Raw genomic sequence first — 72,089 nt, 5'->3', positions numbered from 1 at the left:
AAGAAGGTACACATCCATCTACTGTTTCTAGAGCTTAATGAGGCATATTTGAACAGTACTGCGAATTGGATGGCTTTTTTTGTAGTAGATCACACGAGAGGGGTTCTCTAGATCGAGAAGGCATAATTGCTAAAAATCTTTGGAAATTTGTTGTTTTCTGACATTTTTAAACATATTTATACTAAAATAGTGCGAATTGTATCGTAATAATTCATACGCACACCACCACCTGGTAACCAAACCAAACTTTTTGCCTACAAGCACTTCCATCTACCGCAACCTTGGTGGTGTCACACCTTTATAGCGCCCTGGGCCCATAAAAAATGCTCTCAAAGCCAAAAACATCTTGTCCTTCTCCCACACCAATCATACAAACTACAGTAAGCAAACTTGCGTATTTTACAGCAGACACCAGCGCCAAGCAACCAACGTCAAAAAAACCAGAACCTCATGTGTATCTAGTAGTATTGGAACATGTCCGCCGAGGCCACGATGGGCTGGTTCGTGTACACGGAGTTCCAAGGATTGGTGAATCCATCAGCGTTCTGAGGCCCCTCGCAGGCCAGAAGATTCCCATGGCTGCTGCCGAAGTTTCCATTCAAGAAGCGGAGGATCTCATCGAGGGAGTGCAGTCTGGAACTGAGCTCCGCCATCTGAGTCCTGAGCACGGAGTTCGCAGTCTCAACGTCCTGGTAGTGCTTGGTGGTGAGGTTTAGAGCTGCGAGGATGCGGCCTTTCTGCTGCCTCAGCTCGCTCACCTGGGTCCTCAGATCGTCCAGGAGCTGCTTCTTCCGCATTCGAGACCGCCGCGCTGACTCCCGGTTCGACAGCATCCGCTTCTGCTTCTTCTCGTCGATCGCCGCCGCCGTGGACCCCGGAACCAGAGCCGATGATCCAGAAGAAGTCCCGCTGGAAGAAGTCATACTGGTTCTCACACACAACTGATTAAAGCAAGTTATTTAGCAGCCTTTTTTTTTACTAGTGCTGGATCTTTCTTGGGTGGAACTGTAGCTGAATTCTAGAGATATAATAAGATTTGAGTTCTTATATGGAGAAATTTCTGGGACTAGGAGACTATGTAGATGAAAAAATGGACAGGGCCCGAGTGCTGAGATGTTAGAAGAAGAACCTCGTGAGAACACATAGAACCAGTAGAGGAAGACAACGGAGAAAGATTGAACGAGATGGGTCGGGCGTCTGAATCTAGAATTTACCATAAACTCGGAGAGGAGGATTTCAGTTGGGATATGCGGCATCAATCAGAAACATCAGCGGGAAGAGATGCTGCATGTGAAACAGGAAGAGACAAAACAACCAAAGGGAAGAAATTCCCGACACCAACCAGATGTCGATGATGGTTTTTTTTTCTCGGTATTCGGCCTCGAAAGAGGCGAGTTTTTCCGGAAGATTTGGGCAGAGTTTCCCCCCAATAAATACAGAGTTCCGGAGGTGTCTTTCCGCAAAACGGACGGAATCCAGACCCAGTAGCTCGAAGAACCCAAGAAAAATTCTTGGAGGAAATAAGGCTGCGAGAGGCAGAGGAAAACAGGGGAGGAGCAGAGTAGCGGAACCTGAACAGTTCCAGAGGGAAGGAGGCAAGAATTGGGAAGAGGAGAAGTAAGCCAAGGGAGGAGGGGAGAGGGGGAAAGGGAATTTGGGCTGGGAAGGGGGGTGGAATTTATAGAAGAAAACGGAGGAAAAGATGAGAACACAGAAAAGAAGAAAATAGTTTCAAAAAGGAAAAAGAAAGGAAGAAAAAGTGGGAGAGAGACAGAGAAAGCTTTGGAATCTCCCGGTGGTGAGCCGTTGGGACTTGGGAGAGCGACAAAATGGCGTGGAACGGGGTTTTCCACATCCGTCCAAGTCCAGCTGGTGGGTGGAGACATCACGTTGAAACTCGACCGAACCAAACTCCTTTTTACTAGATTTTTTTTTGCCATTTGTTTTTTTTTTGGATTATTATTTTTTTCCAAATATAACATCATCATTTGTTCTTATTATAAAAATATGACGGATCGTTAAACAAGAAATTTAGTTGATACAAAAACAAATCTTTTATTTACATAAACAATTCAAATGATCAAACAGGAGTTGCTCTTCCTCTGGGAAAAATAAAAGAAGCTTTTTTTTGAGAGAGAGAGAGGACTCTTTAATTTATTTCTATTAACACATATTGCACATAACTGTTTAAAGGCTGCGGCTGTTGCTATTTTGCATCTTGTTGAGATGAATAGGCAACTTGTTAATGTTTATTCTGATATTTGAAAGTACATGGTTTGATGGATGGATGACGAAGATGGTCAGAGTCGTAATAATATAAAAATCAAAATTTCTCTGTACGTTAGTTCCACAAATCCTTCTAATTTCATATTAACTTTTTAATTCTTTTGTATATTACTCCTAAAATTTATATTGAGCGGACATACGCCCCCCGAACCAAATAGTAAAATAATGTGCAAGTGTTTTTTTTTTCTCTTCGAGGCTACAAAATAGATAGGAAAATAAGCTATTTTCTAAATTAAATCTTAGAATGGTGGACTTTAGTTTTCTCTCCCTCCTGGCCCATAAATTTCCTCCCACCATTTCTCGTCATATATTCTTCCAATTAGTTGCAACAATCACCTGTTTAGTCACTATCATTAGGCATTCTACAAAGGTGCGAATGCAATCTTTATCTTTATTTTCTGGAAGCCCCCACTTCCAATCTTTCTTAAGATGAATTTTGATGGTAGTGTTATAGAGCAAGGTGAGAAGGGAGGTGTTGGCTTTGTCATCATAGACCACCACTCCAAGTTTGCGGCGGCTGGCGGGCGCCGGATTTACGACACTTCTATCATTAGAGCGGAGCTGATGGAGGCATAGGAGGGTGTCATCTATCTGAGGCGTGTTCTGGGTGCAGAGCACATCCATCTGGAGGGCGATTCAACCTCTGTGATCGAGGAGATTTGCAGGCGACATACCGTGACGGACGGACAGTTTGATCCATGATATATGGAGGATAGCGGAGGACTGTGGCTCATTTAGAACCACTCATGTTCATCAGGAGGCTAACACAACTGCAGACTATGTGTCCTCCTACACAACGCATCACTCTAAAGGTTTTCTCTAGATGAACTAGATGGATGTTCCCTACTCATTTAGCCAGCTTCTTTTTTCTAACTTTATTGGTTCTACTCATATACGTTTGGTGTGAAAAACTAGTGTACCAAAAAAAAAAAATTAATTGTGAAAATTTTACGATCAATTGGCAATAATATTTTAAATAAGCAACAGGAGAACCTCACCCGTGTAGCAACCCTCACTGAGCCCTCTCCCCGCTGGAGAATGTTCGATGCGGATAGAACATTTTTTATTTATATCCTCTCCACCCATGGCAAAGCCTCACCAGCATGGCAGCCCTATCTCCGTGTGAGTACGTCACACCAGCACCATCTAAGTAATGGCAGACCAGATAGCGACTTCACCGAACAAACCAGGTAGAGGACATCCAGTCTCTGCATTTAATCGATGCCCGCGCGTTTCAAACCTGGGCTATTTTGGTGAAATCAAAGCTCCGTTCCCACCGTGCTAGCACCTCGGTGGTTGTTCATCCGTTCTCATGTATGTAAGTTTAACATTATTCTACGAGCAGGATATGATTGATGTATACCTTCAGCGGCAAGGTTTAGGTTGGGTCCCACTTTGGTCTATAAAGTATTCCTGATAATTTATACTTACTGCATGCTAAAGTGAACGGAATGGTTCCCTCTATAATATTACCCTTGCTCTTTTATGGAAAGAATGCCATCTATGCATGATTTCGATTGCTATGTACAAGTGGCAACAAAATTTGGTAAACATTTCATATTAACCCATGATATGCTTTCGAACAATCGAGACTCGTGCTTTTCAAGATAAGGCAGGGTATTGCGAGCTTCACTAGGTTTGTGGGTATACGTAATTGATTATTAAAAGCTATTTAATTATCAACAGACTATAGCTGGAGTGGAAAAGGATGAAGAATCCATCCCTACTTATTTGAGAATATACATACATACATACACACACACACAAACATCTAGCATTCCCTCATGCTTGATGCCAATGGGTTTTTTATTTTTTTAAAAAAAAGTCTATACCTTCCCATATTGAATATATATAATAACCAATAATAACATAGCAAACCATTATTACTTTTTTTCATAACATAAAATTTTATATCGAGATAGTAGTATGAAAAAATAGTCATTTCGGATTTGACCTTATGTGTCGGGGGTATATTTCAGCATTACAAACCATTCTTTTCCACAGCAAAATTTTTTTTTCCTGATATTTATATTATGAAAAAAATATATATACATATATAATCAAAAGTAGAAGCTAGTTTGCAAGTATAAAACTTGTTTCACTAAAAGAATGACTGATTTTCTAATGGGATTGTGACTGGATGGCTGCTTATGTAGTGACTCTTGTAGTATCCTATGGGCTGGAGGTGAAGAGTTGCCCTGGGCACTCCAAGTTATTTTGTTTTTCGATTTTATTGGGAGCATCCGTACTCGTCAAATATAATCCACCAGCCTTAGTAAAAAAAAAAAGAAAGAAAAAAAGACTGAAAAATGTGTAGATCTTAACCACCTGTTCAGTCCATAACGTAGTAACAATCAGATTTACAACTCAGACAAATTTTATGGCAAATGTTTGTTTTGTGCTTTATCCTTTATCCTTTATCCTTTATCCTTTATCCTTTAATGGAAGGCTAGAACCAAAGCACCTATAAGAAAAAAATATCAATCCGATGAAATATTAAAAAGAGCAAGGATGTGGCTTTGGAACACGTAGATGTACAGAAAATCTAACGTCCAAAAAATTAAAATTAGTTGGATCTAAATTTAGGGAAGAACTAATACGAAACATCGAATGGTTGTGATTCATGACACGGACTCCATAAAACTCTGATCCATCGTTTCATCTCACCATGTCCCATGTTAGAGTCGCAAAACGTGGGGCAATATAAACCATGCCTTTTCCGAGACCATCCATATGTGGTATATTTTAATATTACCAACTTACTGCAGCCATTAATGGCTGCCAACTGTGCTCGCCGACAAGCTATCATGGCGTCATCAAATCCACAGCTCGTTCTAGAGGCAGACATGGTTCGAGAAACCATCCACTTGACTCACGAAATCTCGTTCAAACAAATGAAAGGAGAACCGGCTCGGCAGCCATCCGGATATCAGTAGTTTCCTATCGCATCTGAAAAGGATCTTCCGTGAGTTATTCCAAGAGCAGAAAACTGGGTGCATGCCCTGTGTGTAGTCAATCATAAACTTTAGATGATGCTTTTGGAATGAAGTGGGGGAATGAATGGGGACCGAGCTTTTTATGTCGATTACAAGAAAATGGGGCCAAAGCATGCAAAGAAGACAACGATAGATCCAAAAGCCTTTCAGCATTTTTAAAGCCGAGAAAGTAGATGGAAAAGAAGGCAAAGTGCCGCCCAATTAGGTCAATTCACTGGGAAGGAAATCCTTCCGGGTCAAGTCAGAAATTTTTGGCGGGTGGTGCCCCTCTTGGGCCTCTTCCTCTCTTTCTTTCTCTTTTTTTTTTCTTTCTTTTCCTCTTTTTTTTTTTTTTTAACTAATGCTTCATATGACTCCAGACACATCCCCAAAAAAAAAAAATCTATAAATAATACATTTCAAAACGCTCTAAGCAACTGCTATCTTTTTTTTCTTCTTTTTTTTTTCACCGATAGAGCCTTGGCCATATACGATGCCACCCAGCCGCAGTCTTATTGGTCTCTATATACATGCTCGGTGTGGAATACTACACCACCACTAAATATAGCCCAAATGTTTTGAAGCAGAAGGTGACATCCATACTCGCCGCCAGTAACTTTCTGAATCGAGCCAACAATCATGGCTGAGTCATCCTCAAGCATGATTGAGACCGGTGGTGTCTTCAAAGTTCTGTTGATGGTGGCTAAGAAGTGGCCTTAGGGCTCTTCAAGTCATGGTCTGACGAGTGACGCTGATAAAGACGTGGTTAATTAATTTCGGACCATATATACTATATGCTAATGGCCATCAAGCGGAGCACGTTGATCACTAGGAGGCGGATGCACTTGGCGGACCATCGATTGGGTGCTTTTCCCTGAGGTCGTGCATGGTGGGCTATACTATATATTTTTTTTTGGCGGGGAAGGTGGCTGTTTTGACACTATGATTCCTGCTTCACTGGTCCAGTTGCAAATTAATTCTGGAGGACCGCATCTACAACTTGAACATGTAATTTTTCTTGCAACATAAATAATTATCAAATAATCATACATAAAGCATACATATACCCACCATACCTTTCCCATCCCCATAATATACATGCATGCATGACGGCATCTAGAACTTGAACATGTAATTTTTTTGCAAGATAAATAATTATCAAATAATCATACGTAAAGCATATGTACGCCCAACGACACTATAAGAAATTGGATTTTACTGGCCCTTTTGTAAAGCGTCGGCGATTTTCGGTAACCCTAATTAAGAAAAAATGTAAAGGATCTGTTTAAAGGCGAAGGGCTCCTTGTCTAGTCAGGGATTCTATAACCCTAATTTTTTAAAGTCTTTTTCGTAGAGACCGCAAATTGATGATTAATCCTTGCTCCCGCTATATGTTTACTCTCTTGCCCAAAGTTAAACATAAATCTATCTATACACAACCATACCTTATATATATATATATATATATATATATATATATATATATATATATATATATATATATGCAGTTATGCATGGGCCAGACCGTCGGTAAAGATTATAAAAAATGCTGAAAAAGATGAATTTTCCTATAGTGCGAGTATCCTCTCTCTCGCTCGCATGCATACATGCACGTGCACACGCACATACGCATATAGACTTGTTTTTGGGAATATGAATATTATTGTGGGTATTTTTAGATGCATGGTGGATATAGGTACTCCAATTTATTTTTCCCTTGTTCAGAATAAATATGTTATATAGATATGCGCAATGAGATATCTTTGTTTTGAATTTTGATGATAGAAGCGAAATGACAGTTAACCCCTCTCCCTTTCTCTCTCTCCTAAGATAGGTGGGCGAAGGTAGCGTTTTCAAAAAAAAAAAAATCTGCCAGGTGGAAGGACACGCCTAGAGTTAGAATAAAATTTTCAAAAAAAAAAAAGTGCAAGTTATCGAGTCACTAGTATGTTAATAGGATCAACATACGAAAGATTTCAAATCTATCATTCTTTTCGGAATTAGGAAGGAGGCTTAAGCAGGATATCTTAAAGGTCCTATTGCGATGAAATTGTTCAGGTCAACTTCTAAAATCTAAGCAACTAAAATTTTCTCCCATTGCTGCACCCTTTTTCCCTTCTTTTCCACCAATGCAACATTTCCATTAATAATATTACTGAAAAAACATCAATAACTCCAACAACTACATGAGAATTTGCATCTTCAGACCATCTTATTTTCATTAAGAAAGGACTGCATTTGTTTCTCTTCATAGTAATGGATCTTTTCTCGTTATTTCAGATAGTTCGATCTCTAAATCCATAACTATACTCCAGTTCATAAATGTGAATTGCATACTCAATTCATAGTAATGGATTGGGGTGTCCAAGGAGAAAAAATGCGACAGATTCAAGGTGTGAGGACCCGTGCGGCGTGTGTTTAGTCCTATATCGATTATTTACTGGGCAGATTTTTTTTTGAGTACTTATACGGTATCAAGGAACTCAAATAATATTTTTTGGCTAGCTATTTTGGATGAGATCCTGGATTATTACAAATTGTATAAGAGCGGATCTGGCCCATAACCAACGCGGACTAGGGGACCCTGCAGCACGGATCCATTGGGACTGATCATGAGCCGATCGTGGTATTTGTGCTTAGATTTGAACGGATTTGAACCCTTAGCCTGATGAGGACGTCAGAACTTGAACGGAGAAATTATGTGAGGATCCGTGCAGACGTGTATTTAGTCTCACATCGGTTATTTACTGTATAGATTTTAAGTACTTATACAAGATTAAGAAATCCAAATAATACTTTTCGACTAGCTTTTTTGGATAAGATTCTGAATTATTACATAAAGCTTGCAGGCTTCACGTTTCAGCCAAGGAGTACTCCTATTTCTCATAATTTAAGGTCCCTCTATTCTTGGTAGCATGAAGTGCTATCGGTCGGCGATGCCATCTCCATGCGTATGGCATGCTGTGCCTCCACCGCCACCACCACGAGAAAGATGCCAAGATGCACCGATCATTTCCTATTTCTTGCACGCTCTCAAACCTTTTCTTTTCTCTTTCTCCTTGGACACGTACACCAATCCATCCAGAAATGATGGTCTCTGATGCCTCACGTTTGTACATGCCATCTTGCCATGGAACTGTTCCCATGAGCCAAAAGTAACTAAAGTGGGACAGTGGGATATTTCTTTCAACGAAGAAAAGATTTGGTCGGTTTGTGGGGTACGACTTGCACCCCTAAACATTATTTACCTGAAGTACTAATGCCTCTCTGAATAAGTCACTTCTCACCAATGATGTACGGATGATTTATTTACACTATTTTATTTTATTATTATTATTTTTTGATTTTGGTTCCAACACAACTATATGTCAATTCCTCTAAGTACACTGTTCAATATAGTGATCACATACAAAATTTTTAATTAAACTAGATCCACTGAGTTGGTAAACCAACCTAACTATAAAGTATAAACCAACACGAATAAATATGCATGTATTACTTTTTTTTCCCCCTCATGGTCTTGGTTAGTCCGTCTTTGTGCACATTGGTTCGTGGGTGGACTCATCCACTGAACTATGGATTTGGTTCGGTCAATAATTTTTTTTACTATAAGGGCATTAGAGGTTTTGATTATTATTTTTTTCCCGGGGCTCTTCCACTTGACTAGGATGGGATAGGATGGAGAGCGACAGAGTGAAGTTAGAAGGGGAAATGCCACTCGTCTCTCTCTCTTAAAAAAAAGCGATTTCAGAGTGCGTAGAGGAAAAAAAAAAGGAAAAAAATATAGGGGTTGGCAGTATCGATCTACCGGGCCTTTGATTGTAAAGGAGAAATTTTCTTAAGAGCAAGATCTAAAGCTAACTTTGAGATCTCCTAAAGAAAGGAAAAAAAAGAAGGAAAAAGTTTCTCCCATGGGTACAGGAAGTACCTATGGGGACACAAGATCTCCAGTCTAGGCTGCTGCTTTCTCAGTAGATCTCGTTCCACCCATACAAAGAGTCAAGCCGGGTATCACTTTTGTTTGAACGTGGCACCATCACGCACAGGTGGATGGGATGGTCAAGCAAGCAAACTCTGATGGCAACATCCGAGAGAGCATGGCAATTGGGATGCATGCATTATAAGTTTGATACTTTTTTAAAAAAAGTGTACACGAAATTTCTAAAATTTTTATCACAATTACCCCAAAAAAATGCAGAGTCTTAGCTTTTATAGTATAAGTTTTCCCACTGCAAGCGAAGCTCTGAGCTCTTGCTAATCGAATCCAGGATTCATCTCAAACCACAGTTCATTGGTGATGCCAGTGATTGCTTATTTATGGTCTGTTGAGTTGATGTGATGCTTATGAATACAAGGTTCAGCATTTCATCAGCCTTGGACAACGGAAGATGTAATAACAGAAATTGAAGTATATTTTGTGTTAGGAATATTTACCATTTTTATTACACAACATTTACCATTTTGATTAAATATATTAAAAAAAATCACGCCTCATGTCTATCTCAATCAATTCATATTAAACCCAAAAACTCAATTATTATCCCCATTATCTTCTCTCAAAAAATTATTTTTGCTATTATCTCTACTTACCTAGCTTCTCATCAATTAGGGGACATAGCATGCCAAACATCTCAAGCTGATTGTGATGCCGGACCAATTTTAAAATGAAAGCAGGAGAAGAGGAGAGGAGAAGGAGGAAGAAGAAGAGGAGAAGGAGAAGGAAGGAGAAGAGAAGAAGAGGGAAACGTGGGGAAAGAAATTCTTTAATTCTGCATTAAACCCTAATCAGCTTACAAGTTCCCTTTAAATAGGGCCTCATAAGAACAATTAAAATAAACCCCTTACATAAAATAATTCCCCACAAATAAGCCCTAAAATGAAAATAAGCCCAGAATAAAATAAACCACAAATAAATCCCTAAACACAAATAAACCCAGAAATAACAATAAGCAAATATGCAAATAAAATGGGGACCTAGCTGATGTCCCCATCAACTCCTCCCGGGTGAGAAAAACTCGACCCCGTCGAGTGTACATCGGGGCGGCCGTCGTACTGCTCCAGAAGATCCGGGTCAAGGCGCTGCAACTCAGCTCGCGAAATCCACGACACATCTGATTCGGGTCGACCTTTCCACCGAACAAGGTAACGTTGGTAGCTTCCTCTCCTGGTAGAGATAACCTGCTCATCTAATATATGTTCTATGTGTTCTCTGCGTGCATGAAACTGGGGAGGTGGAGGCTCACTAGCAGGTGCTAGAGCAGGGTGATCAACAACAGTGGATGTATCAACAAAAGGGTCAGAAGGAATGAATGTTGATTTCTTGTATGGGACTAAATCTTCAATATTAAATGTCGCACTAATCCCATAGTCTTCAGGAAGATCTACAACATACGCATTCGAACTGATTTTCTTTAGGACTTTGAATGGTCCCGCACTACGAGATTGCAACTTTTTGAACGTCCCCGAAGGAAGTCGTTCAGGTCTAATTCTTACCATGACTGAATCACCTACATTTAATTCTTTATAACGGCGGTGCAAATCAGCAAAGGATTTATATTTTAAGTTATTAGAGTGAATAAGTTTGCTGATCTCCTGATGCAATGAATGCAGGTGTGAAGCAAATGATTGTGCAGACTCAGAGACTCTATGTTGATGTGACATGGGAATCAAGTCTATGGGCTGCCTAGGTTTACATTCATTCACCACTTCGAAAGGACTCACGCCTAAGGACCTATTGACCGAACTATTATATGCAAACTCGACGGTCGGTAACACTAAATCCCAGGTCCTAGTATAGACCGACGAAAATTTTAATTTAGTGCCAATCATGTGTCCAAGAATTTTCCTAAAAGAACTCACGAATCTAACATCTCTATCAGATATAATAGGTGTTGGAAGGTCAGGAGGTCTAACGACTTCATTGAAATAAAGTGTGGCAATTCTAGAATTGTTAGAAGTCCTAGGACATAGGAGAAAAGGAGCCATATCCGAAAAATGGTCCACAACCATAAATATGGAATCGTGCTTGATATAGGTACGAGGAAGTCCCAACACGAAGTCCATATTGACATCTTGCCATGAGATCGTGGCACTAGACATAGAATCGAAGAGGTCGTTCAACCTAGGGATGGAAAAACGATACTGAACCATAATTTTATTGGGGGTGCGGAATGTGGGTTTAGCACTGGGGCTCAAACTCTCACAAATATACCCTCGAGTGAGGAGTTTGTCAACTTTACATTTCAGTTCGGTGTGGTCGTTTGGGTTGAGCCTATGATGGGGAAGAGTTGGTACGGATGCTCCAGGAATGAGGTCAATGACGTGCTGGAGGTCACACATCGGAGGAAGTGTATATGGAAGATCCTGAGAGAAAACAGAGTGAAACTCCTCCAACAGGGAAACTACTGCGGGTGGGTGCTCAGGATTCGACTCCACATTGATAACTCTAGCCACAAGGTTAAACACAGGTGATTGGCTGTCGATATCTTTCATTACCTCGTTCGAAGTAATGATGTGAAGTGATTTATCTTTCCGTAGGGTAGCACTCTTTTTTGTAGAGGCGGGCTTTCGGGGAGGCAAGGAGTTCAGTACAATTTTCCGACCCTGGAACATAAAGCTACACGAATTCGAACGTCCATGAAGTGTGACGTCCCTATTATATAACCAAGGTCTCCCTAAAATGACTTGACCTACGTCCATCGGAAGGCAGTCGCACCAGATCTCGTCTTTATAAGATAGGAATTGAATCGGTACAAGGCATCTTTCCGACACTGAGATGGATGTCTTATCTACCCAGGCTACCTTATATGGGTTGGGATGAGGGGTAGATTTCAGGCCGAGGCGGGAAACAACTCCAGACGCAATGGCGTTGATGCAACTCCCGCTATCAAATAGGATTTTGCATGTTTTATCATTGATCTTAAGAAACGTGTAAAATATGGAGGTTCTACGCCAATCTTGTTCGGTCTTGGTTTGAGCTAGAGTATACCGAACCACATGAAGCCTAGGATTTTGGTCATTCCGATCAGTGGGCTCATTTTGGGGTGCAGACTGGATAAACTCTAACCCGGTCTGTTCGTCTCCAAAGTCTTCTACAAAATCCTCGATGTTTGGTTCATAGACTTCTTCGACACATTCAGTCTCCTGGTTTCCTACTTCAAGTTCAGTCATTAGATAGGTCTTGGCATTACATTGGGACGCGATATGGCCAAACTTTTGGCACCTGAAACATTGGGTTTGGCTTCTAGAACGAGGATTGGGACCTAGTATGCCCTTTTCTTTATCATTTGAAGAGTTCTGGACAGGTATCGGGGATGTCCGAATCGGTGCTTGGCTAGGGCCGGGCTGGTTAGAAGGATTGGGAAGCTGCCTGGGTTGTGGGAGGTAGTTTTGATTAGGTCGGGCCCCTGGGGCCATGGGTCGAGGGTCGGTATGCCTCACTACAGGGGCTTGTAAGAAACTATCTACATCTTGAGCCAACTGGTATGCTTGGCCAAGGGTGGTAATCTCTCGGAGGATTAATTCTTTCTGAATCTCCTGGCGGAGTCCTGCCCGAAACCTAGAAAGAGTAACAGTCTCCTCTTCGATTACACCGCACCTCATGTGAAACTCTTCAAATCGTGCAATGTAATCGGCGACGGTTAAAGTCCCTTGAGTTAGTTTCTGCCACCTATCCATAAGGCGTTGTCGGTAAGAGAATGGCAGATACTTTTCATTCAGTTTTTCTTTCATATCCTCCCAGGTAGTGATACGAGGAAGCCTTTGGGTCTCACGCATATGTTCAACGTTATGCCAGTACCAGTGAGCTTGCCCAATAAGCTTCATTTTAGCAAATCGTACTTTTCTATCTTCAATCATATCGTACCACTCAAAATAATTATCCATGGCTGCTCTCCAATCAAGGTACACGCTCGGCTCTAATTGACCAGCAAATGTGGGGGCTTCTACTCGCACAGTACGAAGTAGTCGCTCATCAAGATCGCGCTGGTGATCAGGATGATGTTGGTTCCTAGGGGGATGGGGAAAAGCTGCCGGCGGTGTGGTCAAACCAAACTCGGGGTAAGCTGCGATTGGGGATGATGGTTCCGGAGGCCTAAGGTGTTGTATTTGAGCACGGATCTCACGTTTGAATTCGTCGTGATCAGCTCGTATTGCAGCTAATTGTTCCAGAATATCTTGTATGACTCTGGGGTCCATGGTGGATGAAGGAGTCTGGGAGTCAGTGAGGAGGTACTCTCTACCACTACGGGTGGGCATACAGGAACTACTCTAGTTGGTAATATGATATGCAATACTACTAGAGAACCCTAATTGTCCAAAGGTAATGCAGGACAACCTACTGATGCAACCCACTAATGCAACCTACTATGAATTCGGAAATCAGCAAATTTTTACAAAAATAACTTAAAATTAAATATTACTAATTTGCACTTTGGTTATTTCAGAATTAAGGCAAGAAATTAGTCACTATAAGAAATTAGGTTGCAAACACGTATTACAGTCATTCAAAGTCCGAAAGTAATCTGATCTATGGATGTTGAGAACTATCCTGTCGCTAAGGTGTGCTAATTTAATATTTAGATTTTAAATGGTGGATAGAATGGGTGTGGTAGTAGATGTTCCGGGTTGTGCAGTTTGATAATAAAATAAGTTTCAAGATAGGGTTGTCATGCAAGAGAACTAGAACATATTTAGATAAACAAGCCCAAAGGAGGAAGAACCTATTACCTGTGGTGGATACAGCCAATCAGAATCATGTACTCGTGGGCTGGGGCGACGGTCGGGGCGCGGTGAGTCGGCTCGTCGGATGGCGTGAATCTGGTCGAGTTACAGCAACTGGGGAACCTGCTGAACCTGTCAACTTTGGGGTATACTGTATGGTGTGGCTAGCGGGCCTGTAAATGAGGGATGCTTGTGAGTTGACCCTTGAATCAGTGGCGGGCCCTGCAGTCAGTTGGGCCGCAGGTGCAACAGTGGATCGGGCGCAGGAATGGGGCGCGATGGAGCTCGAGTGAAAGATAACACACCACCCGAGTGGAGGAGATGGGCAGCGGCAAACGGCAAGCGGAGATGGGCGTAGCGGCGGGGCAGTCGGACCGTGAGAAGGAGAGGACGGCGGAAGGAGGGCGGCGGGCAGCCTGTGGAGTCGGCCGGTGGTGAGGAAAATGGGGGCGGAAGGAGGCCGTCGGCGTCAGCTCGGGCCCCGGCGGGATGGTGGCGTCGGCTCGGGCCCCGGCGGGATGGTGGTGTCGGTTCGGGCACCGGCGGCTCGGGCGGTGGACGACGGAGGAGAAGAGGATGGAATGGATCTCGGCGGCGGCAGGAGGTGGCACGGGCGGAGGCGGCAAAGGCGGAGCGACTGGTGGTGGCGCTGCAGGCTGAGCTCGGCGACGGCGGCGAAGAGGTGGCACGACGGCGGCGAGGGGAAAGGCGGAGCGGCTGGTGGTGGCGCTGCAGGTGGAGCTCGGCGACGGCGGCGAAGAAGACGGTGAAACCTTAGGGTTTCCCTTTCGGCAGAACAGAGGTTAGTTTTTTTTTTTTTTTTTTTTTTTTTTTTTTGGGTTAACCCTTTCGGGTTCGGATTATCGGATTCGGGTTTTTAGAACGCAACCCGCTCCGATACCCGTTAACGACCGCACGTGCAATTCACGTGCACGTTTTTTTTTTTTTTTTTTTTTTTTTTTCTTCTCCGGAACGGGTCCGGGCTAGTGGGGCGGGCTAACGGGTCTGATACTTACCCGTTAGTCTGTTCCCAACCTCCCGACCGTTTCGGGAGGGTTTCCCGACTCTCGCTGCGGCGGCCGCGGAAAGGAGGGATGGGCGGCGGCTGCGGATCGGCCGTAGGGGACGGCGACGGAGCTCGAAGCCGCGGCTCTGTGGTCGGCGGCGACAGGTGGCGGCCGATCACGGCGGCGGGCAGCTTCTTCCCGGATCGGGTGGAGGGCGTCCGAGGCTGTCACAGGGCGGTGGTGGGCGGCGGCGACGACCGAGGGATCAAGTCAGATGGACGCGAGGGGAATCCGGCGCAGGGACTGTGGCTGTGGCTCTTTCTTCCCTCTCGGTTGCAGACTTCTCTTTTTTTTTTTTTTGGTGAGCGGACTGACAGAGGAAGGGGGGGGGGGCTGGTGAAAACCGAGAGAGAAAGGAAGAGAGGAAGATAGAGAGAGAAGGAGGGGAAACACTGGACCGTGGCTTTGGCAGCAGGGGCAAAACCAGCCTTGCTCTGATACCAAGTTGATGCCGGACCAATTTTAAAATGAAAGCAGGAGAAGAGGAGAGGAGAAGGAGGAAGAAGAAGAGGAGAAGGAGAAGGAAGGAGAAGAGAAGAAGAGGGAAACGTGGGGAAAGAAATTCTTTAATTCTGCATTAAACCCTAATCAGCTTACAAGTTCCCTTTAAATAGGGCCTCATAAGAACAATTAAAATAAACCCCTTACATAAAATAATTCCCCACAAATAAGCCCTAAAATGAAAATAAGCCCAGAATAAAATAAACCACAAATAAATCCCTAAACACAAATAAACCCAGAAATAACAATAAGCAAACATGCAAATAAAATGGGGACCTAGCTGATGTCCCCATCAGATTGGTAACTTAAAGAAAATAAAGAAGTCATCGTCATGATGTTGACCAAAGTATTATTTTGTTTCTCTTTTTTAGCTTTATTATGTTGATCATTTCATTGAGAAGTCTAGACTCCAAGAACAATACCTTATCACAACACTTTCAGCTCCCATCACATGTTTATTTCATCACCCCCTGTGTAGGTGGTTGACAGGGGCTTTATCTTTGCATGTTTTCTTTCTATCGGCATTTCACGTAGGGTCATCTGCACATAAATTTTCCCTACTATCCTAATCCAAAAAACAAAATCTACGCAGGGCGGAGTAGATAAAAGCCATGCCTCTCGATGCAAGTAATGCTTATTTTTACTTTCCATTATTTATTGTATTTTAACTAGGACGAGAGAAAATTTGGAAGAAATCAAAGAGAGGATCTCATGCAACTACACATATCCAACCTCCCGTGACTCCAACTTTATTAGTTGGCGCCCTCAAAGAATTCTAGGTTCTATTGTTGACTAGTATAGGGGCAAGTATTAACAAGAAAAACTATTAAAATGTTAGCACGTTACACAAAATTTAAGGCATCAAACTATAGCATCTGCCTCATGAAATAAGATGAAATAGATTTACACCCCATAATTGATCAGCCAAAGCTTCATATCATAGAGTTCTTGTCCCCTTTTTCCCTGGGTGCATTCACCTGTATATATCCACATAGGTGCTGAACCAAGATCAATGTTTGAAAATTCTTGAAAAATTTCAAAACAAAATGTCTGCCTATTGTCCTTGTTGAATTGTTCCTTCTCGTGCTTCTTATTTGATTTCAAGTGTGCTTATTATTAGAACTATAACCGGAGTCCAAAGCTTAACCTGAAAAAGCTAAGGAAAATGAGAATTTGAGTCAAGCCTTTCCTCCTTCCTCTTACCCATCATAAGCAAAATGTTATAATAATCAAAATCATCTGAATTATCTCACAGGGAAAATACTAACAACTCTGAGGTCGAGACCACAGGGCTATCCTTTGCTTCAGTTCACAACATCACTCCCCAATTCATACTTACATATGGAAGGTATGATTTTGTGATGATAGCAATAATGCTAGAAAGCTATGCCCCTGCCTTTCCTTATAGATACCCTTACTGCAAAGTTCCTTCCTTCCAAAGACTGCATAAAGTTCGGATCTAAGACTATCGGCTTTAGAAACCACCACGCTCCCAACTTCTACGTGTCTCACGATGCTTTATTAATTGCCTTTCATGTGCCATGCAGTTGGAGACACCATGAAGCCACGCAAACTGCAAACCTTAGCTTTCGTACCACCACCCTCCTGCCTCCTCCCTTCCTCCCAAAGGGCCAAAAAAAAAAGACACCATGCACCAAATAAGATTTGCGCGAAAAAGGATGTCTTCCACTGACTCTGTTGATGTACGAGCAAGCTCTAAAGTCATTTAATTCCGTGCTGAAAATTACCTTCTTTTCCCAAGGAAATTTGAAGCTTGATGCCCAAGGTTTCTTTAAGGATCTTTATGATCATAATTCATAAAGGAATCACTGTTACACCACATGCACCATCTTTTTAGAAATCCTTGGCGTCAGCGCTGAAAAGATTCCACCTCTCAGCTCATGCTCTAACAAGATACCATTGAGAAAAAAAATGGTAGGCTTTTAAAAAAGTATATTACACATTCCCATGCCTACTGTTGTAAGCATGCTTTAATGAACATAGCATTTCACATATGAAACATGGAAGAAGAAAGATGCAAGGCACTAGGTAAAGGGATCAATCACTTTGTAAAAAATCAGAATGATCAGGAAAAGGAATCTTGGGAGCTGACTTTACGTGCAGCCCAAGGCAGATCTTGCCCCACAACTGTCTTATCTCTGAAGCTTATCATGGCAATAAGATGTTGGAGTCATATATAAACTTTATTTTCAAACAATCATTATGTATAGTTTCCATACGAAAATGAATTGCAAATTCTGTTGATGTTTGATTTTGTTGGGTGAGTCAATGTAACGACCGTACGATACAGCACATATTTGCCTACAAACTTGAAAAGAATCCTTTATCGTTCTGTTTTATGCCACAGTTCAATTTTGTCTTCAACAATTTTTTGTAGGCTTTCTAGATTCCATTTGAAATGACATTTTTGGTACAACATATGTGCCTTAGAGATGAAACCAATTACCAAATATCTAATCACATCATCATCTCTCTTTATCTACACTCTTTTCAGGTCAATGGAATTATAGATGATCGCTCCTTGGTTGCATGAGCAACTGGCCCTTTTAACCTTCTTGACAGGGACTTTCTCGCCTAAAGTTGCCCTGGTTCGAAATTCAGACTGAATTTCTTAGAAGGTGGTCTTCAAGAGTTAAGCTGTAAAACCCTGCCGAATCGACCCACGGAGCCTCATCAAATTAGAGTTGTCCACAGCTGACCCCAACTCTGATGGAGAACATTTGGTAGATAATGATGTGTTTTGAGAATCCTATTTAAAGGAGTACTAAACTGGAATGATAAACAAAAAATCTTGTAAGGAGACCAGTTCTACTCAAAACTGTTTCAAAGCATATCCCAAGAAACTCTAAATGTAAGTGGTGAAAAGCATTTAGAGATCGCCAAAACATAAAATTCACATGTAGGGCAGAATAGGACCCTAGATCAGCATCAATGTTTTACAAAACTCGCAGAGCCATCCAAGCACCTACATTTGCTTCAAGTTTCAGAATGATAGTTGATATTGATTCAGAAATTAGTGTTGGATGTTACCAAGACATTACTTCTATTAACTTACTAAATCTTGTTTTAATATGTTATGTTTCATTCTTGGATCATATGTCCTTTTACATTTCTTTGTATTTTAATCTTTTTGGTAGTTATGCCTCTCTATTTTTATTAGTCTCTTGAATTTGTTATTTTTGGACCACCTTGACTTCTTGGTGACCACCTAGGCACCTGGCTACCGCCACGGCCACCAAACCATGCACCTGCTACCTACAATATATTAATAACATCATAGATTTATAAGACCAATGTAAGTAAAAATTTGAGAAGGTAGTTAGTGATTATTATGGTCTTTAGATTTTTCTTTCTTGTACTTGTACTCATCTTTTCTGAAAAATGGACTGCCCATTTCCAGTTCTATTTTCAGACGTTGCAGTCCATTGCTAGTTCCAGGGCCCTTAAGATTTTGTGGTAAATAACAACTTTCTGCATTTTACCATAAGTTAAACAACACTTTGCTCAGTCATCCTAATTTGCCATTTTATTGTAAACAATAAAATCACATGCAGTCACGGCATCATCATTTTTGTTCTGTATATCCATGGTTAAGCTTCTAAGCCAAATATTCAAAGATAAGAATATTTGCTTTCTAACTCAAAGGATCGTTCTATATAAGCAATAGATGGTGCAATTCAAAATTCTCAAGTCTATGCATGAACCAGCAAATGAAGCAGTATTTTAGCACTCATGTACACTTTATAAATAAAAAAAAACTCAAAAATGATAAATATTACTATGACTGAAAAGTGATTACTGTTGCATCATAATATTAGACATACAAACATCAAAATTGTACAAGAGAAGTTTTTCACAGCACACAATGCACGTATACATAACAAGCATATTTACAGACGAGAGACCGTAGAGCATATCTCACAATAGTAAAACAAAAAAAGCAAAACTGACATCCAGTCCAACCAAGCTTCTAGTATGGATCTAGAAACAAGCCAAGGTTCTTACGAGTTTGCTGAAGCAGCTTCCGGGTGGTAATGAAGCATCTCCTTCCACATCATCTCCCTAATCATGTCTTCTCCAAGATCTTCATCAATGTCAAGATCGATGGGGACTTGAGCTGGAGGATTGGTACTCGGATCATAAAGAGGAGACATGTATGGGTGTTCCAGTGCCTCAGTGACACTGATCCTTTTAGATGGATCAAAAACAAGCATCTTCTGCAGCAAGTCAATGGCCAATGGATTGGCATGGGGGTAAAGATTAGCGAGAGGAATACCAGGGGTGTACGGCAGGGTCTTGATGTATTTGCGTGCCTTTGGGTTATCAATAAAGCCAATATCGGTATCATTCATGGTGCCAAGAACGTTAATGATGAGCTTGAGCTGGTTGAGGCACTCGGTGCCTGGGAAGATGGGCTTACGACCAAGAAGCTCAGCAAAGATGCAACCCACAGACCATACATCTATGGAGGTGCCATAGTTATCACAGCAAAGGAGCAGTTCAGGGGCCCGATACCAGCGGGTGACAACATATTCAGTCATGAATTGGTTCTTCCCATTACTGGTGCGAGCCAAACCAAAATCACAAATCTTGAGCTCACAATTTGCATTCACCAGTAGGTTCCCAGGCTTCAAGTCTCTGTGGAGTATGTTTGCTGAGTTAAGATACTTCAGTCCTCGAAGCAACTAAAAATTGCAAAAGGGATTATAAGTCATTAATAAACAACAAGCATATGAATAAAGGGCAAAAGCTTCTCAAAGAGCTTCCTGAGATGATTAGCAAGCAAAAAATTAAAATTCACTTTCTAAACTTGTACTTCTGTAACCATATTAATGGCTAACAAATTTCTGAATGAAGATGGCAAGCTGATGAAGGCATAGAAGAAACAAATGCTGCTGTCATTACTGCATCAAAAAAAAAAAAAATTACAACATCAGCAAAATTCTCACACTCTAACTTGTCTAGATCAACTTAAAATTTATCGCGAAGGACAATCTAATTAGAAGAAACATTAGACTCCTGCTGTGTTCTATGCGGAAATCAGGAGGAAACTACAGAAGAGCTCTTCTTTAAATGTCAATTCTCGAGACAACTTTGAAAGAACCTTTTTAGAGGTTGGGGAATCAGAAACAGAGCTCTACCTATCATTTTGTAATGGCCAGATCGGAGAGCATGTAATTTCAAAAGAGAAGTCCACCTAGGGTAGGATATTCTAGTGGCTCAATTGCTTTGGAGTGTTTGGCTCGAGCAAAACTCAAGGTTTTGCAATGACAAAAGGGAAACAGGTGGAAGATGTTAGGAAGGCATTGTGGTCGCATGCCTCAAGAATGGATGTTGGTTTATCCAGCATGCAAACATAAAACTACTTATCTGTTGAGAGCAACCCCCGTTACGGCCTTTATCCCCCCCCCCCCCCCAACCCCCCAACCATCCCCCCTTACTCCTACTTGTCCTTTATTCACTTGGATCCAGAGGATTCACTGTACATGTACTTGGTTCATTTTCTCAATGAATTTGATTGGGTCCCCCCCCCTCTAAACCCACCACCGAAAAAAAAGCTTTAATGCTCAGTCAAATTGTGAAATACAAGCAATAAATAGTGCAAGAAAACAACAAACTGAAAGGCCACTACAGGAGAATTGAAGCAGAGACGCGTGATTTTTTTTTGGAGATTTTTTTCCGTATATATCCTCCTAAATATTAAAATTTATATGAATAGCCTTCCAAAATTAATATTTACGTATATACCCTTATAAAAGAGAGGATCGAGAGAGATCAGAAAATTTGTAAAAAGAGATAGAGATATTAAATTCCAACGAGATTCATTAACCTGTTGCCCGTTTCAGGAGTAAAAATTACAAAGATAGTGTTTTGTATCATGGGGCACCAGTTACACCATGCCAAAATTAAAAGAAAATTTTTAAACCTTTTTTATAATATTTTAAGAAATAAAATAATAGGTATCATGCTGACCTACACTGTGAGTGTCCGTACTGGTCGGGATAGAAAGTGCCAGCCAGCACGGACTGACATGGACCAGCACCAGAAACCTTGCTGAGCACATCCTTGTCAAGGCTTCCGAAATTTCCTTGATTGACTTCATAAACATCATACTGAAGTTGCTTAATGGCTCCATGCTATTTAACTACTAGGTCTTGATCTGGGCATATACCACTCTCCTATTACAACATGAATTTTAGGGGAACAAAAAATAATTCTCCTCATGGAACACCTACTGGATTACTGGAACATGAGTGCTACATTTCATCAATGTAAATAGACAATTTTTAGATTAAACAAATGATTCTTAATTCATATTCCCAAAAAAAAAGAAGAAATGAAAAGAAGGAAAAGAGAACAAGTAAACACACAGACATTCAATATACTGATAGCTTGCTCTCTTATCATGGTTGGTCGCACAAATTAAACAAATCAGGTAGCCCAACATATATGAACCTTCTTGGGACTGCATAACATATCCTTCTCTTCACAGCAGCCTTCGTGCATGGAAATTGAAGAGAAAATTCTTACGCAAGAAAATTTATCATGTAGACCACATATGTGTTTATTCAAAATTAATAATAAGGAATAATTTTGGGTTGGTTCAACACCAGAGTTTTGTGGAAAGGCAAATATGAGATGATTACAGGGAACTTGGAGATATGTAGATGTCATAAAGACTATAGCCAAGGATTTAAAAACTGAGCACAACAGCATGTTCTAGAAAGGGATAGGTAACCAGCACTTCTTCATGAGTCATTCATGGACAAGCCAGTCTTGGATCAATGCTGTACCACTGGGTACATATTTTAATGGCGTTCTTACACCTTTTTTTCTCACCTTATTTCTACTCATAGCCATGCCTGACAGTATAATATCTAAATATTGTACGTAATGTGGTATGTAATGTGCCTGCCAGTGACCAGTACAAGCCATACCTTTAGAACCTTGACTAGAACCACTTTGATATGGTTATTGTGGACTGGAACGTTATAAAGCCTTAAAGGCTAAAACAGCTAAACATATTCTACACAAAACTGACAATAACTCCCTTAGAAGAAATTAAATAGATCTAAAATGAAAACAAGCAAAGATAAAAGAAGTATCAGTAATATTAAGGAAACTAAGAGCAATCAAGCAAGAAGGAAGATGGAAGATAATAGGAAAAAGGGAAAAGAAGAATCATGTTTTTGGCCAGTGGGAACAGGTCCAACCACAATTTATTATTTTAATAACATCACTCAGCAGCCCACCAATGACACTAAATAGCCATAGTTCACCATTGATCAGTTCAAAGGCTAAAGAATACCAAAAATATATCTTGTGCCATAAGTAATGGATCTACAACTTGTTAATTGAGGCCCAGCTAATAATTGCACTTCATACCAATGTAATAATAGTAACAATTTGATGAACTGCGATCAAACTAATAATTCTTCCACAACTATTTGCACATGACCAATGATAAATCATTAAATCTTATTATGCGACATACAATATACTTATAAGTTAGCACATAACATACAATTGACTGACCCTTTATAGAATTTATCACATAAATTAAACTACATCATATTGAAAATCAGAGTTTGAATGCGTTCCAAAATCTTATCCACATTGTTGAATAGTACACCAGAACATATGTCCAGTGCAGAATCCTGAATCCATGCCAATGCAATACTATTGTGATAACATTTCACTATGGATATAAAGTCATTAAATAATAAATTGAACAATACAGATATTTAGATAGAGAATTTCCGCTTTTTTCTCATTTTGTGCTCTTATCTTCTCCTTTCCTTTTAGTTGCTCTGAACCTACAAATAGCCTCCCAAATCAGATAGTCTTCTCACCGTTAAAATTGAGTATTATCCAACAAGTAGCCTCACAAGTCAGATTGTCTTCTTACTGTGAGTAATAGGTACACCAGTTGCATGAAACGAAGCTGGTTATAAGATTTCTCATCTCGTTCCCTCGATATGGAAACAAAAGTGATAGGAAGCATCAAAAACAGTGCCTGAATGACCTAAAACTTTTAGCATATCCTTATACTATAGTATTTTTTTTATTCTTCCTATCAACCACCACTTTGCAGTTAGTCTCAGCAACTACAGAGTTTTAACCACATGGACATTTACAGATAATTTCTCTCTTCCTTGGCAAGTGCTTTCGAACGTCATGATCTTAAGAAGGAATAATTATTTGAAAATATGAATTTCTAGAAGGTCTATTTAGAGGATTCATACCTGAAAGAGAAAATATTGGCAATGGTCGTTAGAAAGTGCCTGTGATGACTTGATAATCTGATGCAGATCAGTATCCATGAGTTCATAAACTAGGTATACATCCTTGAAGCTTTTCCTATTGGCTGGCATCATGATGTCCTTCAAAGCAATGACATTTTCATCACGTAGATGCCGAAGAAGCTTCAGTTCACGCAACGTTCTAAGTGCATCCACACGATTATCAAAGGCATTGTTGATCTTCTTTATTGCAACTCTTTCATTTGTCTCTCGATTTATGGATGAGCATACAATGCCATAAGCTCCTCTTCCGATGGGCTTGATAGGCACATACTTCGTATCGATCTCAAACAAGGTTTGCCACATGGAATAGTAGTGCTTCCCGCTGTTTCCCATGCCATTTGGAGGATCAACCAATATAGCCATTTTCCCTGCAAAATGCGATGGAGCACAACCAATTGAAGATTTCACCCATTGTAGTGTTGCTGCTAAGTCTAAAAAATGGACATCATGTATAGATTCACATTGCATAACAATCTCATTAATTCTGCTAATGTTCCATCCAACCCCCGCCCCCAATTCATAATACTGCAGTCCGAGAGTCACGTCACTCCAAGTCACTGCGTGAAGGAGCCCAGTGAACTCTTTCGAATCACAGCAGTTCAAACAAACTGCTAGCAATTAGAAAAGGGAAACTGCAAGAGATTCCGATTTGTTCCTAATAATTATGCTCAAAACCCGAAAAAATAAATTGAAATGAAATGAAATCATCAGAAAACAAATAACGTGTGGAGACAGAACAATCTTCAGAATCAGGAACTGTGTGTACCTAAAATTTGGAATATAAACAATAACTTGTGTGATCTGCACTCGTGGACGCCCAACTTCTCCTACTGATGTCCTACAATTCCCCTCGTTCCAGGGAGATTCAACAGATTAGCTCACTTATTCCAGAATCTTCCAATAGTTTCAGCTAGAAAATCTCAACTCCCAAAATTTCAGAAAACTACGATACCCCTCCAAGATCTACAGCACCCAGGACTAAATACCTTGGATATCTCCAAATTCTCCCCTTCTACTCTGATTCCTTTTCAAATCCCCCTTCTAATCACCTCCTTATCTCCGAATCCCCAAATAACGGTACCAAATCAACTAAATCCACGCATCACTCGACGGGATCTTGCACAACCCTAACCTATATCTTCAATTCCGATCTAATCTCGTTCGCCCTGATCCTCCGACTCTCCTTATAAATCCCCGAGAGAGAGAGAGAGAGAGAGAGAGAGGCGTGGCGCCAAAACTAAAAATAACCGACCGACTTGTGGTTCTTCTCCTCGATCGGAAGATACGTCTCCGCTTCCCCCCTACGTCAAGCCGGCGGCACATGATACCCACCGCCGACCGTCGAGACTCTCGACGACTCCATCCCTCCGAGGCCGTTCCCTTCCTTTCCAGCGGTCGTGATCTTTTAAACACAGCCAGTCACGTGATTGTTACGCCGGATTTCTAATCCGACCGTTGGATCGATATATCTTTTTGTTTTTTTTCGGTACTCTCGGCCGCGGAGCACTGCTTGGCCAATTCCCAGATCATTGGGGGTATAAGATATGCCTCTGGATATACCACCTTGTAAAGGCCCATCCTCGCCGAGCAAATCGCAGCCTTAAGAGCGAATTATTTTTCGACACGTTTCTGGTTGGGATGTGGATTATGCGTTGGGGACTTAAAATGTGGAGGTTCTTTTCCACGTGTCAGTAGCTTAGCTTGAAGAATTTTTTTTGTCTTCGTGCAAACGGCAAAGATATGCCAGCTGATGAACTCTCCGAAATGCCGAGTAACAAAGAAATTAATCCAATCTGCAACTTTTTTCGCCTTCTGGCACACACGTGCTGCCTGGAAGAAGCCCAATTCTTTGACCAGTCTGCGGGTCTTACGGAGCAATAGATGACTCTCTTCATATCGATCCACTCTCTGTATTCAATCAATCACCGTAAAAAAGTACTATGTTGAATAATTCTTGATTGGACCAACCGAAATGGACACTGCAGCTGAAATCCACCGGTCGGATTAATCGCGCTTTCGATCAATGATAACATGGGTATCATGTGCTTGGATTGGGTTGGATGCGGTCTCCATCGCGTTTGTTTGATGTTCTTTCTTGGTCTAGATTAATGAAAGGCTCAAGGCTTGCGGCTGACCTTTCTAGGTAGCAGGGAAAGCAACAGGCTTATCATTAATTTGACTAGTTTTAGGCCCATGAATGTTAACAAATTAATCACTTAAGAGTTATATAGTGTGTAAGTATATTTGAATCATAAATTGCATATAAGGGAGCAATATATTGAAACGCTAGTATTGTAAACAAAGATGAATCATTCTCACTATCCCCTGATTTCTTGTATTAGTGCAAACTTGCACTTAGTCTTTTAAATATCAAAACTACTTGACCGGATGGAAGCTACACAAGCAATAGATAGGATGACTTCACGACTTTGAAGAAATCAACGAGGTCGTTAGCCACCTCATTTGACTGTCATTACTAAGAGCATTCTTGTCTTGATGCCTTCACTTGGTTCCTAACGTTGATATACATAATTTTTAAATAGGAAAACACTTGATACCTTTTCCATAATGATAAAGACTGCCAACAACAAATATGAAGCTTGGAAGTAGCAAGAAACATAATATATTGAGCTTGTGTAGCTAAGAAGCTTGGAAGTAGTAAGAAACATAATATATCGAGCTTGCAGAGCCAAGTTGATACGAACATGAAAATGTTCGGCTAGGGATCCCTGAAAGATCATACAACTTCATAAAATCATAAACGAATTCAGCCTAACCACTTGAAAGATTAAAGAACTTATATTCAGTATTTCCGCATCAAAATTAAACAAACTCTATATGAAATCATCACCATGTTACAAAAAGAGTATCGAGATTAATAATCTAAAATGATGATAATTCAGATCAATGAAAATTAATTAGATTGATTGAGGAAAAAAACATAAGTATAATTCTATGAAAGTGAAACTCTTTTCAGACTAGAAAAGGCTTGTTTTATCTTTTCTTTCCCAACCCACCCTCAAAAGGCCGACTCCAACCAGAAAGAACCTACAATCCAAGCAAGTACTTGGTAGCTTTGAGTGACAAATATTTAAACACTCATATAATGCCACTAATTAATCTATTTCACATATAATAAAACTAAATCATTATCGGAAGTACTGACCATGGCAATTTTGGCAAGTAGTGAATTGCCGAGGATTGTTATTAGATCCAAGAAAATGGTGCGGTCTAACTCTAAGACTCTTAGGAGGATAAATCGTGGGGAATAATAATAGCTCGGGCTAATAGTCACGAGGAGATGGACCTTAGTCATAGCACAAGCATTGAATTTGTAAATAGAAATAGTGGTGATTCAACTTTGTGCTTGTGGATGATAGTGAAATCAAGAGTAATTGATAGTATAATAACGAAAGAGAATAAGGGACAAGTCTTCAATATATTTGAGACTTTAGCCTACTTAAAAGGCTTTTTTATTGGTGGGTAATTCTTAATAATGATTCATTCTAAGCATCAATAGTGGAAGGATTTACATGTAAGGGTGGCAATATATAGCTCGACCCACCAATAGAACTCATAAGTGACCAAATATAAATAAGGTTGAGTTTGGTATTCGGACCGTAAACATGCCAACTCAAATTGACCTATTAATAAGATGGATTGAGTTTAAGTGTACTCCCAAGTTGTCTAACTTATTATGGCCTATTTGATTATAGGCATGGATTGACCAGATCACAACTTGGCCTATTTAAAACTTATTTAACATGATCAATCTTTTTGAATTATGATTAATATAGTTAAGATCCATTTATCTTATTATCATTGAGTTAACCCAATCTGACTTATTTATCATGGACTATCGAGGCTATAACTAGACTGGATAGGGTTTGATTCTGCAGATCTAACCTATTCAATAAATAGGCTGTATTTGAGCTGCTAGTTTTCTTTTCTTTTTTTCCTTGGTAGAAAGCTGCTAGGTTTTCTTTAATAAATGGAACAACTTTGAGAGATTGCCCTGGATTCAATTACTGGATGATGCATCACAATGATCTGGACCAGACCCCAATATTTATGGAATGGGTGGGCTTTCCTCCAATTGTCTGCCAAGGAGGAAAATGCTTAAGTTTGGAGAACAGTAGACTTCGGAAAAAAAAAAAAAATTATGAATATCCTTCTAAATATCGAATTTTGCATTAATACTTTTTTCAAATTAATATTTATAATATATACCATTGTAAATCACTTATTTTGTTATTCTATTTTTTTATCCTTATTTTTGTATATGTATCCACACCATCCAACTCTGTTAAAAAATTAATGATTTTAAATTAAAATAACTAAGATATTCTTAATGAGTAGATGCGCTAAAAGAAATATTTATAAAAAAGTAATTTTAAAATTTTAATTTATTTTTAACTAAAATAAATATGATTTTTATTAATAGAAGAACCATTATATTAGGGGTTGTTGTGGTTCAGATCTGGCCCAAGGGTGACCATGCCGATGAAATCGAGGGAACCGTCGATACTGAAAAGGGGAAGACAGGAGCCGCCTCCTGCGCGGCAGCTGTGGACCTGCACAAAGCCTCACCGGTATTCCCGGTGATGGCCCTCCGACGATCAAGTTAGAGTGGGCATATTTGGTCCAGCCAAAAAAATGTCCCTTAAGAATTACCTGACCAAGCTATTTATAGCCTCGGTGGAGTGGCCCGGAAGATAGAGGTACTGTCATCCCCATCATGAGAGGGTATGGCTCTGAGCCGGATGGCGTGCAGCCCAAGTAGGTAGGTGACGTGCGGTACAGCCCGTTTTTAAGAACAATAGGGCGTTGACAGTCACAGCAGGGCATGGCCGGAGTAGTCAAGGTGCCATTTGATTGCTATTGGCCGGTTATGGAGACATGACGCGGCAGTGTGATGGAGTACGGCCGCGTAGGTAGGCGTAAGCTCACACATGGGTGCGGTCGCTGACGAGGTCAAGCTCGTTAAGTAGTTACGTCAGACGTTTAGTGAGGCCGGCTTGGTGTAGATCGGGAATAGCTCAGTTTTTCGGGTTCCGAGGTATACTCAAGAGAGCGCTCCGAGCTCGAGGGTCGGAGCGTATGTTGTGTATTGCTGGGGTCGGCATCTCGAACTTGGTTGGGACGGGTCGGCGTTTGCTTGGAGGTACCCCGAACTTGGTCGGGGGAGTCGGCAAATGTCCGGAGTTGGTGGAGTTCCAAAGACGAGCTGGCTCTGGCCGAAGTGAAGATTTAGTCATTCATCGTTGGTATTTATTGGGCGGCCTTTTAGTTGTGGGCTAAACGATCCGTTCTTTCCTCTATCATTTGCCCCCCACTTTTGAAGTCGAGCTGCCTTGCTGCTCGAACGATGGAAGTAGTCGGACTCCCGATCATCCAGTACTTTAATTTCATAAACAAGAAGAGACGCGCACTAGACTGTGTAGGCTTCGGCACACTTCTTGGTTGAGAGCTCGGCAACAGATTCGGGGTGTCCGAGCTGCTAGATTTTTCGGAAATAGAATTCACTGTAGGAGTTTTTCGGGGTTTCACATAGGTGTCTCTTTCCGGAAAGTGGTTGAATTGGGACGAGGAGGGTTTCAATTATTAATTCCCCGTCCCGCGAAGCATTCCTTTTAGCGGAGCATGAAGAGTCGGCCATTAATGCTCCCTTCTCCGATGCATCTCATCCGGTAAAAGGCGGAAGGTCAATGATCAATATTTCGAGCTCCGGAGCGCCTTTCATAATGATCCGCATTTAGTGAGGCATTTCGGAGAGATTTGTTGAGGCCGTCTTAGGGCTCGCCACATGGTGGATTGCAGACCGTACGATAATTTAGGTCGCCCGATCGGGACCGCTGCGGTGGCCTATATAAGGCCTGAAGAAGGGGTCGTAGGATCGTTACTTGACCTTCCTCCTGCTCTGGTCTAGCCGCCGTCGCCGGAATGCTGGAATTCTCTTTCGGATGTTCTTGGGAGTTCTCGGCTAGCCTTTGCATCATCCATTGTTTTTCTTTTCTGGGGGTTATTCTCCTTCTTTGCTCATCCGTCTTTTTCGGTGAGTTTTCGAGTAGGCATTTTATCCTTTCTTTCGGTCGCTCGGAGAGTTTTTCGATTTTCTCCTCCTTTTTAGTTTCAAAACCTGGGCAAAGGACTCGCCGACGAGGGCATCGATGTTCGATACAGGTCCATCACGAATTTCGGCCTCTTCTGAGGTGGAAGAGGTTGAAATTGAGGTGGGCCCGAGCCCGTATGGAAGCGGCTCGCTCATGACCGATGAGGATCTGGGCTCAGTTCGAGGCCGATTTTTCATTCCTCTGGAGTTCGTTCTTGAACTCGCAGACCTCGGGGGCCGAGTTACCAATCCCCCAAATAGTTGGATCGGAGTGTATGTAGATACACTCCAAGCAGGGCTGAGGTTTTCTCTTCATAGGTTCGTGGGCGAGCTTCTGACGGCGTATGGCCTAGTGCCCGCGCAGCTCGCCCCGAACTCATGGAGATTAATCATCAGCTTCCTTGCCCTCTGCCTGGCGCACGGCCTCCCCCCTAGTGAACGTCTTCAGGAGTTGCTTTATATTAAAAGGCAATCCTGTAGATAAAGGGTGGTGGTACTTTTTCCCTCGAGGAGGTCGCAAGCTATTTGGGCGCCTGCCCACTTCCATCCATGGATGGAAGGATAACTTTTTCTACATCTCCTCCGAGCGGTCGTGGGGATTTAATTCGATCTGTAGCTTTCCGTTGGCCTCAGTGAATAATAGGCTCCCGCAGTTGTCGCAGTCCGAGCAGAAAATCCTAGATAGTTTGCTCGGACTGAAAGAGACTCCTCGGCTTACCAACCTGCTCAGCGAGGAGGCTTTGGTCAATCTTGGCCCGAGTCCGGCCCGTCCTGAGGGTAAGAGCAATTTGACTTTTCCTACTTTCCTTTTTACGTCGGGGATGCTGACAAGACTTTTTGTCTTTAGATATTGCAGGGATGATTTTCGACACTAAGACGTCGGTGGCTATCTGTAAGAGGAAGAAGGCCGCCCTCGAGGGGGTCCGTCTTGAGGGGAGGCCGAAAAAGGCGAGAGTCGCTTCCGGCCATGAAGTCGGGTAGGGAGAAGTTGTTGCTCCTACTTTGGCCGGGCCCAGCCGGAGGCCTGTAGGGAAGGCCGAGGTACCCCAGTCGATGACTGGGGGGGATCTTCCTGCCCGGGCAGCGGTCGCGCCAACCGACCAAGTTCCGGAGATTGCCGCCGCAGCTCAACCGTCCAGGTTGGACTTTGAGCTGAGGTGTGGGCCTGGGACTTCAGTTCCTCCCACATTCTCGGTGGGTGCCGAGGCTGTGACTCCCTCCGAAGCTCCAACCTTGGGGAGAATTGAGCCAATGATTCCCCAGTTCGGCGGGGAGTCATCGGTGCGTACCTGAGGATGATTCGGCCCTCGAATCCAAAGAAGCCGCTCGCGGACTCGTGCGCAGCATCATGCTTTCGCGCGACCGCGCACTGATGGAGGGCGACGTTGGCGACCTCGTCGATCATGTCTACTCAGCGAGCATACGGGTAAGTGATGTTCATTCTTTCGTCCTTTTTATTTTATGGATGTTTAACTTTCGTGACACTTCCCTTTCTGTGCTAGTCTCTTCACGTGGTCGACGTGTTGATTTCTAACATGCTCGCTGATCGGGAGGAGCTGAAGTTACTTCGGTTGAGGACGGAGCATGCTGAGCTCCAAAGTCAAGAGGCTGAAGGCCGGGCGATGTCTGCTGCGCAATGCCAGTAGGAAGCCGAGGGTCGAGTGGCAGCCGCCGAGCAGCAGCGACATGAAGCCGAGAAGAATGCTACTGCCGCTAAACAACGGCTTCGGAAGACCAAGAAAAAGGTACGCGCTTCCGAAGTCGTAATAAAGGATAAGGTTGCTCAGATCCAAGTCATAGAGGCTGAGCACTCCCGAGCCTGCTCTTCTTCAGCAATCCATATTGCCGAGCTTGAAGCCGGTCTAGCTCGCCTTCGAGGCGAGGTGAAGGAGCGGGAGCTGAAGATCGAAAAGCTTGAGGGCCTGGTGGAATCGTCCGCACGCGAGGCCGTCGAGAAGTTTCGCCAGTCGGAGGATTATATCGCCGAACTGGCGGAAGGGGTTGTTGCCGCCATGATCCAAGGTTTCGACAATTGTCGTTTCCAAGTTCAGCAGCTCTGTACTAGGGTCGACCTCAGCGGCCTTGAACCGAACACGGATGGGGTCGCTGAGGAAGGAGAGGATGCCGCCGAAGTTGCTGGCGAGACCGGGTCGGAGATTGCCTCCATAAAAGCCAATGGGATGGAATCATCAGCCATTCCAGAGGCCGGCCCTAGAGCTGAAGCCACCACAGCGGGCGGGGGATGGTGCTCTCGAAGTTGCAGCTAAGCCGGAGGCCGCGACTGATATTAATGCGGAGGTCGTCCATGTCGATTGATTTTTATTTTTATTTCTGTAAGGTTGGCTGTTTAGGTCCTTTGTAACTCTCCCGACCATGAGGTCGGATGCTCTTGTATTCAGCCTTCGGCCTTTTCTTGCAATAAAATTCCTTTTTCTTTTAGCAAGTGTTTGAGTTCGCTCTGTCTCGTGCTTGAATATTAAGATTTGAATTATGTGACCCAAACCCGGGCCTGTTTTACACAGTAGGATGTGCACTTAATACTTGGAGGAACTCCAAGTTTGGTATACCCTTAGGATAAATCTCGCGTAAAATGAGCTCGCAGCTCTTCGTTTAATAGCATGGGCCGTTTCAAGCCTTGTCTGGGAGAGCGAAAGAAGCGATCGTAGATTATCTCAAGGATAGAAGCCCCTCCAGGGAATTTGGTTAACTCAGGGGCATAGATGAGTTCGAGGATAGTAAGCTCGGGGATAAGTATTTATCCGAACGTGAAAATCTGCTCGAGGGGTCGGAGCCACTTCGAGATTTAGAAATCCATCTGAAGGGCCGAAGCCATCTCGAGAATAACAGGTTCGGGGATAGAAATCCATCCGAACGTAGAAATTTGCTCGAGGTGCCGAAGCCACCTTGAGACTTAGAAATCAACTCGAGGGGTCGAAGCTACCTTAGGAATAATAAGTTCGGGGATAGACATCCATCCGAACGTAGAAATTTGCTCGAGGGGCCGAAGCCATCTCGAGACTTAGAAATCCACCTGAGGGGCCGAAGCCACCTCGTGACTTAGAAATCCACCTGAGGGGCTAAAGCCATCTCGGGAATAATAAATTCGGGGATAGACATCCACCCGAAGGTTGAAATTTTCTCGAGGGGCCGAAGCCACCTCGAGACTTAGAAATCCACCCGAGGGCTGAAGCCTCCTCGGAAATAATAAATTCAGGGATAGACATCCATCCAAATGTAGAAATTTGCTTGACGGACCAAAGCCACCTCGAGACTTAGAAATCCATCCGAGGGCTGAAGCCACATCGGGAATAATAAGTTCAAAGATAGACATCGACCCGAACGTAAGAATTTGCTCGAGGGCCGAAGCCACCTTGAGACTTAGAAATCCACCCGAAGGGCTGAAGCCACCTCGAAAATAATAAGTTCAAGGATAGACATCCACCAGAATGTAGAAATTTGCTCGAGTGGCCGAAGCCACCTCGAGACTTAAAAATCTATCCGAGGGGCCGAAGCCATTTCGAAAATAATAAGTTCGGGGATAAACATCTATCCGAATGCAGAAATTTGCTCGAGAGGCCGAAGCCACCTCGAGACCTAGAAATCCATCCGAGGGGCCGAAGCCACCTCGAGAATAATAAGTTCGGGGATAGACATCCACCCGAACGTAGAGATTTGCTCGAGGGGCCGAAGCCACCTTCAGACTTAGAAATCCACCCGAGGGGCCGAAGCCACCTCGAAAATAATAAGTTCGGGGATAGATATCCACCCGAACATCTTGTGAATGAGGCGCAAACTCGTAGAATCCTGCGGACAGGGGGTGCTCTTCCTAGGCTCCCCGTTGATGTCGCAGGGCATCCCGAGCCGAGCTCAAAGGGTGACTTTGTAGATGCCCCCCACTCAGATTAAGGGCAAACTCGTAGAATTCTGTGGATGGGGGTGCTCTTCCTAGGCTCCCCGTTGACATCGCAGGGCACCCCGAGCCGAGCTCAAAGGATGATTTTGTAGATTCTCCCCACTCAGATCAGGGGTGAACTCGTAGAATCCTGCAGACTGGGGTGCTCTTCCTAGGCTCCCTGTTGATGCTGCAGGGCACCCCGAGCCGAGCTCAAAGGGTGACTTTGTACATGTCCCCCACTCAGATCAAGGGCAAACTCGTAGAATCCTGCGGACGGGGGTGCTCTTCCTAGGCTTCCCATTGACACCGCAGGGCACCCCGAGCCAAACTCAAAGGGTGACTTTGTAGATGCCCCCCCCCACTCAGATTAGGGGCGAACTCGTAGAATTCTGTAGACGGGGGTGCTCTTCCTAGGCTCCCCGTTGACACTGCAGGGCACCCCGAGCCGAGCTCAAAGGATGACTTTGTAGATGCTCCTCAAGGTGTTTGATTCGCGCTGCCAGGATATCGAATGTGTGCCGAGCATCCTAAGATCCTTTAGAGACACCTTGGGAGGATTCTGGAAGATCACTTTATTAGGTTACAGCCCAAGGAAGAAAACCCTGACTTGGAGGGGGCTAAGGTCTTCCCTTGGGGGTTTAATTTACATCCGGGGTCACTAGCCTTGGGCCGGTGAGCGTGGCCTCTCCCCAGCCCCTCAGGGCCAGGGCGGCATCAACATAAGGCTCATGGGCAGAGCATTTGTAGTATCTGCACTGGGGCGTCTGTCATCGAGTCCGTCGGATGGTCCCGAAGTCTTCCCTTCAGGCTCCGCTCTGCTCTGGCTTGCCAACGAATCGGCTTAGATAGCCCTAGCGGACGATCACTTCGATTCTATCATGGAGCTGATAGCAATCCTCCATATCGTGGCTGTAGTCTCTATGGAAGCGGCAGTACTTACTCGCACGCTTCCGTGACTTGGACGGTCGCATCTTCGGAGGAGATTGGAGGTAGCTGCAACCCTCGATTTCCATGAGGATTTGGGCTCGAGAGGACGTAAGAGGAGTATACTCCTCAAAACTTCGATGGGAGAGGTGTCTCCTAGATCTTTGGGGGGACCGGCTCCTCGACCGATAACACTCATCGCGGAGTTTCGCGATCTGATCCCAAAGCATTTGGATTTGTCACCCCGCTTCCTCAACCTTCTTGTCGAGTTTAGTGATTGCCGGAGCTCCAGCCGGATGAAGGGTTTGGATAACCACGACCAGGGTTTGGACTTGCTGGGCGAGCAGGTAGAACTGCCCTGGCTGGATTTGAGAGGTTTGGTCCGCAGGGACGGGTGATGCTGGAGGTGGACCTTGGAGAGAGCAGTCGGGCATTGATTCCCGACTGCTCGATGTGTTTGGGGCCCCTTGGCTCATTATCCTCGCGATCATGACTCAAGCCTTTTCTCTTGCGCCAAATATGTTGTGGTTCAAATCTAGCCCGAGGGTGACCACATTGGTGAAGCCGAGGGAACCGCCGGTACTTGAAAAGAGAAAACGGGAGCCGCCTCCTGCGTGACAGCTGCAGACCTGCACGAAGCCTCACCGGTGTTTCCGGTGAGGGCCCTCCGACGATCAAGTTAGAGTGGGCAGATTTGGTCCAGCCAAAAAAGGGTCCTTTAGGAATTACCTGACCGAGCTATTTATAGTCTCGGTGTAGTGGCCCGGGTGATGGAGGTACTGTCAGTCCCCATCATGAGGGGGTATGGCTCTGAACCGGATGGCGTGCAGCCCAGGTAGGCAGGTGACGTGCGGTACAGCCTGTTCTTAAGAACGGTAGGACGTTGACAGTCGCAACAGGGCATGGCCAGAGTAGTCAAGATGCCGTTTGACTGCTGTTGGCCAGTTATGGAGATAGGACGCGACAGTGTGGTGGAGTATGGCCGCATAGGTGGGTGTAAGCTCACACACAGGTGTGGTCACGGACGAGGTCAAGCTCGTTAAGTAGTCGCGTCAGGCGTTTATGGAGACCGACTTGGTGTAGACCGGAAATGGTTCGGTTTTCCGGGTTCCGAGGTGTACTTGAGAGAGCGCTCCGAGCTCGTGGGTCGGAGCGTATGCTGTGTATTGCTGGGGTCGGCGTCTCGAATTTGGTCGGGACGGGTTGGCGTTTGTTTAGAGGCACCCCGAACTTGGTCGGGGAAGTCGGCGAATGTCCGGAGTTGGTGGAGTTCCGAGGACGAGCTGGCTCTGGACCGAAGTGAAGATTTAGTCATTCATCATTGGTATTTACTGGGCCGAAACTGGGCGGCCTTTTAGTTGTGGGCTGGACGATCCGTTTTTCCCTCTATCAGAGGTATTTGTAAAAAATAGTATTTTATGAGGGTACAGAAATAAATATAAATTTAAGAGGGTATTTACGTAAATTTAAATTTTTAAGAAAAGATATTTATGCAAAAAAAACCCCAAAAAAAATAGGGGGATTAATATGAAATTATAAAAAAGTAAGGGCTTGATACCAAACATGGCGCTAATAATCTGCTCCAAAATATCTCCTTGCCATATCCCGGCTCAAGATTTAAGAATCCCTCTCTTCCGGTTCCGGCTGCCGGCCTCTCCTTATCTCGGCTCCGCCACCATACCGCCGTCTCCCGTTCCGCCACCCCACATCTCTACCGTCCTCTTCGCCGCACAAGACCGGACGGGAAGCCGCCTCGCACCACACGCATCAGGTACGCCGCCCTCTCCTCCTCCTCCTCCTCCTCCTCCTCTCCCTCCCCGCACCCCCCTCTCCCACCTCAATCCGCCGCATTGCCATCGCTCACCACCCTACTCTTCTTCCTCCTCCTCCTCCTCTCCCCTCTTTCCCATCATCTCTCTCTAACCATTCTTTCCTCTCTCACGTGCCTTGATCTCCTTGGAAGGCCAAGAACAAGAATGTTTGCTTTGAGGGTATGGAGGTCTTCGTCGCACCTCATCACTCTGGGCTCCAGGGCCGTCCCCGTCAACATCAGGACAAAAGCTAGGGCCAGAGTCAGGTGCTGCTCTTCGTCCTCATCCACCGCCGCTGCCACGCCCTCCCCTATCGTCCCTCCCGGGACCTCCGACCGCCGCCGCCGAAGTTCCTCCTCCACCTCCGACAGAGACTCCATTCGCGCCATCCGTCTTAAAAAGGCAATCTTCCCACTCTCGATCTCACCTTATTCTTTATTCTCTGAAACATCAAGAAAATAAGTACTTTTTAGGTATTCCTTCAAAAAAATGAACTTAAGTTGACAACCCTAGATTCAAGGTTTTCTTACCTGTATGTATCGTTGTTAGCATTGGATGATTAATTGATTTGTCTCTTTCAGTATATTTAGTTTAGAAAGTTATTCTCCGGGGCATCCAGAAATTCGCAAGTTTGAATTCATTGCTTATCATATATCCTCGTCAAAATGGGAGGGGAGCACGAGATAATGGAGACAGCACGAGGGATGATTGATAGGGTGGTAACAATAATGAGACTAATAGGATTGATTGTTCATGGGTTAAGTTTCGAATGGTGCATACAGTTCACATTCAAATTTCAATCCAAAAGGTTCAGTTTGGATCTCCTAATTGATTTACCTCAAAAGCTAGTCCGTTTTCCTAAGGTCAGTTCATACATGTTTAAGGGAAAGGAATTCAATGCAAGTATTCAGGGTTTCATCAAGCAGTTATGCCAGGCTTTAATGTTATACATGCTAGTAAGATATATCGTATTATTCTCAACTTTTATGGCTGCTAAATTTCAATCTTTTCTTATTTGTATATTTTCTTGGTCCATTGCTTTGTGATTGGTGAAAGGACTGCATGGTGGACCTTGCATCGTAATTTAATAATATGTTTTTTGCAACTTTGAGGGCTCTCTTCAACTTTCCTTATGTCCTTAGTTCTAGAAAACTGAAACTCCTTAATATCGTGCCCAGTTTTCTTTGCCTTCTGTGTTGTATTATAGTTGAGAAAATGGTTAGCTCTATTGAGTGTGCATCTTATTGCATGGCAATTGCATTGACTCAATCTACCCTTCAGAAATATAACTGAATACACAAAACATACTTCTGTTATTATATTGTAGCGTTTTTTTTGCCTTTTCTGCCCTTAACCTTAAATATTGCTTCATGGTTAGGTGGAAGAGTTGAGGAGCAAGGGTTATGAGCCTTATGCATATAAGTGGGACAGAAGTCACACTGCAAGCCAGCTCCAGGAAATTTATAGCAATTTGGCAAATGGTGAAGAATGTAAGGAAGTCTCTGTATCCATTGCAGGAAGAAATGTTGCTCGCAGAGCATTTGGTAAACTTGCCTTCTTGACTATAAGAGATGATTCAGGGACAATCCAGGTTTGCCTCTTCTACTCTACCTATCTTCTTTCCAAAGCTATAAAATAACATTTGCAAATTCCTGTCTTCTTTTATAGTTGCACCATATAGCTAACCGATTAATTTAGATGCCAACTTGTATTAAAACAGGATTTAGGAAAGGGGCAGAAAAGGATTAGCTCCATTATGTCTGCGGCATTAAAGTAATAAATAGAATAATTGATGACTAATTAAAAGTTTTATATTTTCCTAAACATCTATATAGTTGGCATTGAATAAATTTATTTAATAGTTGACTTGCTATAAATTGAGAATAAAGTGCCAGTTTGGACAATGCCTCATTCTACAATACGTACCCTGCAGGCAGGTTATAGGCTCTATGTGGTGTTTTGTACATACTGCTGTATCGTTCATGCTAGCCCATGTTGATGCAGTTATGCGATAAACATGGTTACATGCCATCATGTTATGATATGAATTAGTATGACCAGTACACCAGCACATACCTTTGCATTTAGCCAATAACGCATTGCTGTTTGATATTTTCCAGTCCATACTTGCACTGAATGCTGGATAAATGGGAAACCTTGGTTAAGTATGCATTTACGTTAATATTATATATCAACTGTAAACCACACCTGTTAGCTAATTACTTAAAAAATGCCAAATATTCTTTTTGTTGCAATGTTGAACTTCTATAAATTTGAATACTTCATATGTACTTCAACAATTTGTATTTTCTGCCTTATGTTGAACCCATTAAGTTAGGTTGATGTAGCCCCTTAAAGTTAGGGCTGCAAGGAGAATAGATATGAGCTGAAATGAATTTCGGATCTAGATCGATCTGAATATATATCTTTCTCAAATCTGCAGCAAGGAAGAGAAGAGGCAATATTTCTTAAAAGGAGAACTACTTCATTCAATGAGTTGGAATTAAAGAGGAGGAGGTAGAGAGGGAAGAAAGAACAGAGGGTAAGATCTTCAAAAAAGAACTACTTCATTCAAAATAATCCATATATATTATTCATGTGTTCTCATAATGCATATTTACAGACAAACAACCATAAAACAATGTGGTATTAAAGGATCTAACTCGCTTATATTGGACCTAAGTCTACGACTTGAACAATTTGACTCAACAAGGACTTCTGATCTAAATTAATAATATAAAAGCTATTCATTTTCTTAACAAAAAATGACTAAAGTTTTTCCATCTATAGTAAATTCAGAATTCCCAAGGATCCCATATAAAAGGCTCTAGAAATTTTTCCATCGACAATCCTAATGAAGTTAAAGCTTTTCTAACCCATGCTAGACCCAAAGTAGGACCTTTAGATGATAATCCGGCTCATATCAGGGCTCAAAAAACTTCAGGAAAGTGACCCTAAAGGTTTTCTTCAATAAAAGACATCTAAGACAATAAAAATAGCAATTTAACTGAAAATAATAATCAAAATCAGAATAACTAAATTTGACCCAATATGGACCTAAGCTACATTACATGTGCAATTTTTTTTATTGACTAGCTATCAAGCTGCTATTGACTATCCACCACTAAATTCAGGTCTGGGTGGTGTATCTAGCTTGAAAATGGAGATGGTCCTTTCTAAGTTATTTAAAAATAATCATAACTCCTCTTAAATCATAATTATTATAGTTTTATCTCGCAATACCTATTGGTGAAATCTAGCTGGCAGGGGAAACTAATATTGCAGTTCATTTTTATTTCCTTCATTTGAGAGAAACAAGAGCTAGCATGGTTTAGGAAGATGGAGCGAAATTGCTGCATATTCCCCATCTCCCTCTTCAAAAATTAGGTGGTTCTTCTTGTGTAGCGAAGGCAGGTACTAGGACTGTGAAGATTCCATCATGTGCATCTCTTGCATCTGTTGCATCAATTTGGTCATGTCTTGAAATTCTACACTGTCCTATGATGGGTCTGTGAAGGGAACATGTTACTTTGCTAGTATACCTTATCATAAACTCCCAAGAGGTGAGGTTGTTAAAGCACAAGAAAAGAAAGACGAGAAAAGAAAAAGAATATTTATAGGTTTATCCAAGGTCCGCAATTTTGGTACCGGATACCATATCAATACCTTATCGGTTTGGTACGGTATAGTATGATATGGTATGATATATTTCCATACCGAAATAGCTTTCTAACTATTTTTTTTTATTTTTATCTCCATACACCTTGGTACGCACCTCGATACAGGGCCGTATACCTTGGTATGGGGCGGCACATCTCGGTACAAGCGGTATGGAGCTTGTACTGACTTGAAGTTAAGTTTCATAGCGGTTTCCTCTCTATACGGTACGGGGCGGTATGGCAGATCATAGGTTTATCCACTATTTTTACACTCATTATCATCATAACACCAATGTGTTAAGTGCTGTCCGATATTGACTAGAACAAGGAGTACTGTTCCTCCTAGGTACAATAAAGTACGTATAGGGGCATGGTATGCCCATATATAGATAAATGATATGGGTGCTGTGCCAACTCAAACAACATACATTGTGGTGGGTTAGGGAGTGTCATATTGATATTGGTATGGGATATGGTATTGAGACTTAAATTAATATTTACAACTTCAAAATAGGATAATTTGTTTGATTTTTTTCTTCACTTTTGGCTTTTGTTTCTAGTTACATTTGATTTGTAAATTTGTACTCATAATCTTATGCCATTGTTTTAGTTAACTTGCCATGAGTCTTCCTTCCACTTTAAACTTGCTTTTCTTTTGATATCTCCTATCCAGAGCTTTCCCAAAAGCATTTAGCACTTGTAAAAGTTTTGGTGCTATCCATATTTCATTAATCTCATTTTGTTTAGCAATTGTATATGCATGTGTGTGGTTTCCTCTAATGTTTTCACTCCATTTGCAGCTTTACTGTGAGAAAGAAAGCCTTGCAGAGGATCAATTCGAGCAGTTGAAGACATTTGTTGACATTGGTGATATTTTGGGTGCAAGTGGTTCCATAAAGAGGACAGAGAAAGGTCAGCAGTGGAGCAAATCCCTTTGTATCTCGTCAATTACTTTGTTTGCTTATGGCATTCAAAACTATTTCTCTATATCTTTTGCTCAATGTTTACACTCAGACAATCTTGTGCTTCTCATCAGAAAAATCTAGTCTTATGTTTTCAAATTGGTGCGTTGCCAAGGCATGGAGTTTTCTGGTTAAATTTTGAAGTATAAGTTTGGATTTTATTGGCCAATTTTTGGAACCATATCTAATACATTACATATGTTATCTAGGGCCATAAACATGTCTGCTTTTTTGAAGAACTTATTGGTGGTCGAGATTACCATATAGTTCTCTTTGCCGCTTGAACATTCATCTTATTTAATCACCTTATTTTTTCCAGGGGAGCTGTCTGTTTACGTGAAGTATTTTGAAATCCTTACAAAATCTTTGGTCCCACTACCAGATAAATATCATGGCTTAACTGATATCGATAAGCGGTATCGTCAGAGGTTAGTTTCTCTTCACTGGCTCGTATCATCTTTTCCTTGTATTTTTTTTTTAATAGAACAATGATTAAATGTTTAATATTATTATAATAAGTAATCAATATTTTTTCCTTAAATTTTAAATATAATCTTCAAATATCTATATAGGATTTCAATTCTATTGCTTTATATGGAATTTTGCTATATCCTTGCTGGTTTATTCAACAAGTATGTAGTTTGACACCAATATCCTCTTTTTATAACATGCAGAGTCTTTTAACTTTAGAATCTTCGCACATGATTTTTATGTCATATGCATGTTATCTTGGAGTAGCTTAATTTTGAAACCATCAGCTTTAGGGATATCTATGTCTATAATGATGCATTGTATGTATGCCTTTATTAATTTTTTTTTTTGTGTATTTTATGAGCACAGTATAAGCTTTCCAGCATCTGCTTGCTGAGCTTCATCATGTCATAACCTATAATCATCATCCTAGAATGATTTTTGGAAACTTAGGATGTGAACTGAGGAAAGTTTGACCTTAGGATAAAGTCCCAGTCTGTCTTAGATTGGATCAGTGAAGTTCTGGGTCCGTAGATGGGTCCAGGACCCTTATACATGCAAAACCAAATCATCCCGGTCTGTCTCAGCTGCTATGAATTGGAGTGGTTGCTACCAGTGTCTCAATACTTAGGATGGTCATTCATTTTTTCTTGTTCTAACTTTTGCCCTCTTGTTTATGGGTTGAAAAGCAACCTTGAAGAAGCCTGTTGCAAGTGCTTAAGTGAGAAAAGAAAGCCTTTGTCATGATTTTTATTTGTGGCCGATAGAGATTTTTATTGTGTCTCCACCTAGGTACCTCACAAACCAGTGTTATATGCATCAAGATTGTTAGACAAAAAATATCTTGAAATCGTTTATGATATATTAATTGTATTTTTCTCCACTAAAATACCATCTTAGTGGGGCTTCAAAATTTCATTGTATTAATCAAGAACATGACACTTTTGCGTGCAACTTTAGTAGTCATGTCAAAATATTCCATTCCTCCTTTCTACTTTTACTTGGATGGGGCATGCCCTCAATCAATAGTGGATTATACAATATAAAGATTCAAAATGAACCAACTACCTCTAGTTCAATTAGAGTATTAACATTGGAAATAGAGGAAGAAAGGAATAGGGCTTAGGTCATGGACACAAACCTGATACCAAAATGGTGTAGGTACTGGTATTGGCACCATAAACCTAAATTATGACAAACAAACTCTAAAGCCCTTGTAAACAATCATAAAAACAACGAACAATAATTAAAAACAAAAACAATGGCATCCTATCGAGTCATCGAGACTTCCATCTATCCCAAGCAAGGTACGCTATATCGTACCGAACTGGTCGTTACGGGATGTACTACACCAAATCAGATGGCACGAAGCATACAATACCGTACTGTACCTGTACATGGTACAAAGGGCGTACCATACTGAGTGTCGGGATGCTGAACCAGCTCTTGTATCGAGCATACTGGCACTGTGTGATAGGGTGGCATTAATATGAGGCCTGTATCGAGATAGCGTACTTTGATCCTAAGTGCTGGGATGGCACCTTCCTGAATCTCAATAGCATCTCAATCCAGCCTCGGACCGATATAGGGCTTGGGTTTGGGATTTAAAACCTTAAGACAATAAAGAGTTGTACTAGGAGATATCCTTCACCACTATATATACATGCATGCATACATACATATACATGCATCCATACATATACATGCATCCATACATATACATACATACATACATATATATATATATGTGTGTGTGTGTGTGTGTATATATATATGGGCACTCACGCACACGCGCGCGCGCGCACACACATATATACATGTATGTGTCCATGTATATACATGTAGAGACACACACAACATTTATACATACATACAAACAGACATACATATTCTACAAATTAGTTGCAACTTGTAGTTAGAGAAGTGAAAGATGTGTGGAAGCATAAGTATGAATAGCTTTTCATGGTATATGAATGCTGTTTATCATCATTGAGAGGTAGATGCCATTTATTATTTTGCCTGTCAGTTAAAGGAAAAAAACATGCTCAGCATTTGCCTCCAAATTGACTGATATAAGTAGAGACTGTAGTTAGTAGTTCGTTAAAAACACTTCTGTTGATGTACCCAGCACAACTTAGGGAATTTGTTTGATCTGATACCATGGAATGTATCTACTCTAGATTAACATAATTCCTGGTTTACCAAAAAAGAAACACTTTTGTTGTGTGGCATATTTACATATAATTTTTCGAAGTATTTTAGAAAACCAGCTAACCATACTGAAGATATTGAGGATGAAAAGGGAGACACTTGAGTACATAAGTTGTTCTGGTTCAATGTAATTTGATAACGCATCAGTCTAACATGCTGTTATGAGGCAAAAGCATTTTCAAGAGTGAGCTGCATGTGAGAAAAAATTATAACCTTATGGTGCCTTGGAACTGGTCTTTAGAGGTCTGGTGGAGATATTGGGTGGTGAGCCTCCAATAAGGCGCAAATTAATACATCTTAATTGCCAAGATGGGAAGCTCATTGCTGAGCAATGGTTGCTATATTTTTCTTTTTTTTTGGTTCAGTTATGAGAAAGTTCTGCCTGATGATTTTCCTATCACTGCTCACATTCTTTTAGTTTCACTGTGATTTTCTGACTGAAGCATGAAAGAATGTGAGGCTATGAGAATTTGAAAATGGCGTGCAGGAGATGAACTTGTTGCTCTGTCTAAGAAAAACGGTTACTTAGGATAGTTATTTCTTGCATGTATAAGAAAAACAGGCTCATAAACATCCCCATGCCACTGCATAGGACAAGACAGAGGGCTTGGAGCTAGCTGCTTAGGAAACAGAGACATCAAGACAGTTGAGAAAATCTAGTTGTTGCTCTATGAGATGAATTAAACATCTTGAAACCTTGATGCATGACTATTTGCTTGGGAACTAGCTTATAGAGATTTATGTTTCTTTTTTTTGCGTCACCATCTAGTAGCATATTGGATCTAAGATCCCATTTCTCCACCTCCTCCTCCTCTTGTTTTTAAAGGTTTTTGCAGTAGTATCTATTTGGGTCTGTATTAGGTTGGATTATGATTAATTCCGGATTACTTAAAGTAGAATATTTTTCTCTCAGAGTTGGGGGTACAAACTCTATATAAGGTGCAAAATAAAGCTTGGGCTAATAATAGGAGATAATTGGTTAAGACCAGACCAAGGTACGCTGAACCAGTACTGGTAGGCGTACCGGTCGCCTACCGGACCGGTTCGAGACCGGTTCGTACCAGAACCGGTCTTTTGTTTATATATATTTTTTTGGTTCATGGACGCGCGCGGATGCCCATGGAAAAAGAATTTTTTTTGGTTCGCGTCCGCACGCGGACGCGCCAGGGCTGGCCACAGAGTGGTATTAAATGCCACTCTATGGCATTTATGACCCGCACGGGGGAGCGCACTCGTATGTTGCCCCGCGCGGATGAGTTGGCATGTGGGAATTGCGCGCGGGGCGATTCCTAGTGTGGGGAATCGCGCCCGTGCACTGTGAAATCGCGCCGCGTGCGGTTGAACAGCGTGAGGGGGGGGGACCGCGCGTGGGCACGCGGCCTCGCGCCCGCGCGGGGTGTTCTGCCCCGAGGAAAGGGCTACGTGCTCTCACGCCAGCGCGCGAGCGCTGTGGTTTAACATCCATAGCACGCGCGCTGTAGTTAAAAAAAAAATTGGTACCGGTGCGAACCGGCCGGTATGGGCTGGTACGAGACTAGTACGTAGTCCGTACGCATGCGTACCCGTCGGTACCAGCCCGAAAACAGCTGGAACCAGTATCCACGCTGTCCGGGTACCGGTTCCAGGCCGGACCGGTCTGTACCGGGCCGAACTGGCCGGTACAGACCGGTTCGATGGACCATGGTTAAGACATTAGATATAGGTATTATATTCCAGTTGAATTGGATTCATTTGTTATCAAGAGGAAGCTGTTGAATCTGTCTTAGCCTTTCATAGGCACGATCTAAAGTGTATATAAGAAGATGAGGATGAACTGCTTGACTAACTCTCCACTGCAATTGACTTTCACGCCATACAAACAGTTCTTATGGTTTGAACAGCTTCCTTTCTGTGATGAAAAGAACAGTAAATCTGTGCCTCTTACCCATCTTTTTCCTCCTATGTCAACGCCAAATCTGAAGTTTTCTATTTTCCTCTTCTTCTTCTTCTTTATATCATTATTCTATTAATTATTTTGACTCATTACTCAAATGCACATTTTGTTTTCCATATTCAAATACCAAGAACTACAGTTGCTATTTTAATGTTCCTTCAATATTCGAGAGATGGCAATTATAAAATGGGTTTATAAATCTCAGTCAATTACAGTGAGTGTTGCACCTGTCAAATGATGCAAACATTACATTGCTTTGAATCTACAAAGAAAGGTTATCTATGTATTCTTAAGTGGAAAAATTGTCAAGGAGACTTGAATCAATGGTTAAATAAAGCCTAAATTTGAAAATACTGGCTTATTGTAAATTGTACATAATATGCTTTGTGTTAGACATTTCAGTCAATGTAAGATCTTTAGTAGCAGGGGGGCTATGCTTGGATGCTCATGTATGATTGCCTGCTATTAAAATGCATGTCCATTGGTAAATTTGCAATATATTTTGTCTCCCCCTTCTTATTTTTGATTGGTACCAGTTAGAGAAGATGTTTGCTGAACCAGAACTCATGCCTATGATAAATTTAAATCATGTCTTAGCTACCTGTACTTGGTTTTGCAGTTGGTTTCCTATAACATGTTCTGTAATTTTAGTTTTATCTTTATGCTCAGGTACGTTGACATGATTGCAAATCCTGAGGTTGCTGATGTATTTCGAATAAGAGCAAAGGTGGTAAATCATATATTATTTTGTTTTCTAAAACCCTTCGATGTTTTTAATTATGTATTGGTAAAGGTGATTGAAGAATTGAACTCTAATATTGCTTTATGCTTTTGAAGGTGCTATTCATTTCCTTGTTATTGTCCTTACAAGATAATTAATATGTGGGACATAAAAAATTATCCTTCAGTACTAGCATATAATGGGACATAATACATTATCCTTCTATTTTCCTGTACTCCAAAGGATTTGGTAAATTCATGTAATTACTAAGAGAGGGAAAAATGATGCAGACTCGTGTCGCATCAGACTGCAGAAATAAATGGCTGAAATAACTTTCATTTAGTTTTTTTACATTTCAAAATGGAAAAAATAAAAAAAAACAGAATAATTGGAGGGTGAAAAATGAAGAAAAGAGAGAATGAGGGAGAAGAATAGAAGCTGGAGAGAAACTACAGATAGAGAAGATAGAAGAACCACAACGTTCAATAGAGAGGACAAGAACTTAAATTAGCCATCCACAAAACTAATTTGCCCCATCTTCTCTCCATCTTTGAAATTCTTTGTTGTTTGCATGCTGTGTATGGCTGCACGTGATTCAAGTTATGCTAATAATATTTAGTTACTTTGTTCTTTGAACTGGTTAACATTAAAGTTCCCCATTAATGCCTCAAATATGTTCGGTTCTACTAGTCTTTTCCTATTGTAGTTTCATTTCTCCGGAAATTGTTTGGTGGTTCCTTAGTGGTCCACATCATGCTTTATGGTTTTTCCATCTTTGTTCTGACTATATTTGTTGCTTTTGGATAATTTTTAATCTACACTTTTTGGAGAAACAGTTATGTTTTTTGCACCGCTTGATATACTCCAAACTTCTTTAAGATCCTATACTGCCCTGCAGTCTGCTTTCTGATCCTTTATTACCTTAGCCAGTTGCCGTTACTTGGAACTGCTTAAATTTTCATATGTATTTCTGCAGGAAAGATCACAACTTCTCCAACTCTTCTTATATGTTTATGCCACATTAAAGCCAAACAGTTTCCCTTCTTTACCTTCTTTAGTCCATTTCTTTTATTGCATATTGGTATTTATACATTTCTCAAGTTAATGTAGATTGTCTCCGAGATCCGCAAGACAATGGAATCTTTGGGCTTTATTGAAGTTGAGACTCCGGTTTTACAGGTTTGCCTTTTGCAGTTTTATTGCTTGGTTCAGTATGTTTGGAGTTTCTTGGACACATGTAATATCTCTTATTCCAGATACATGTATGATTAGTCTGCTACCTTTTTCACCAATTCTTCCAACTGTAACCAGAGATAAAAGCTTGTTTAACTGTTATTTTGATTTAATCCGCCAATAGGACCAATATTTTTGAATGAGACCACATTAGCTCTTATCAGGTATGATATAATTTACAAGGAACAGTCAGTGAATGCAAAAAAGAAAGCAAGCCTGAAGAAGAAACAAAAAAAGGAGCCAAAAACATCCCTTTTTTGGCTAACCAACAAAAACATCCCATTTTTGGCTAACCAACAAAAACATCCCAATGAAGCAATCAAGGTGCAGAGTAAGTATCTCCTTTATTCCCTTTAAAAGAATTGGATAGGGAAAACCCTCTCTTTTTTTTCCCCTTTTTTCCCATCCCAACAAAAACATTCCAGTAATCAAGGTGCAGAGTGACTACCTCCTTTGTTCCCTTTAAAGAATTGGATAGAGAAAGAGAAGAAGATCACTTCCCAAAGTTTCTGGAATTGGTACCAGGACGTGCCGGTCGCTGACCGGCATGGTACACTCCAAATCTTTACCATACCATGCCAGGGGCATTACAACCTCTTTATTTTTTTTCAGATTTTGAACTGAAATTGGCAAAGGATGCGTCGACTTCAATTCAAAATTCGAAAATAAAAAATTGTTCAACACCGCCCTCCCTTGTTCTAAAACAAAGACCGGGAGAGAGAGGGGGAGAGGGAGGAGAGAGAGGAAGAAAGAGAGAGAGGGAGAGGGAGGGGGGAGAGAGGAAGAAGAGATAGAGAGAGGGAGGACGCATACTTTGATGCCTCTTGCCATTGAGCTCTGAGCGCAGGGGAAGGTGAACGTTTCAAGCACGGGCGGAGGTGAAACAACCCTTTTTTTTTTGGGGGGGGGGGTATATTGAACCGATTGTATGGTTCAAGCCGTGCGCCAATCGGTCCTGCATGTATTTGAAGGAAAGAAAAAGGAAATTGCTTGGGAGAGGTATTTGAAGAGTACTTAACTGTGGATAATGACTTTGCTAGTTTCTTCTTGTTGATGCTTTTGTCCTGCATGTTTCTACTTGGACTTTTCCTACATATTTCCGATGATGGCTGAAAAGAGGCGAAAAAAGAAACAAAATAATGCACTTCATAGGACCTTGCTGACGTAAGATACAAGACATTAAAATGACCAAATCAATGTGCAACTTGGTTAACATAATCAAATTTTGGTAGTTAAATTTTAAAATTCATAATAGTATATACTTGCCATAAAAATTGGCAACATAATCACATAGATTTATCTTATTGGGCATTTGTATAGGTTTGGTATTAAGGGCTCGCAAACTGATCTCAAGTGCTGACCTTGACATTTTATTGGTCAGGTGGCCCATACATGTCCAGAATGGGGACTTGATCTAGGCAAATGGACATGTTGCATGTATGCAACGAGCTTCTCGGATCATCACAACATTATACTCCAGGCTGTATTCTTTCTAGTTTTCGAGAGCCTGATGAGCAAGGTTCGCCGTCTTAGTACCGGACCCTGTACCGGTGCTACACTAATATGGATTTTTTTTGGTGTACCGAGTGTCGGTACGCCATTCGTACCGGATACCAAACTGGTATAGTTTGGTACGCTCCGTACCGTCCGATTCGATACGGTACAACATACCATGTTGATGAGTATTAACAACCTAGAGAGACAAAGGATAAATGTCATTACCATCCTGTGATGTGGTTTTTTGAGACAATTATTGCATCATTGCAAGGATAACATAAATCTCCCAAAATTGTTATTGGGGATTACATAGACATGGAAATACATTTCCCATCCCTGTTGTTAGAGCCTAATGCTTGCTTATAGTCCTATATGTTTCTTCATGTGCTTTCTTTTAGACTGCCTGAAGTAAGTATTAGCCTTTTTTACTCTTATATTCACATCTATCCTTATTGATTAATACAGTCCGCATGCTAGTTTTATATATTGGTGATCAGTTCTTGATTTATGACTTAGCTATACTATTCCCACACCCTAACAGAAAAAGTCGGCGAGACCTTGGAAGATGGACCCTATCTTATATAATTACAGTCACTTCCTTTATTTCCTTCTATCAAGCCATTCTATATATAATGCTGTTGTGCTCTTTACTTGTTTTTTGTCTCAAATTCTCCTTGTGCTTGATTGCCTTGTTCTAATATTGAACTGCAAAAATTAGTGAACCACAGTCAAGCTTGCTCTCCAGGTTATTACTTTTAATTGTTTGATGTCCTTCAGCATCATATGAGTACAGTGAAAACATTTTATAACTATACTAAACAATGATAATATGGTGTCCTTCACCATCATCCTTTGTTATCCTAAGCTTCTATTCCATCAAACAGATATGCATGCCACTGGTGCCCTGAACTTCTTAGACATCAACCTTATGCGGATGTTGTCATCTGTTACCTTCTAGTCATGTGCATGAATGAAGCTTTCTTCCCAAATGTTTGTTCTGTTATCGATAGTTGGTGACCATCATTTAAGAGTGTTAATGGTGAATCAGGGAGCAGCAGGGGGTGCAGATGCTAGGCCATTTGTTACTTACCATAATTCACTTGGAAGAGATCTTTATTTAAGAATCGCGACAGAGCTTCACTTGAAGAGAATGCTGGTGAGGTTGGAGTATCATTTAAATTTTAACTATTGCTTTTATAATGTTAAAGCCATGCATCTAACACCTTCTGAATCATCTTTTCTATATATGCTGCTTCAGAATGTGTTTAAATGAGTGACTGCATTCATTATTTGCTTTTAAAAATAAGATTGCCCACTTAAAATGTATTATCTAACTGACATTTAGCAAAACAGAGGAGGTTGCGGATAGGCAGTAAACTTATCACTTTGGATGGCTCCATGAAATAGTTCTTTCCCTTCATTCCTATCAAGTGATAAATTTGCTATCAACAGGAGCTCATCAGTTTGTTTCACAAATCTTTTTTTCTATGATTGCCTTCCACATCCAGATGAATAAATTAAAAATGAAGCATTTTCATTTTGTAGGGAGCATTTAGTTTTCTAAATGTCAGGCATAAACTTTATCACACTTGTTCAGTGTGCTGTTTTTTTGTCTTCTTTAATTTTTCATTGAGCCTGTACATGTCTTCTACATTAAGATTTAACAATGATTCTATACATGAAATGTGCTTCATTGCATCGTATTCATTGGATTTGAATATGTTGTAACTGTATATTTTTATTGTTTTAATTTCACCAAATTTGTGAATGAATGTATACTGATTGGTTGGAGTAACAGTCAGGTGAAAATCTTAAAAATTGATAGAAAGTGCTAAATGAGGTCATCATACTTTCAAGATGTACCAGACAACATTGAAGAGCAACAGGACTTAATCAGTGATATATGTGCTGATAGTTGATATTTTATATCTTTATTGGTTTACCAGACAGGTGAATGTATACTGATTGGTTGGAGTAACAGTCAGGTGAAAATCTTAAAAATTGATATAAAGTGCAAAATGAGGTCATCATACTTTCAAGATGTAACAGACAACATTGAAGAGCAGCAGGGCTTAATCAGTGATTTATGTGCTGATAGTTGATATTTTATATCTTTATTGGTTTATTAGTTCAGCAATGAATAGATTTAGCGATGCGTAGGCGCAGCATCCAGCATTAGTTGCATCAGCCATCAGAATTTATTCAAGTTATTAGTGATGCTGATGTAGATGGTACTTGTATTGAGGAGGTATAATGCTTCAGAATGGAAATATTTGCCAATAAATTATTACCAATGTATAGAGCTTTCTTGTTTCCTACTATTCATGTAGTCTCATATTGGTGTGAGTGTGACACTAGAGAATTGTTTAACTCTAGTTGGATTGAAGAAAATAGTTATTGTGCAATGATGGCCATGGCATGATTATCAATCAAATAGTCCCTAAACTTTCTTTTGATAGGTTCCACCAGTTTATCTAGCATATCTTAGCCTTGTATGTTGCAATTCTTAAGATAAGCTTCTTGAAGATTGAACAAACATAATATTGTGTCTCCTTTGAGGTGGGAGAAAGTAAGATGGACTATGAATTGTACAAAACTGTCAAAATTCTTGATATGCTGAACAGCTAGTAGATGAATTCCAAGCTCCAAGTTGAGAGATGAAAAATGATTGAGTGATAACTGGATCAATAGTCATTAAGAGACGACAAAAAGAGCTGATAAATGTGGATGTGGAAAACCCAATATAGAAAATATGCACAAGAAATTGGGAATCCACCTGTATGCTAGTTGTGAAACAAATGGAAAGGGGATTAAACCAACTGAAATCGGACCTAACTAGCTGTGCAAAATTAAGGGATCCCATCATGGAGGATCATAAATCTGAAAAAAAAGCACAATATTCAAGTCCTTAACACTGGAAATGCTTAGTTGGTTTACAGTGTAACTGGACAATGAGACCTACAGTCATGAGAGTAATGTCTCCTTTCACTAGAAAAGAGGGAGAAGCTAGTAATTGAACTAGAAAACCTCCTTTTTGTAGACAACACACAGCTACACTTGAATCTGGTCAAGATTTTTATCTTGGAGTTAAGTACCGGATTGTACCAGTCCATTCTGGTTGTACCAAACTGGACTTACTGGCTTTCATAGTGGTACAAAAAAAGGTGCGAGCTGCTGTGTTGACACCAACTACTGTTCCATTTGCCAATATAGTACAATATGTTTGGTACCATACTGGACTTGCCCCACTCAATATGGGTACCTTATCAGGATTTTATACCTTGATTGTTATAATATTGTTGGGTTAGTCAATTGATGGTGCTCACGATGACCGGATTTAGCTATTTGATGGATGTGTCAAATAATTATATGAGATGCATAAGATTAAACTAGGGTTGAAGAATTAGCATCAGTAGGGTATGCTATAATAGGAAGCCACATGATACACCTCTTGGTGCCAGCATAGCAAAATATAGATGGAATTCCACACATTGATGTGATACTGATATTGTGGGTGTCTCGGTACCGGATTACCAGTATCTTACTTGTATAGTGGATACAGACTGTACATGCCAGTAATTAAATTCTTAATTATGTAAACTCCATTAGCAGTTAACTGATGCGCTGTTTGATGCTTGTGAATCAATCTGGGGAGCTTATATGGAAAGTTTTAATAGGCACTTCTATTAATTGCTTAACAGAAGTTTGATTCAAATGTGCATGTTGGTCACTATATGCATAACAAAATAGAGGTGTAATCACTGATGTGTATTTAAAATATGATATTGTGATATCCAGATCCTATATAAAGTGCAATAATATTCATTCATTTCAGTCTCTGCAAGAGTTAGTCGGATCATCAGTTTGTTTTGTTTGTCTTGACTATATTGTTTTTCTAGTGTTTTTTGAAATTCTAACTAGTGAATGCTTTGTTTAAAGTATTTCTTCTTTTGCTATAAATGGCAGGTAGGTGGCCTTGAGAAGGTATTTGAGATAGGGAGAATATTCCGAAATGAGGGCATTTCGACTCGTCATAATCCTGAGTTTACCACAATTGAGGTCACATTTAATTTCCTTCTAATTCTTTCATTGTGATTGCTCCGCATGTTTAGTATGTGTAAAATTTCATTGCAAATCATAAGCAGCCTTTGATGATCTTTTTCTCAAGCTTGCTATTTCATCACTATATTCTTTTCTAAGAGTCAGTGTTCACAAGCAAACACTGATTTATATGGGTCTTATATTGGCATTTAGATGTATGAAGCATATTCAGACTATCAGAGCATGATGAACATGGCCGAGGAAATAGTTACTCGATGTGCTCTGGTTGTTCATGGAAAGCTGAACATTGATTATCAGGTATAGTTTAATTGTTGTCACTATTCCAGATATAGGCTACTTACAACAACCTTGTTTTCTTTTAAATCAAAAATAGGAGCTGGAAATTTATTGCTATTAGTTCATCATGCTTCAGCATGCATTGATCTCATGCATTCTGCTTTAACATTGTATCACTTCCATTGCATCATTTACTGTTAATATCCTCTTTAATTACATGAAGACAGCGTTTCAAGATATCTATCTCAATTTTTTGATATTATATTAGCGTTTTTATGGAGGAATCATGTGTGAAGCAAGTCTCTGTTGAGATGAGAGCATGAGTTCACCAACCATCAAACATGTGAGAATATAATCTCTTGATAAGAATTTTTAATTACCAATATCAGAATATTGATTTTATAATTTTTGAGTACAAGAGATTAAAACCCACTCTCTTGATATGGAAGCAACTCTTGGTAAACGGTTCTCTTAAAAAACAATTTATTGTAAGGAAGTGCTTACATGGCAGCTGCAGCCTGCAGGGCAAGTTTATGGGGGATTTCTGAGGCAAGTTAGGGCACCCTAAGAAGCAAGGTTTTAACTACTGGCTTGGTACCCATACCAGTATTGAACTGGTAGAGGCCATATCAAACGTTCCATGGTACATCCCTTGGCACCGACACTCAGCAGGGGGGACAATCCAGATATCTGTCCTCTCTATTGTTTAATGCAGTGTTTTCCGGTACATACCGGTATGGTTTGGTAATCAAATCCTTGCTAGGAAATTTTCTGCCACTAAGGGCCCGTTTGGGTAATCTAGTAGGATTGGGCTGTGTTGGGGGAAAAATGGATCACTCAAAGCACGTGGTTAAATCGCTGGCATTTGATGATAAATGTGGCGACAGCAAGCATACTCTCCAAGCGCCCGACCACAGAGCGTCCGACCTCAGAGCGCCCGACCTCAGAGCGTTTGGTCTCGGCACCGGCAACCTCAGAGCTCACAACCTCGATCTCGGCTGAGTTAAGCCCAATCGACCTCAAGGCCAAGGAAGACCCAGTCAAAGGGAGAAGTAGGCCTCCCCACTCTACTGAGAATCAAGTCCTCATCCGAGATCAAATTCCGCGATCTCCGCCTCAACGACTGCCAACATTTAAATGCACACGATCTCAACGAATTGCCAGCCAGCTCAAAATCTCGGGCCGTTTATGGTAACCCATTAATTCGCACGATCACGTCCAATCGCTATGGCAACTCATTAATTCGCACGATCACGTCCAATCACAGGTAACCCCTACACCCCTCCTATAAAAAGGGGGGAAAACTCGAGGCAAGGGGGATTTTTCTCTTTTCCCTTCGGCCTCGGTTATTATTTTTCTCCATTGCTTCTCTCCATTACTTCTTTCCATTAAAAACCCTCTCTGACTTAAGCATCGGAGGGCCGGCGCCGGAACCCCGGCCACTGGCTTCTTGCAGGTCTGCTGGTGACAGCCGTCCGCTGCCGCACCACCAACCGGAGCTCCTTCTCCTCGGTCTGCGGTCGCCCCGGTGTCCAATTTTCAGCAACAGTTGACGCTAGAGGAAGGGCACCAGTCGTGACCATGAGATTAAGGAGCAGAGGAGCCTCTAATGCCTCTCGGCATCGCGCACCAAGTCCTGGCCACTCAGTCCAGAACCCGCCACCAAGGCCTTCGGCAGATCAAGTTCCTCAGGTCCAGCCAGAGCAGTTCAACACGGTGCAGCAAGTCCAGGCCCGGGCAGCAGCAGTCCTAGGCCTACAACGCGTGGAGGCCCCTCCTATGCCGCCCCCGTAGGTTCAGGTCCAATCAGCGCTCCTTCCAGATGGACTGGTATTCCAAGGCCGAGATCCCTATGACTCTTCGAGGGTCAACAATGGAGAACGACGCTGTTACCAGGGTTCAACCCGAGCGTCTCTCTGGAGAGAGCCGCTAGGGAAGAACCAGGATAAAATGCCACAACTTTCGAAGGCCAAATCGACCCCGGGTCAATCAGTACCGGAACAGACCATTGTGGCAATCTTCCAAGGCGGAGAAGTCGACAAGAAGGTCAAGAAACTCGAGCGGTAGATCGAGGCGCTCCAAGACCAGAAGGCAAGGCGTGAGGGTGACTTTGAGTTCACCACCAAGTCACCTTTCTCCCGCCAGATCGAGGATGAACCGGTCCCACCGTGGTTCAAAATGCTTCAAATAAAGCCCTACAACGGGACTACTGACCCTCTGGACCACTTGGAGAGTTACCGAGCCCTCATGGGGCTGCAGGGATCCTCGGAGGCTGTGCTCTACAAGGCTTTCCCCGCAACCCTCCGAGGAACGACTCGACTTTGGTTCTCCGGTCTAAAGCCGAGCACCGTCTTTTTATTTCGAGCAGCTCGGCAGGCAGTTTGCTGCCAACTTTGCCGCCAGTCGACGTCAGGGGCGAACATCAGATTCTCTCGATATCAAGCAAAAGGAAGGAGAGTCCCTCAGAGACTACATCGACCATTTCACCGTCGCAACCTGGGAGGTCCGCGAGCTCGGTCAGTCGATCGCCATGTCCGCGCTGAAAACAGGAGCTCAGTCCTACAGGTTCCTCTTCTCCATTGAGAAGAATTTTTTCGCTGACTTCATCGAAATGCTGGCCCGAGCTCGGAAATATGCAAAGGCTGAGGAGGCTATCGCCTCCCGGCGGGACGCAGCTGAGCAAGCCTCAAAGAGGCAGACAAGGTGTTGCAAGGAGCGCGGCCGCCCGAGAAGTAGGTATCCCCGCCAAAAGAAAAACTTGCCTCGTTTGAGGAGTCTGCCTCGTCCGTGGGCGCAGCCCCGACCGAGATCCCCACCTCGGCCGAGATCCTCGCCTAGACCAAAGATGCTCCCGAAAAGGTACGGGAGCTATACTCCCCTCAATGCAACCCGGGCAGAGATTCTCGTGGAAATAGAAGGCCGAGACTATTTTCGACCTCCACCCCCGATGCGGGAGTCGGGAACTCGGCAACACTCTAGGAAGTATTGCCGCTTCCATGGAGACCACAGCCACGACACAGAGAAGTGCTTTCGACTCCGCGACGAAATTGAAGCACTCATCCGCCGTGGGGTACTCAACCGATTCGTGTAGAACCGGCAGGATGAAAGAAAGCCAGTGGAGAATGCTGCACCGCCTGAAGGTCAAAACGACAACAGGCTTATCGCTGATACCATCAACACCATAGGGAGAGGCCCGATCGAAGGGAGCTCAGCTGAAGAACTGACCGAGAGGAAAGTCCCTCCGAAGCGTCAACGCACCTTTGAAGCCATCTCGTTCTCGGATGAGAACTTAAAAGGAGTTGAAACTTTTCATGATGACGCTGTAGTCATCTTCATGGTCGTGAATAAATTTGATGTAAAACGTATTTTGGTTGATAATGGAAGCTCGGCAAACGTTTTATATTACGATGCTCTCCAAAGAATGCGATGACAGAGGGCCAGCTCCGAAGAATGAATGCTCCACTGGTCGGATTCACCGGAGATTCGGTCCCGGTTGAAGGCATGATCAACTTACCTATCACAACCGGGCTCGCTCCTCGAGAGAGCACTGTGAGGGCGGACTTTCTTGTGGTCCATTTGCCTTCGATCTACAACGCCATCCTTGACCGACCGACCAACCTATAAAGCAAGTTCTATAATGGTCGGATCGCGCGGGGAGAATCGCAAAGTGGGCGGTCGAGCTCGGGGAATTCGACCTCGAGTACCGCTCGAGGCCGGCAATCAAGGCGCAAGTGCTCGCTGACTTTATAGTAGAGTGCACCCTATCGGACGACCTCAAGACCGAGCTCACACCAAAAGAGGATACTCCGGAGCAGCCATGGAATCTACACGTAGATGGCTCCTCAACCTCGGGGGGTAGCGGCGCAAGCCTCATTCTTACCATCCCGGATGGGGTGGTCGCGCAACAGGCTCTACGTTTCGAGTTTCCTACCTCTAACAACGAAGCAGAGTACGAGGCGCTCATCGCCGGGCTCAAGTTGGCAAAAGAGCTCGAGGTCAAAAGCCTGAGGGTCTTCAGCGACTCCCAATTGGTTGTGAGCCAGGTCTTGGGAGATTTTGAGGCAAGGGAGCCATCAATGCAGAAATACCTCCAAAAGGTGCGAGATATCACTTTTACACTAAACGCCTTCGATATCCAGCACATTCTCAGAGCAGAGAATGCAAGGGCGGACCAACTGTCTAAGCTAGCAACTTCCTGCATGAGCGAGCTCCTGAAGACCACGACGCTCGAGTATCTCCAAGCGCCATGCACCGAGGAGCCTGAACCAGTTCTCTGTGTTGAAACTGAATCGAGCTGGATGGATGCGTTCGTCAGCTACCTGCAGAATGAAATCCTCCCCGATGACGAGCTCGAAGCCCGCCGAATCAAGCGTCAGGCTTTCCGATACCTCTTATACAAAGGCAAACTCTATCGCAGGTCCTTCACCTCTCCCCTCCTTAGATGTCTCCGTCCTTCGGAGGCCGACTATGCCATGCGAGAGGTCTATGAAGGGATCTGCGGAAATCACCTAGGAGGTCGGGCCCTGGCCCACAAGATTCTACGCCAAGGATATTATTGGCCTACACTTCAGAAAGATGCCGCGGACTTCATACAAAGGTGCGACCGATGCCAGCGAAATGCCAACATTCAGTGCCGACCTTCAATCCCGCTAACCTCGATCAGTGCCCCTTGGCCATTTTGCTCAATAAGGGATTGACATCTTGGGGCCATTTCCCCAGGCCACGGAACAAAGAAAGTTCCTCATTGTCTCCATCGACTATTTCACCAAGTGGGTTGAGGCTGAGCCGGTGGTCCAAATCTCTGAGCCGAAAATGCAAGATTTCGTCTGAAAATCCATAATCTGCAGGTTTGGGCTCCCCTGCATCCTCATATCCGACAACGGCCGTCAGTTCGACAATGCCCGCTTTAGGAAGTTCTGCTCTGAGCTCGGTATCAACCATCGCTTCACCTCGGTCGCTCACCCCCAAACTAACGGAGAAACGGAAGTGACTAATCCGACAATCCTCCAGGGGCTGAAAGCCAGACTCGACAGGTCCAAAGGACATTGGGTCGAAGATCTATACAACGTCCTTGGGCCTACAGAACCACGTTCCGAATCCCAACCGGAGAGACCCCCTTCAACCTAGCCTATGGGACGGAAGCGGTCATTCCCCTAGAAATTGGGCTCCCATCGCTGAGGGTAGAGAGCTATGATGCAACCTCCAATTCATCACAGCTCAGAGGTAACCTAGACCTCCTTGAAGAGATGCGAGAAGCTGCCCGAATCTGCATGGCAAGGTACCAACAGAAAGCGGCACAATATTACAACTCCAGGGTGAAAGTCAAGCTCTTCAAAGTGGGAGATCTCGTTCTGAGGAAAGCTGAAGCTTCTCAACCTACCGAGCAAGGAAAGCTTGCCCCGAATTGGGAAGGACCATATCGAATTGCTCGAGTCCAACGGCCCGGAGCATACAAGTTGGAGTCCCTTGATGGGACCCCCATTCTCCGAAGCTGGCACTCCGAGAACCTCCGAATATACTACCAGTGAAGCCCTTCTAAAGGTCTTCGATGTCTGAAAACGCAACCAATAAGGCATTTCTTAAGATTTCCTCTTAATTATTCAACGCTTCTTTTAATGATAATTTGCTTGTGAACTCCAGGGTGTCCCTGAGGTGATTCGAGTCCTTAGGGGAGATCTAGCGGCGCCCCGACCAAGTTCGAATGCCCGACAAAGTTCGGATGCCCGATCAAGCTCGGGATGCCTCGACCAAGCTCGGGATGCCTCGACCAAGCTCGGATGCCCGACCAAGCTCGGATGCCTCGACCAAGTTCCGAATGCCTCGACCAAGTTCCGGATGCCTCGACTAAGTTCGGGATGCCCGACCAAGCTTGGATGCCCGACCAAGCTCGGATGCCCGACCAAGCTCGGATGCCCGACCAAGCTCGGGATGCCCCAGGTCTAAGATGACCTACTGTAGCGACCTCGAGTCCTATCTAATGATGTCCTGACTAAGCTCGGGATGCCCCGCCGCGTCGACCGCAAGCTCAGTCCCCCTTGACCTCGGGCGTTATTGAACGAAATCAGGGCTATAGTCCGAAATACCTAAGGCAAGAGCTATGGCGGCCAAATAAAGATTTTTAGGGCTAGGTCAGGATTTATATAGATACTCTTGATGGTTCAGATCGATAAGGCCAAGCCGCGCCTCCCATCCAGATCGCGCCACGTGCCGACCTCAGAAACCGAACTAGCGTATCAACATCGGATCGTCGCTTTAAAAACAGAATCGAAGCGGCGTCTTATCGAATATTGGAGTGTCATCATGAGCCCACGACTCGAAACCACCTCGAAAAGCAAAAAGCCGCCGCCTCGTGCTCTCATTGAAGACGCCCCTAAAGCGCTCCAAATGACGGAGCAATTTAAAGCTGTCTGATCTCACTGGCATGATGAAAACAACTACTTCCTTCGCTTGAGTTTGTAAACGGCTCGAACTCGGAAGTTAGGAGGTAGTGTTGGGGGAAAAATGGATCATTCAAAGCACGTGGTCAAATTGCTGGCACTTGATGATAAACGTGGCGACAACAAGCATACTCTTCAAGCGCCCGACCACAGAGCGTCCGACCTCAGAGCGTTCGGTCGCGGCACTGGCGACCCCAGAGCTCACAACCTCGATCTCGGCTGAGTTAAGCCCGATCGACCTCAAGGCCAAGGAAGATCCAGTCAAAGGGAGAAGCAGGCCTCCCCACTCCATCGAAAATCAAGTCCTCCTCATCCGGGATCAAATCCTGCGATCTCCGCCTCAACGACCGTCAATATTTAAATGCACATGATCTTAACGGATCACCAGCCAGCCCAAAATCTCGGGCCATTTACGGTAACCCATTAATTCGCACAATCACGTCCAATAACAGGTAACCCCTACACCCCTTCCTATAAAAAGGGGGGAGAACTCGAGGCAAGGGGGATTTTTTTCTCTTTTCCCTTCGTCCTCGGCCATTATTTTTTTCCATTGCTTCTCTCCATTAAAACCCCCCTCTGACTTAAGCATCGGAGGGCCGGCGCCGGAACCCCCGGCCACTGGCTTCTTGCAGGTCCGCCGGTGACAGCCGCCCGCCGCTGCACCACCAGCCGGAGCTCCTCCCCCTCAGTCCGCGGTCGCCCCCGGGTCCATTTTCCAGCAACAGGCTGAATTTTCTATTAGTTTCATGGATTGGGCCATCCATTTAGGTTTCATGTGGATAATCTTGTACAAACAAACAAGATTCATAGAAACATAGGCTGGGCTAGGCCTATATTCACAGAATTCAGAGGAATTTCTTCAGAGTGGACTGACCCAAATCCTATAGGGAGAAGAAAAAGACCTCGCCAGGTCCTTTTTCCCCCTATCTTGCAGGAACAGACTAGGAGAGGTCTAGTTGACTTGGGTAGGGCTAGGCCACATATTCTATAGTACTAGAAATCATGTTTCCAATCCTCAGGATCCATTTGGATCATCCAAACAGGTCCTGAGGATTAAACCAACAGACTTTCCTGTGACCTAGAGTAACCTGTGTCGAAATTATGGGTCAACTACAAATCTACATTGTAAATGTGGGAGTTCATGTTTTTAAAGTTAACTTCAAGTATATTGCTACAGAAGCATAATATGACTCTACCTTTATTCTGAGAATTCTCCAAGATTCAATTGTAGGCTTGTGAATTTGATCATGGTTACCACTTTGCACCAATTCTTCAATCTTTATGGTTTGCAACTAATAGGGTGATGACTCTAGTACGCTATCAAGTCCAGGAAAAAATTTAAAGCATTTGTTAGTTGATGAATGCATGTGTCGTGATGACTCTAGTACGTTATCAAGTCCCAAAAAAAATAATAATAAAGCATTAGTTAGTTGATGAATGCATGCATCGTGAAATATAAAAATTACCAAGGGCTGCCGTACCGACCCATACAATCCCCTACCTTACCATATTGGTAAAGGTACTGCTATGGTTTCATGGGTCGGTTCGGCATATGCTGAACCGGTCTCTATAGATTAGAACCAAGTGGAGTTGCACTGCACCATCTGGATTTGGATGGTACCATGGCTGTGAGTGATAAAAAGTGTTGGGAGCATGTGTCGGTACAGGGTACGTACTATACTGTAGTTACTATACCTTACAATATCAATACGGTAAACATATGTATGTAATTATAAATTTTCAATTACAAGAACTAGTCTATCGCACTATCGCTAGTATATGCAGTTTTTATATCATGCATTGGTAATACGTGATTAGATGCAACAATTTCTCTTAGTAGATCTTTTTTTTTTTTTTCATTTAAGATATGTTTGTTTCATTTGATTCTCTCATCCCAAAGATTTGTGAGTAAGAATTGTTTACTAAATTTCAGAGGGTATATGTAAGAGAGTCGGTTTCACATCTAGATGAGCAATGTGCTACTCAATTTATTGTTTTTGTTGTCTTTTAGTCATATTTCTCATAATAAAAGAAACCGTGAAAAAATTTAATTATAAATTTAAACAGTTACATCTTCAGCACTCTAGTTATAGATAATGATCATTTAGTTATCTCTGATTTTTTAATTGATGTTGTGCCAGCTACCATTGCTAAAATAATATATGTGTGCTATGCTTTATATCAATATAAGAAATCTGTCAGCTGTATATCTGGTGATCTAAAATTTAGGTAGTAACTAAGATTTTTTTTAAGTGTTTATATGCCTTTGATTACTTTGGTCATGTTTTATATTTCCTTTTGACAAGAGCCGAGTGCTGCAGTTTGTGACCATTTGCTTGAAATGAAGCAAAGTGGTTTTAACTGAAACAAGGCCAAGCAATGCCAGCATAGGTACATAGCTGTCTAGCATCCATTTGCTATTAAAAGACCATTACCCAGTTATGGTCCTGGCAATCCAGGGTTTTGGGAGGGGAAAACTGGGGATAGACCTAACCTTTGGTACTTGTTGCGCTAAGCCTTTACAATCGCACTAAGCAATGGCCCCTATGTTACATAAATATCTGAAACCTTTTGTTATGACTGAGATTTAAATCATTCCTAAATTTTTCTGCTGAGGATTATGTTAAGAATGATAAAGATCCTACGAAAATAATTTGTCTGCGCTATGACAAACTTAAAGGGAGGACTTTTTTCATGGTTGATGATAATATTGTAATTTGGAAAATTTATGGCTAGGGGTAGAGCGACATTTCTCTTTCCTTGCTTCGGGTCTAGGTTCTGTAACATATATAGCTTGCCTGTTGCATCAGATATTGTGCTAAGAATAACCTGTGCTGTTATATTTCCAGTTTAAAAAAGCATAAATGTTTTAGTATCGTTAATGTTAGTATAATAGTTTTGGACTAGCTAACCACTTGTACTGTAGTGTTATAAATTTATTCTTTATTTCTGTTTTTTATTTCGCATGATATTGAGAAGCACTTTGCATGTAATCCCAGTGATTATGTAATATTCCACAGGGGACTGAAATATCTCTCGAAAGACCATGGAGGAAGGAAACCATGCATAATCTTGTTAAAGAAGCCACTGGTGTTGACTTTAATGAGTTTGGGAATAATGTTGAAGATGCAAAAGAAGTTGCAAAAGGGATACTGGGTATGAGATCAGAAGACACAGATAATATTTTAGCTCAGACATGCCCATCTGTGGGACATGTTCTTAATGAGGTAAATCAAATCTTTGTACACGTTGAAACTTGAGATCGTTTATTCTTAGTTGGTGTTGTTTTTTTGTTATTATTATTATTATTGATAATGTATTATTTTATTATAATGTAGATGTTCCTACTAGGGAATGGTTAAGAGCTTTGAAAACATCATATTAGTAATCAACCAAACAATATATACATTCTCAAGAAGTTTTTAATTTTTCAGTGATGCTCAAAACGTCCCTGTTACTGAACATGTCATTAATGTAATTGCTTTAACAATCAAAGTCACAAGTTCAGATAGGGGTGTAATTTGCTTACTGAATCGAGTTGTTTTGGAATACCTTGGAGTTTCTTTTTCCAATGGAGAGTTTGCAAAAAAATTGGGGATTCATCAATAATTCAGAGAAAATTAACTATGCTGGTAGTAGTTTTACTTGACACGTACATGGACATAATTTTTTTTTCTTTTATTTCATTCATTTTTTGGCCGCTAGGAAATTTGCCATAAGCATGTGGATGTTTTGCCAGGCCCAGTATCTGGTTATGTGGATGTTTTGCTGATACCAATTGTATAATTGTATTATCACTTTTGCTAGCATTTCTTGAATCCTAATTTGATTCGAGCATCACTTTTGTTACATTCTTGATTTGTCATGGCTTCATTCAACTTACTTACTAGTTGTTATACTTCCACTTCTAGCAGAATGATTGCTCCGGGCCCGTGATCCATCAGTAGTTTTAAGTCATCCATGGCTACTGAGATCTTTACATGGATTTCAGTAAAACTATGTTGAAGCAACATAACATTACCGAAGGACCAGCAATGACTATGACCAGCTGCTTGGGTACAGCAACAGCTGTATCAAGACCACAAAAAATGACTATGACCGGTTTTCCTCCAGGTCCAACTCTCTGATGGTAGAAGTCTCCGACCAGACCATGTGCAGAGTCAAGAAAGTTTTCTGTGCTATTTTCTTACGTAAAGAAGAAGAAGAATATGTTATCCCTACTAAGAATCTCTGAAGTTAAAGTGGTGTCCTCATTTCGAATAGCAATTTACCTAATAACTTTCTAATGATAGTTCTGAATGCAATCTTCTTCTTCTTTCTGAAACCATCTGAAATACCTATAGTTTTACATTTTTGCAAAGGTGATATGTAGAGGCTCTTGGGGAGTGGCCACTTGGGTATCACATTTATTTGAGGCCATCATCATGTTATGGTGAATTCTTCGACATCGTTGTAATCTAAATATTAGTATTTCAAATACATAACTCTGATACATAACCTTGATATATCTTCAGAAGACTATGATGCTGATTTTGTCACATGTAACTAAAATAGGGCACTTAGTTTTCTTAATGTGGACATGTGAAAATTACTTGGAGAGATTTTTAGTAGCTTATTTCTTGATTACTTCTTGAAGCTATGCTAGTTCATTTTGGTATGGAATCTGAACATGGAAAAATATACTATTAATTCAGGTTTTTGAGACCATTGTTGAGCCAAACCTTATACAACCAACATTCGTTCTGGACTATCCAGTTGAGATATCCCCGTTGGCCAAACCACACCGAAGGTAATTTAACAGTTTAGTTATGCTTTATTGCAGTATCATAGATTACCTTTAATGTCACAGAAATAGATTCTTTTGGTCTTTGTTATTCTATTTAAGAATTATGTGAACATTCATTTCAGTTATCTAACTGCTTTTTCTTCAAGATATAGCCAATGCTTTCCTTCATGGCTGGAGTAATAATGTATAATGATTTATTGAAAATAACAATATAACACTTATTTCCCATACATCATCTAGAAGTCTTTTCCATAACTTTGGAGTCAACTTTATGATCCTGTATTGTTACTCATGTTTTTTATTACACTATATTTATCTTTTTTATTATTATTAGGAAAAATGGAAAAAACCATTAATTTTTTTTAAGAATTTCAGTTAATTTTCAGTTATTAACCCAACAAAAGATTAATTTTTACCTATAAAGAGAATGAGTCTAGATCCTCTCAAGTTCACTTGTGAACTTGAGAGTCAAGCTGGGCAATCATGGCCGTCCATGTTTTGCAGGATGGGTGTGATGCATCAGGCCCCTGGCTGTACATGGGACAGCAGCCTGTGCAATAATACATGGGCCTTGTTGCATCACAGCTGTCGTGCAAAACACAGACAGGGTGTGATTGCCCAAGATGACTTCAAGTTCATGAGTGAACTTGTGAGGATCTGAACTCAAAGAAAATAGCCCAGTAACTGGCAGTTTTGCCACTGTTTTTCGAAAAATGGTGGTGCTCTAGTGTGAGGCAAACCAAAGCAGGGCTTTTTGGTATCGCCAAATACTCCTTAACTTCTGTTGTTGTTGTTATTGTTTTGCTATTAGAATGTCTTTATGTTTCATAAAAGTCCTGTCTTTATGTTTCATAAAAGTCCAGTCATACTATCAACTTGCTAGTTAATCGTAGAAAAAAAAAGTGGAACATTAATCCCACTAATGTTGCATGGGGCTGTTTGGAGCCCTGTGGTTGAAGTTGCACTGCAACTTGAGTCATCTTGTAACTTAAGTTGCAGTATTTGACTTTCAAGGAAGCTCCCTTCTTGTGTTTGGAAGAGATTTTGAGGAAAAGAGGAGCGTATTTGATAGCATTCCGTTGAATTCCCTGCAAGCAGATGCGAAGTTAGAGCACTCCATGTACATGGAGATAAGGGTGTTATGGGTGAAGAGGTCGGTGTTGAAGCTGCTGGTGGAGAGGGATTGGGTGTGGACCTGGGTGCCCATGTGGAGGGTGTGGGGGATGGTGCAGACCTTGAGGAGGGCGGTGAAGGTGAAGGTGAAGGTGAAGGAGAAGGGAGGGCAGGGCAGGGGCTAGAGGTTGTGCATGGTGGCTTAGAGGTGGAGGGGGTGAGCGGAAATGGAGGAGGAGGCAGAGTGAAGGAGAGGGGAATGGAAGGAGGGTTGGCATAGACCTTTTATTTTAAATTACAATACCCACACAAATGACCACAACTTGTCCTGTAGCGATTTTGACTGCAAGTCAATCTACCATAAGATAGTTTTAAATTGCAGGCCAACGTGCAACTTAACTTATTGCATAACTTGAGTTGCAGGCATCCCAACAAGCTGGCTGGCTTGCACATGCAACTTGAGCTACATAAGTCTCCTTTTTTTAGGACTTCAAATAGCTCTTTTATCTTTCTGCTACTACATATCAGTTCATATTTTGTGAATTTCTAAGACCATCAAATTGTTGATTCATTTGTCTTGTACTTGAATGAGAAAAGAATCGCAATGTTCATTTCTTTGAAGTAGACAATAACATTTAATAGGCATCATTTGTTAAACACAGAACCTCTTTGAAATTCTTTTTAGTGATGCTCCATATGTTGCTGGTGTCATCTTCATACTTGATTATTAATCTTATGATTTGCAACTTTATTATTGTGCATGCCATTATATTTTTTCTTAACACTGCATGCTGGCTTTTGTTCTGCCCATGTTGCAGATATGCAGGTTTGACTGAGAGGTTTGAACTCTTCATTTGTGGCCGTGAGATTGCTAATGCATTCTCTGAGCTTACCGATCCGATGGATCAGGTATTCTACAAATTGTTTATATATTGCGGTCTGGGATATTTTATATGAATTTCTTCCTAAGTACTGCATGCATGGTGGCAATGTCAGTTTGGTATTTTTTTCACCTGCTATGATATTTTGGACCAGATATCAGGAGACTTTATGATGCTTATAGTTTTATACTTATCTGAATATCCATCAAAATCAGTTATTGAGGGTGAGACTTGGCGTAACGGTAAGGTTGTTCCATTTTGACTTATAGGTCACGAGTTTGAAACACGGAAACAGCCGTGCCACATATGGGGGTAAGGTTGTGTACATACGACTCTCTCTAGGCCCCACAATGGCGGGAACCTCGTGCATTGGGCCACCTTTTGTTATTGAAATCAGTTATTGCCTAAGTCCTTGCCTACTCTATTAATGACCATTGGTACAGCATAACTAAATCAGGTCATGCAAGTTAAACATCTTGCATGAGTTAATTGGGCAACAAATCTGGGACTTTGGTCTGATTTCCTTGTTTGCCAATCATACATAGTTTGACTTTAAGTGAACGGGTATCAAGTAATTAAGTATTGACAGTCTACTTTTGAAATTAGTTTTTCTGGATTCGTTCTCGCATTTGCCAGAAAATGAGGTTGATCCTATGCATTTCCTGGTGCGCTGAAGGTGAGCATGAAGGCCCCCAACTGGTACTTATCTGACATTTGGAATTAGCTGACCAACAGGTTCATATTAATTCATGTTGAAAAAATCCAGCCAGTGCAAAAATCGGTTCTGGTATAGCCGTCTTGTATGCCCAAAACCTAAACTGAACATCCTCATAATGGGTAGCCATCTTATAACTGTATTCTGATTTTTTCTCAGTAAAAATAAAGATGCCTTCATTTTTTATGATAACCAATGAAATCAAAGTATGCTAGCCAAAGTTGTATCGACCAACTTCTGTTTGTATATCATACTTTTGTCTGCATGAAGTAGAATGTAATGCAATTTAATCTTCACTGGTCATTTTGGGCTTTTTTGCATATTTATTATTTCTGAACATTTGTAACTAAAATTACCTGCTATCTAAAACTAATCTGTATGTTTTCATTTGCTCATGTCATTTACTTGATATTGGGATTTATCTAATGCGTGTGCAACTATGATTAGTTGAGTATGACATGCTGATTGAGTTGACTGCATTTTTACTATCAAGAAAAAGTTATCCATACTGTAGAGTTTGGAATTTTCTCAGGCATTCTTCTTTTAGCATAAGATGTCCAATCACACCTGTTTTTCCATATTAGCCAACTTGCAAATGCCAAAACAGATTTCTTTAAATCTTTATCTAGACCTTGACCTATTCCTTCTCCCTTTAATAGCCTTGTTGGAGTGGCCTGTGTCATTTCTTGTTTTGGAATTTCAAGATATCTCCCCATTTAGGTTGTTTTGTTGCCAGTCTTAAATGTTGTTATTTATATGTTTTTGCTTTTCTGTGACAGAGGAATCGCTTTGAAGAGCAAATTAAACAGCATAATAAAAAGCGAGCAGCACTTGTTACAGGCTCAAAATCTGCTGAAGGGAAAAGAGAGATTGATGATTGCTCCTATGAAGTGTCTTTGGATGAGGACTTCTTGACCTCTCTAGAATATGGCATGCCCCCTGCTTCAGGAATGGTATGATCAAACAACTGATTTATTTTGCATCAGCATCAAGGTCATATTCTGTATATCTCTTTACAAAATAAAACCTAAACAGAAACATATAATTGTCTTTCTTATGCATGTGCATTACGCAATTGAATTTGTGGATCTCATGTCAACCTATTATCAAGTCACGTTAACCTACTATTAACTAGTTTTAAAAGGACTCATAATATTCGCATTGGTGCATACCATTCATAAAATAGTTTTAAATTGTCGAATTTTGTTGAAGTTCAATTCCCATGTTTTGTGCCTGAAAAGTTGTTTATGACATTATCCTCCTGCATCTGTGCTGGATACTTTTTTCTCAAAGTTTGGATTTCACCAGGGCATATGAACTGAAACCTACTAAAGAAATCTGTTTCAGAACTTATTTGAAGAATATTGACATGTGCATAGGTCTCGGTTTGATATGTCATGAGCTGGCAAATTAGTACCAAATCTTGAGTACTTCTAAGTGGGTCACTGTGATGGTATTTCAGTATGCTAAATGCTCTCCTATTGAGGGCATCAATCATCATTAAAATCGATTTACTCACATTTTATCAGATAGCAGTTGAGAATTTCTGCGACACATTATAGATAATTATTTGTCTTGGTATGCCATATATGAGTTAGTGATTGATTATTTTCACTGTCACTTGTCAGGGGCTTGGAATTGATAGGTTGGTGATGCTTCTGACGAACTCTGCCAGTATACGGGATGTTATCGCATTCCCTATCCTTAAGATTCAACCGCAGGTGTCGTCTTAAAAAATATATATATAACACAATAATTTTTTGAAGATGTAACATGCTTGTTGATGAGGGCTCCTTTTTTCAAGCCACTAGGTTCGAAGTTCAGCTCATTACTGTAAGTTACATTGTCGAGCTTATTATTATATAATTCTTCTTCGCGATTCTTGTTTTATTGAGAAATTTTATTCCAGGCGAGTACAGAACTCCAGGGATGCTTTCCCCTATTGTAATATCTTCTCGTCCATATACACAAGGAGCAAAAGAAGCAAATAAAGATGTATAATATATATTTTCACCGTCAGCATCTTTTCACGTGAGATCCATGTTTTAAAAACCAGAGACTATAGCTTCTGGTTAAACCCATCAACCGGTCAGGCTTCCAGTCTAGATGCAACTTTAAACCAGGTTTGCCGGAAATGCCGCTCAATTTTTGGAAAACCGTTGAGTCGGGGCTTGTTTGAACCTTTCCGGAGTCGGGCGAATTAATCGGATTAAGAGGGGTAAATAGGGTTTTACCGGAATCAGGCTGGTTGGCTTATCTAGCTTGCGGTGTATTCCAGGCTTCATACAAATCTCAGTATTTGGGCTGCAAAGAAGGGGAGAAAAAAAAAGTTTGTGGAGGTTTTTTTATCTTCCTATGGACTTGTAGAGGGATTAGGTTTGCAAATCATGTCACTCCATTTTCGATTCTCACATTTTCCACTCCCACACCATGACAGGGTATGGTCGGTGGCGTATTGGCAGCGGGTCTCGAGGTATGGCCAATGCCCCTCTCTCTCTCTCCCCCCCCTCCCTCCCTCCCTCCCCATGTGTGTGCGCACGCACGTGTGTGCCCCTTCCCTCCATCCCTCTCTCCCCACGCTTGGCTCGACCCTCAACGATCTAGTGTTCCTCTATTGGCCGGCCAGGTATCACCTCGTTGCCCTATCCTCGATTTCTCATACTCTTCCAGCCCTCGCGGATGTCAAGGTTTGTTGATGTTAAGAATTGTACAAGAATGCCCCTCCCTGATCTCTTTTTCCTCGCATCCGCTTCTCTCCATGAGCCATCGTGGTCTCCATATAGCTTTGGCAGGAGGGTTTGGCCCAATTTGGTGGAAGTTTTTTGTTTGAAAAAAACTAATAGTATTAGAGGATTTTGGTGAAAAAATATGATAATTAGAAATTTTTTAGGTCTCCAAATTGTATTAAAAATGGATCTGCCATCAACAATATGTTGAATTTATTAATAATACGATGCCATTTATTTTATTTATAAATTATTTTTTTATTTATAAGTGATGAAATCCTGAAAATAACATGTATGATGCAGTGTTCTACAATTACAATAATTGGTTGTTTATAATTATTATCAATAATTTATTATATAATATTACTTATAATACATTTATTGTATCATTATGATGCCATTCTTTGTTTCTAGTTAATCCAATGGTTGAACTGTTGATAAATGATCTGCTCATTTTTCTAGTTCTATGGATGGTTCTGTTTTCAAAACATTGCTTGAGATAGTAGTTGCGTCTGATTCACAAGAAGCTGGCAATAGATTACTCTCTTTCCCCTTCCCTTCCTAAGATCGTGCATTGAAGAAGAGTTTTTTTTTTTTTTTTTGCGCGACAGGATGCGACAGAGCCGAGCCACTACCGGCTGATCAGTCTGTGCACGACTGTGTACAAGACTACGGCTAAGGTTCTTATTGCTAGGCTACATGGCATTCTACCTCGACTCATCAATTCGGAGCAGGAGGTCTTCGTGGGTGGGCGAAGCATCACAGATAACATCCTTATTGCTCAGGAGTTCATATTTGATCTTCAGAGAGCCTCGGGTCGGAGGAGTTTGATGGGTATCAAGCTGGACATGGATAGGGCCTATGATAGGATGAGTTGGAACTTCTTGTGGTGGTCTTTGGAGTGCTATGGCTTCCATGAGCAGTGGATTGGCTGGGTTATGGGGTGTGTGACCTCTCCGTCATTTGCCATCTTAGTGAACGGCTCACCCACACGGTTCTTCGAGTCGGCAATTGGCCACTGGTGATGAGAGCACAAAAGTACGATCTACATATCACCTAAATTAGTGTTATTGCTAACTGATAATGATAAATTCACCGGTTTAATATTATATTTTCGTTTGGTACAGGTTATTACAAATTAAAGTTTAAATGCGCATTTGGTACAGATTGCGCAGGCCCAATCCCACCATGACCTGGTCGAGCACATTTGCCCCCGAGTGATTCTCCACATTGTGTTAACCATACCACGGAAGACCCTAGCTCCATTCCAGATCAGCTCCCGCGCCCTCTTCCATGATCAACGTTCCCATTGCAGCCATCCATCTTTTCAGCTCCAAGCCGTGATCGGATTCACAGCAGCCTCCTCTACCTCAGCCCGTGTCTCCTTTTATCCCAGTGATCCCAGCACCGGATCAACCTCCCAGCCTCCCCAACCTCCCATGCCCGTCCGACTGCAGCATGATCCAAGCACAGCGCCCAGCCATCCCGTCATCCACGACACCTCCAAGCCTTCCTCCGCGGCAGATCCACGTCTTCTTCCTCTCGTCGATCATGCTCCCATTTCTTCCGTCCGTTTCAAATGCAGCCCAGCCATCTCGGAGCCGTCACTGCCAGCGCCGTCCCCGCTTTTTTAGCGCGTTCCAACCACATCCCCGTGGCCTTTCATCCCGGAATCCCAGCAATCCAGTCTCCTCCAGCGCCCGTCCGCGTTCATCACGGATCCTGCATCCGTCCGTGGGCCAAAGAAGAAGATCCATCTTCTTCCATCCGTGAAGCATTCCTCCCGG

General features: G+C 41.9%; 2 protein-coding genes and 1 pseudogene across 7 annotated transcripts; 1 reads left to right on the top strand and 2 right to left on the bottom strand.

Annotated features, from left to right (window-relative positions):
- Window positions 1-136: 136 nt before the first annotated feature.
- LOC103708139 (bZIP transcription factor 11 pseudogene) lies at window positions 137-1,794 on the bottom strand (annotated as a pseudogene). The gene has a single exon (XR_016395902.1). The product of XR_016395902.1 is annotated as a bZIP transcription factor 11 pseudogene (transcript).
- Window positions 1,795-19,352: 17,558 nt separating this feature from the next.
- Window positions 19,353-25,411, bottom strand: LOC103708138 (mitogen-activated protein kinase 4). Of its 3 annotated transcripts, none has more exons than XM_008792916.6 (3): window positions 24,644-25,411; window positions 23,818-24,245; window positions 19,353-20,256 (listed from the first exon to the last, which is right to left on the bottom strand). In XM_008792916.6, exons 2-3 carry the CDS (start codon window positions 24,238-24,240, stop codon window positions 19,573-19,575), a joined length of 1,107 nt encoding a protein of 368 aa, XP_008791138.2. In that variant the 5' UTR covers window positions 24,241-24,245; window positions 24,644-25,411; the 3' UTR covers window positions 19,353-19,572. The 3 variants fall into 3 exon arrangements, with proteins under 3 accessions (XP_008791138.2, XP_008791137.2, XP_088559157.2); XM_008792915.6 differs by having other exon boundaries at window positions 25,130-25,384; XM_088703031.2 differs by having other exon boundaries at window positions 25,134-25,369.
- A 10,966-nt stretch (window positions 25,412-36,377) lies between these two features.
- On the top strand, window positions 36,378-69,595 carry OVA5 (Lysyl-tRNA synthetase, class II). 3 transcript variants are annotated; one of them, XR_016395896.1, is made up of 16 exons: window positions 36,378-36,579; window positions 36,772-37,021; window positions 37,998-38,210; window positions 41,079-41,190; window positions 41,560-41,668; window positions 46,525-46,582; window positions 47,687-47,755; window positions 50,355-50,462; window positions 53,273-53,365; window positions 53,561-53,665; window positions 63,102-63,308; window positions 64,776-64,870; window positions 66,799-66,889; window positions 68,356-68,529; window positions 69,205-69,409; window positions 69,486-69,595. XR_016395896.1 is itself a non-coding variant. In XM_089924255.1 (15 exons), the coding sequence occupies exons 2-15, from the start codon at window positions 36,785-36,787 to the stop codon at window positions 69,307-69,309; spliced, it is 1,776 nt and encodes a 591-aa protein (XP_089780381.1). In that variant the 5' UTR covers window positions 36,379-36,579; window positions 36,772-36,784; the 3' UTR covers window positions 69,310-69,595. The 3 variants fall into 3 exon arrangements, 2 of the variants coding, with proteins under 2 accessions (XP_089780380.1, XP_089780381.1); XM_089924255.1 differs by having other exon boundaries at window positions 36,379-36,579; window positions 69,205-69,595; XM_089924254.1 differs by lacking the exon at window positions 47,687-47,755 and having other exon boundaries at window positions 69,205-69,595.
- The last annotated feature ends 2,494 nt before the right edge of the window (window positions 69,596-72,089 follow it).

The sequence above is a fragment of the Phoenix dactylifera genome, chromosome 1 (assembly GCF_051530095.1).
Source record: "Phoenix dactylifera cultivar Ajwa chromosome 1, Ajwa_hap1_PhDact_Kaust_v1.1, whole genome shotgun sequence".
NCBI lineage: Eukaryota > Viridiplantae > Streptophyta > Magnoliopsida > Arecales > Arecaceae > Phoenix > Phoenix dactylifera.
This window is presented reverse-complemented; position numbering and strand designations above follow the sequence as displayed.

Bases quoted from the DNA above. Each gene is read 5' to 3' on its own strand.
- LOC103708138 (XM_088703031.2), bottom strand. From the start codon at position 25,200: ATGTGCCGCCGGCTTGACGTAGGGGGGAAGCGGAGACGTATCTTCCGA. The intron at 24,246-25,133 runs GTCGGTCGGTTA...CGCATTTTGCAG, and splicing joins ATCGAGGAGAAGAACCACAA to GGAAAATGGCTATATTGGTT. The intron at 20,257-23,817 runs GTATGAATCCTC...TGCAATTTTTAG, and splicing joins GCCAATATTTTCTCTTTCAG to TTGCTTCGAGGACTGAAGTA.
- OVA5 (XM_089924255.1), top strand. From the start codon at position 36,785: ATGTTTGCTTTGAGGGTATGGAGGTCTTCGTCGCACCTCATCACTCTG. The intron at 50,463-53,272 runs GTGAGGTTGGAG...TATAAATGGCAG, and splicing joins TTCACTTGAAGAGAATGCTG to GTAGGTGGCCTTGAGAAGGT. The intron at 63,309-64,775 runs GTAAATCAAATC...CTATTAATTCAG, and splicing joins TGGGACATGTTCTTAATGAG to GTTTTTGAGACCATTGTTGA.